General features: G+C 45.7%; 1 protein-coding gene across 1 annotated transcript; it reads right to left on the reverse strand.

Moving 5' to 3' along the window:
- Positions 1-20,192: 20,192 nt before the first annotated feature.
- LOC138852830 (UDP-glucosyltransferase 2-like) lies at positions 20,193-29,039 on the reverse strand. The gene is made up of 7 exons (XM_070085963.1): positions 29,020-29,039; positions 27,768-27,917; positions 26,576-26,848; positions 21,629-21,822; positions 20,817-20,912; positions 20,508-20,601; positions 20,193-20,213 (listed from the first exon to the last, which is right to left on the reverse strand). Exons 2-7 carry the CDS (start codon positions 27,915-27,917, stop codon positions 20,193-20,195), a joined length of 828 nt encoding a protein of 275 aa, XP_069942064.1. The 5' UTR covers positions 29,020-29,039.
- Positions 29,040-72,089: the final 43,050 nt, after the last annotated feature.

Below are 72,089 nucleotides of genomic sequence, written 5' to 3' on the forward strand. Positions count from 1 at the left end.
CAGAATACAGTGTTGGAGAAGATACTGATGGAATAACAAACAGATGGAAAAAAAGAACAAAATGGAGTGGCACAAAAGAGTCAAAGAGGCAGCGCCAGACATCATAGCTCTCTCAGAAACCAAACTCACAGGTATGATAACAGATGTCATCTTTTCAACTGGATATCAGATCCTCAGGAAAGACAGGGGAAACAAAGGGGGTGGAGGAGTGGCAATGCTCATCAAAAACCAATGGGATTTTGAGGAACTTGAAAGAGGAGACAGAGGAGAAGCAGGAGACTACATAATAGGAACATTTCAGTCTGGAGGTCCCAAGGTGGTAATTGCAGTAATGTATAACCCACCACAAAATGGCAGGAGGCCAAGACAAGAATCTGATGAGAGTAACAGAGAGATGGCTGACACACTGGGTGAAGTGTCCAGAAGGGCTCATTTAGACAGGGCAAAACTACTGGTTGTGGGTGACTTCAATCACAAAGAAACTGATTTGAAAAATCTGGAACCACATTGGGTTCCAGAAACGTGGAGGGCTAAGATGATGGAGGTGGCACTGGAAACCTTCATGTGTCAACACATTAGGGAGACTACCAGAGAGAGAGAGGAGAGGACGAACCAGAAGTACAGATATTGAGGACATCACACACGAAAGGCTCCTTGGAGCTCAACATGAGATTTAAAGAAGTATTCACAGTCAAGACAGATAGGACTCCAGAAACACAAGTGGTGGGGTACTCCATCAAGTATTACTGACATGCATAGCATTCAAAGTCAGGGAGAAGATTATCAGAAGAGTGGTGGAGCACCTAGAAAGGAATGAGCTTACCAGCGACAACCAGCACGAATTCAGGGACGGAAAATCCTTTGTCACAAACCTCCTGTAGTTCTATGACAAAGTGACAGCAGTAAGTCAAGAGAGACAGGAGTGTATAGATTGCATTTTCCTGGACTCTAAAATGACTTTTGACACAGTTCCACACAGGAGATTAGTGCAAAAGCTGGAAGACCAGGCAGGGATAACAATGAAGGCACTGCAGTGGATCAGATAATACCTGACAGGAAGGCTACAGCGGGTCATGGTACGTGACGAGGTGCCAGAGTGGGCGCCTGTGACTTGCGGAGTATCACAGGAGTCGGTTCTAAGACAGTGCTGTTTCTGGTACATGTGAATGACATGACGGAAGGAATAAACTCACAAGAGTCTCTCTTTGCAGACGATATGAAGTTAATGAGGAGAATTCTGTCGGAGGAGGACCAGGCAAGACTACAATGGATCGGGACAGGCTACAGGCCTGGTCTAGCAACTGTCTCCAGGAGTTCAACCACGCCAAGTGCAAAGTCATGAAGATCGGGGCCTAGGGGACCAAAGATTATAAACCTCAGTGAAGGAAAAGGAACTTGGGGTGAGTATAATACCGAACATATCTAATGAGGCGCACATCAACCAAATAACTGCTACAGCATATGGACGACTAGCAAACTTGAGAATAGCTTTCTGTCATCTCAGTAAGGAGTCGTTCAGGACATCAAGTCTATATTGGAGTATGCAGCACCAGTTTGGAACCCACACCTGGGCAAGCACGCCAGGAAATTAGAGAAAGTGTAAAGGTTTGCAATAAGGCTAGTCTTGGAGTTAAGGGGCATGTCCTACCAGGAGAGGATAAAGGAAATTGACCTGACGACAATGGAAGATAGGAAGGACAGGGTCGACATGATAACAACATATAAAATACTGAGAGGAATCGACAAGGTGGACAGAGATAAGATGTTCCAGAGATGGGATACAACGACAAGGCCACAATTAGACGTTGATGACTCAAGTGAGTCACAGAAATGTTAGGAAATGTTTCTTCGGTCACAGAGCTGTCAGGAAGTGGAATAGTCTGGAAAGTTAGGTAGTGGAGGCATGATCCATACACAGCTTTAAGAAGAGTTATGATAAAACTCACTGACCAGTGAAGAGGCGGAGCCAGGAGGTATAACTTAACCCCTGCAATCACAATTAGGTGAGTACACACACACACACACACACACACACACACACACACACACACACACACACACACACACACACGTCAGCTAGAGTACAAACCTCACAGCTACAACGTGACAACGATGAGGGCTGGGGATGAGAACTATGTTGTGTCATGTGCAGTGTAAAGAGATCTTGACATTTGTCCATTCGTTGTTTTTATTATAATAATTACGAATAATAATTATCTGGCACATTTGAAAAATTTCAAATAGTTTAGCATTTTTCTGTCTAACCAATTTTTAACCATAGTGATTAATTTACTTCCATAACGATAATCACATAATTAAAATAGTTAATAGTCCACTAGTCACTTCCCAAACTATATCAGTAATTCATTCAAAAATATTGTCTGTAGGTTACAGCAAATGACGACGTCAGAGTAGAACGAAAAATCAGGATGTATATTATCACTAAAAAGATGATATATAAAGGTATTTAGAAAACTCACAGTAATAACCTCCGGCTCTGTACGGGTGGGAAGTGAACTCGTGACTAGCGAGTCGTCAAACTCCAGGCCAGCGTGTAAGCCACTAGGCCGGCTGGCTACAGTAAGATTCGTACAATGAGGTATATTCATTCACCATCGAGAGGTTAGTATGGGTCCCAATGTTACCACAAATGCAAGTTTTTACAGATGGCTCTCCCGCCAGCATGACCTTGACGAACTCTAGCTCAAGTCCCCTCAAAGCCGTCATCATAATCGACGAAATCGTAATGACACGTTTGCAAACAAAACAAAATAGACTTAGATGTTAGCTGAATACCCAACCACTTAAACAAAGGTGTGATTGTGGTGGTGGTGGTGGTGGTGGTGTTGGTGGTGGTGGTGGTGGTGGTGTTGGTGGTGGTGGTGGTGGTGGTGTTGGTGGTGGTAGTGGTGGTGGTGTTGGTGGTGGTGGTGGTGGTGGTGGTGGTGGTGGTGGTGGTGGTGGTGGTGGTGTTGGTGGTGGTAGTGGTGTTGGTGGTGGTGGTGATAGTTGTGCTAGTGGTGGTGGTGGTGATGTTGGTGGTGGTGGTGGTGGTGATGATGGTTGTGGTAGTGGTGGTGGTGTTGGTGGTGGTGATGGTGGTGGTGGTGGTGATGGTTGTGGTACTGGTGGTGGTGGTGTTGGTGGTGGTGGTGGTGGTGGTGGTGGTGGTGGTGGTGGTTGTGGTAGTGGTGGTGGTGGTGGTGGTGGTGATGGTTGTGGTACTGGTGGTGGTGGTGTTGGTGGTGGTGGTGGTGGTGGTGATAGCGGTGGTGGTGGTAGTGGTGGTGATGGTTGTGGTAGTGATGGTGGTGGTAGTAAAGAGAACGTAAACCATCTCAAAATTCAATACGATGGGCCCAAAAGATTAGAAATCAAACAGTGGCTACTGCAGGTTAAGTGAGGGAGCCCTGAACTGAGATCTGACCCCCAGTAAGCACGATTCTGTGATTACAAAGCAGAAAACAAAGAGTCACTGTGATACACGAATCATCAGAACAGGCAAATGTATAAAGGGTGGACCGGTTAGCCAGTGAATGGTCTCGGTCAGACGACCGAAAGCTTCAGCTCCAGGTCATCATGTGACTAAGACCCGCGTCAGGTAACACTTGTCCTGTTTCCTGAAAAACCTTAACTAACCTACCTTGGACCGACACCCCTACAGCGTCATGTTCGTGAACCACCCAAAAGAAAAAAACACACACAAAATAAGAGAGAAAAATTGCCTAAAACCACAGGCAGATGTAAAATAAAACTAGCGGAGTGTTAAAATATATATACTAGAAATTAACTCCAGCCAGTACCAAGAAGCTCTACAACAGTAGAGGGAAGATTCTCTCTTAGTACAAGTGAAACAATAATATCACGATAACGTGAGCTTGACTAGCTAATGTAAGAATAATTTTTAGACGCTCAAGGTGACTGAAAAATCGTGCGAGAGAGTTGAAAGTATCAAATGGAAGATGTGGAGAATTTTTGTAATTTTCCTGCATGTCAATATTGAATAATGTAATACTGTGTAAAAATGTAGTATTGGGGTGAGTTTTAGAAAAAATTTCTAGCCACGAGAGAACCAATACACAGGTTGAGGAGAGGTGTCGAAATTTGACACAGTGACGCAGTGTAATAGAGAAAAAAAACTGGTTTAATCGCTCCAGATAAGGAATGTATCGTAGTGAATGGTGGACTAAAATAAGTAATTGTTGTGGGCTTCTCTAACTGTAAAATTCAATGTGACTCAGCTACAATAAAGCTGATAAGTGGAATATAAAGAGATGCGGCGGTGTCTAGAAATGTTGCACATCTCATGTATGTAAGCTTCCCAGTTAATTCTACAGTAGACTGTTATATTGGTCAATCTTAGCACATCTGTCTGTGGGAAGCGTCAGGATGTGAGACCCCAGAAATATTTGGTTAAGTGGTTCCATTAAATTTTGTATTTATAATTTTGCAATTATTATGTAATATAAAATTAATATATGTAATTTATGTACATTATATATTCTCCTATAAATGTGTATATTTTATAGACCAAACCACTAATTAGTAAAGTCAGGTCATTAATGATCCATATACAGTTCACAAACATAATTTACCAGTGTTACTGGTATAAATTTAATAATTCATAACTGTTTAATGGTCCAGTTTATGTGAGTGTGAGATAAGTGGGTGGGTATCGAAGGAGGGATACTGTTGCTACCCAGAGTCCCAAAAACCCTACCCATCTCCGAGGTACAACTAAAATCAATAAGTGTTATGCCTATTTTCGTTATGCCCTCCCCAAATTATGTATGTGTCATACACATACTTTCTGACAGATGATGGAATTTATGGTAAATACCGCAAAATCAAAATCGGTGTAAGCGATCCTGGTGTTCTGTTATGATATCAAATTGTATTGCTAAACTGAACAAAGCACGCGGAACTGAGGTAAAGATCTCAGGTGTGATCATCACCAGCAGGTGTTTCTCCAACAACCACGAAAGAGGCAGCAGTGAGAGGCTCGTAGACGTGACCGGAAACCTTCAAAACAGCAGCTTCAAAACAGCAGCTTCAAAACAGCAGCTTCAAAACAGCAGCTTCAAAACAGCAGCTTCAAAACAGCAGCTTCAAAACAGCAGCTTCAAAACAGCAGCTCCAAAACAGCAGCTTCAAAACAGCAGCTTCAAAACAGTAGCTACAAAACAGCAGCTTCAAAACAGCAGCTTCAAAACAGCAGCTTCAAAACAGCAGCTTTAAAACAGCAGCTTCAAAACAGCAGCACCTAAGAACAGCATTATAATATTAGCAGAGTAGAATGCTAAAAAAAAAAATCACAACTTACCCTAGTGGTATCTGCATAACAAAATGTCAACGACATCCGCATACGTTGTTATCCCAGAGTATTTTCATGCGGAAGCGTTAAACCCGTTGTAACCAAAGCCTCAAGAACGAATGAGCAGAATCCATTCGAGGAAGAAGAGGGGGGGGGGGGAGGTAGCTTCAGGTCCCTGGATCAAGAGCCCCTCGCCACCCTCCCCTTTTAAGGAGAAGCAGCCATTATACATTATTTAACTGAAAGACACTGAGAATACATATAAAGCCGAGTTCATCGTGAACACCGTGAACATCGTGAACACCGTGAACATCGTGAACACCGTGAACATCGTGAACACCGTGAACATCGTGAACACCGTGAACACCGTGAACACCGTGAACATCGTGAACACCGTGAACATCGTTAACACCCTGAACACCCTGAACACCGTGAACACCGTGAACACCGTAAAAATCGTGAACACCGTGAACATCGTGAACACCGTGAACATCGTGAACATCGTGAACACCGTGAATATCGTGAAGATCGTTAACACCGTGAACACCGTGAACACCGTGACCATCGTGAACATCGTGAATATCGTGAACACCGTGAATATCGTGAACATCGTGAACACCGTAAAGATCGTGAACACCGTGAACATCGTGAACATCGTGAACACCGTGACCACCGTGAACACCGTGAACACCGTGAACATCGTCAAACACCGTGAACACCGTGAGCATCGTGAACACCGTGAACACCGTGAACATCGTCAAACACCGTGAACACCGTGAACATCGTTAACACCAAGCAAAAATTTCAAACTACAAAATAAGCGGTGCAGAAATAACGCTGATTGGTATTCCATTACAAGGTATTTTCGTCATGTCGACAGTTGAAGGGTTGATGTGGTGAGTGTTACCTGTGCATCTTATACTAACTTTAAGGAAAAAATACGACACTGTAAATAACAACCGAGCCAGCAGCTCTGATCATGTAAGTCATAAATAACTAAAAGCAGTCTATCACAAATATATAACAATCAAGTTGAACATTAAAATGGTATAAAATACCGACAGGTTGTTAGGTAAGACACATATTTGTTATGTAATAATGATAACTTGATTGTTGTTAGGTAAGACACATATGCAACAGTTAGGTATCTTTATTATGAAACGTTTCGCCTACACAGTAGGCTTCTTCAGTCAAGTACAGAAAAGTTGATAGAAGCAGAAGATACTTGAAGACGATGTAATCAGTCCATCACCCTGGACTGATGGACTGATTACATCGTCTTCAAGTATCTTCTGCTTCTATCAACTTTTCTGTACTTGACTGAAGAAGCCTACTGTGTAGGCGAAACGTTTCATAATAAAGATACCTAACTGTTGCATATGTGTCTTACCTAACAACAATCAAGTTATCATTATTACATAACAAATATTTCTTTCTTTCAGCACACCGGCAGTATCCCACCGAGGCAGGGTGCCCCAAAAAGAAAAACAAAAGTTTCTCTTTTTAAATTTAGTAATTTATACAGGAGAAGGGGTTACTAGCCCCTTGCTCACGGCATTTCAGTCGCCTCTTACAACACGCATGGCTTACGGAGGAAGAATTCTGTTCCACTTCCCCATGTTATCATTAATACATAATGACAAATAGGTTATCACAAATTATCACAAATACGTAATCGCAAAAGCGATCATAATAAACACACAAACGACAAGTCTAACAATTAACAATAACCTGCGCAATTGCGGTCTCGGCGAACTGCAATTTTTTTTTTTAAGAATTTTCGCAAACGGAAAACCTTTCGGCAAGATGCTATAATGTATTGGGAAATTGGCAGGAAATTAGGAGCGTGCGGGGAAATATGTGAGGTCACTTAAAGAGAGTTGAAAAAAAATACCAGGGAGACTTGAAGACGTCCCCTTGGGTAATGCGTTTCCTTTCTCGATGCTTGCTAGCAAGCACGTCTGCAACACGTCTGCAACATGCCTGCAACATGTCTGTGATGGGTTTCAGGGATTCCTGTCCCCCTTCCTCACATTTCCTCGTTGATTGTGTGCTCGACCAGATTGTTGCTGCTAGCGACCCGAAGGCCTATATAGACAGGCAGTGTGAATTTTAAATGAAAGAAATAAATTACTCTGAGATTTGGGGAAAATTTTGTATTCAGTATTTATGGCATAACAGAAACTGTACTTAGGGAACACGTATCAATAGCTTAATGGTAGAAGGCAAAGCTCACAACTGATGGAGGACGAATTTAATTCCCAGAAAGCTAAAATGTTGCACCTAATTATCTTACATTAATCATCTTAGATTTCTTCTTACACATGTTCACTCTGGTCATCTGGAAGTAAATGGGTACCTTCGTGTTAGTCAGCTGTTGCAGTTCGTATCGTGGGATTGGTTTGGAAAGGTTTGTCAGGAAACAAGACAAGTACTCCCTCTTTGTCTTCTCTCTCTCTCTCTCTCTAACTCTCTCTCTCTCTCTCTCTCTCTCTCTCTCTCTCTCTCTCTCTCTCTCTCTCTCGCATACACACACACACACACACACAAACACACACACACACGCACACACACACACACGCAAACACACACACACAAACACACACACACACACAAACACACAAACACACACACACACATACAAGCACACACACACACACAAACACACAAACACACACACACGCACACACACACAAACACATAGCGGTCGGTGAAGAGGCGGGGCCAGGAGCTGAGTCTCGACCCCTGCAACCACAATTAGGTGAGTACAATTTTGTGAATACACACACACACACACACACAAACACACACATACAAACACACACACACACACACACACAGCACACACAGACACACACACACAGACAAACACACACACACACATACACACGCACACACACAAAAAAGCGAAAGGAGCTAGGAAAGGAGACAAGGATGGAACCAGCAGAGGTCAGTCAGAGCAGAACAGAGCAGCAAGGGCAAGCACACACAACTATTCTCAGAACCCCACAACCTATCACACCATCCCAACACACACTACAATCCATACACACAGCTTCCACCCAACACCGAGCTATAGAATCCCACAGTATGCCACCAGGTCTCCCACCCTCACAGGCCCCCCAAACCACAGTGTTGGAAAGGAAACTGAAGGTATGGTACACAAACGCTGATGGAATAACAAATAAGTGGGAGGAGTGGCACGAAAGAATCAAAGAGGCATCACCGGACATCATAGCTTTCACAGAAACCAAGCTTACAGGTATGATAACAGATGCCATCTTTCCAACGGGATAACAGATCCTGAGGAAAGACAGAGGGAACAGGGGGGGGGGTGGAGAAGTGGCATTGCTGATCAAAAACCGATAGAATTTTTATGAGCTTGAGAGAGGAGACAGTGGAGAAGAAAGTGATTACATAGCGGGAATGCTTCACTCTGGAGGTCCAAAGGTGGTAATAGCAGTGATGTATAACCCACCACAGAACAGCAGGAGGCCAAGGCAAGAGTACGACGAGAGCAATAGAGCGATGGTTGACACACTGGCTGCAGTGGCCAGAAGAGCTCATGCATGCAGGGCAAAGCTCATGATCATGGGTGACTTAACCTTGAGTAGTGCAGATATCGAGGACATCACATATGAAAGACCCCTTGGGGCAAACGATCATGTGGTTTTAAGCTTCGAATACACAGTAGAGCTACAAGTGGAGGGAGAAGAAGGAAGGCCAGGACGAATGAAGCCAAACTACAAGAAAGGGAACTACAAGGGAATGAGGAACTTCCTGAACGGGGTTCAGTGGGACAGAGAACTGGCAGGGAAGCCAGTTAATGAGATGATGGAATATGTAGCAACAATATGCAAGGAGGCTGAAAAGAGGTTTGTACCCAAGGGTAACAGGAATAATGAAAAAGCCAGGATGAGCCCATGGTTCACCCAAAGGTGAAGGGAGGCAAAAACCAAGTGTGCTAGGGAATGGAAGAAATATAGAAGGCAAAGGACCCAGGAGAATAATGAGAGCAGTCGTAGAGCCAGAAACGAATATGCACAGATAAGAAGGGAGGCCCAAAGACAATATGAAAACGACTTAGCAGCGAAAGCCAAATCTGACCCGAAACTGTTATACAGCCACATCAGGAGGAAAACAACAGTCAAGGACCAGGTAATCAGGCTAAGGAAGGAAGGAGGAGAGACAACAAGAATTGACCGTGAAGCATGTGAGGAATTCAACAAGAGATTCAAAGAAGTGTTCACAGAGAAGACAGAAGGGGCTCTATAAAGACGGAGAGGTGGGGCACACCACCAAGTGCTGGACACCGTGCACACAACAACCGAGGAAGAAGTGAAGAGGCTTCTGAGTGAGCTAGATACCTCAAAGGCAATGGGGCCAGATAACATCTTCCCATGGGTCCTGAGAGAGGGAGCAGAGGCGCTATGTGTACCCCTAACAACTATATTCAATACATCTATCGAAACAGGGAGATTGCCTGAGGCATGAAAGACAGCAAATGTAGTCCCAGTCTTTAAAAAAGGAGACAGACATGAAGCACTAAACTACAGACCAGTGTCACTGACATGTAGAGTATGCAAAATCATGGAGAAGATTATCAGGAGAAGAGTGGTGGAACACCTAGAAAGGAATGATCTCATCAACAGCAGCCAACATGGTTTCAGGGATGGGAAATCCTGTGTCACAAACCTACTGGAGTTCTATGATATGGTGACAGCAGTAAGACAAGAGAGAGAGGGGTGGGTGGATTGGATATTCTTGGACTGCAAGAAGGCGTTTGACACAGTTCCACACAAGAGATTGGTGCAAAAACTGGAGGACCAAGCAGGGATAACAGGGAAGGCACTACAATGGATCAGGGAATACTTGTCAGGAAGACAGCAGCGAGTCATGATACGTGGCGAGGTGTCAGAGTGGGCACCTGTGACCAGCGGGGTCCCACAGCAGTCAGTCCTAGGACCAGTGCTGTTTCTGGTATTTGTGAACGACATGACGGAAGGAATAGACTCTGAGGTGTCCCTGTTTGCAGATGACGTGAAGTTGATGAGAAGAATTCACTCGATCGAAGACCAGGCAGAACTACAAAGGGATCTGGACAGGCTGCAGACCTGGTCCAGCAATTGGCTACTGGAGTTCAATCCCACCAAGTGCAAAGTCATGAAGATTGGGGAAGGGCAAAGAAGACAGCAGACGGAGTACAGTCTAGGGGGGCAGAGACTACAAACCTCACTCAAGGAAAAAGATCTTGGGGTGAGTATAACACCAGGCACATCTCCTGAAGCGCACATCAACCAAATAACTGCTGCAGCATATGGGCGCCTAGCAAACCTCAGAACAGCATTCCGACATCTTAATAAGGAATCTTTCAGGACCCTGTACACCGTGTACGTTAGGCCCATATTGGAGTATGCGGCACCAGTTTGGAACCCACACCTAGCCAAGCACGTAAAGAAACTAGAGAAAGTGCAAAGGTTTGCAACAAGACTAGTCCCAGAGCTAAGAGGTATGTCCTACGAGGAGAGGTTAAGGGAAATCAACCTGACGACACTGGAGGACAGGAGAGATAGGGGGGACATGATAACGACATACAAAATACTGAGAGGAATTGACAAGGTGGACAAAGACAGGATGCTCCAGAGATTGGACACAGTAACAAGGGGACACAGTTGGAAGCTGAAGACACAGATGAATCACAGGGATGTTAGGAAGTATTTCTTCAGCCACAGAGTAGTCAGTAAGTGGAATAGTTTGGGAAGCGATGTAGTGGAGGCAGGATCCATACATAGCTTTAAGCAGAGGTATGATAAAGCTCACGGCTCAGGGAGAGTGACCTAGTAGCTATCAGTGAACAGGCGGGGCCAGGAGCTCGGACTCGTCCCCCGCAACCTCAACTAGGTGAGTACAACTAGGTGAGGTGAGTACACACACACACACACACACACACAATAAATAATAGGTGAGTACACACTAACACACACACACACACACACACACACACATACATACATACATAAACACATACACACAGACACACAAACACAAACACACACACACACACACACACACACACACATATACACACACACACCACACACACACACCACACACACACACACACCACACACACACACACCACACACACCACACACACCACACATACACACCCCACACACACACACACACCACACACACACACCACACACACACACACCACACACCACACACACACACCACACACCACACATACCCCACACACACACACACACCACACACACACACACCACACACACACACACCACACACACACACCACACACACACACACCACACACACACACCACACACCCCACACACACACACACACACACACACACACCCCCACACACCCTCCACCACTTGACACAAACACTTGACACAAACACGTACCCCCCCTCCCCTAACCACCTCTCCCCCTTCCCTAACCACCTCACCTTAGCCACCTACCCCTCCCCCAAACCACCTAACCCCTCCCCAAACCGTCTAGCCCCCCCAACTACCTCCCTCCCTCCAATAACCATCCTCCCCCTCCCCCATAACCATCCATCCCCTCTCTCCCCCAAACCATCTAACCCTCTCCCCCAACTATCTCTACCCCTCCAATAACCATCCTCCCCCTCCCCCACAACCATCCATCCCCTCTCCTAACCATCTATTCCCCTCCCCCTAACCAGGATGAGGACAAGGGGCTCCAAGGACGAATCTGGGAGGGAGGAATGGGAGGTAGAGCTCAAAAAAAGGGAGGAAGACTGGGGAAGGAGACTAGATGAGCTGGAAAGGAAGATGGAAGAGAGGTTAGCAGCAGAATGCAGAAGGTGGAAGCAACAGGCCACAGCAGCAGAAATCAAGATAGAGAGATTAGAAGAGGAGCTGAGACATCTGAAACAGCACAGAGACAAAGATATTACAGAAGTAGCATCGGCAATGGCTACATCAAACACAGACAACAGGTCTGAAGGAAGCATGGAAACTAAACTGTATGCAGAGGTCCTGTCAAACCCACATGGGGCCAAAACAAAGACAGGGAGCACACTAGGACAGAATGAGAGGTTGGAAGACATTGAAGGAACTAGGACATGTGCAAGGACCTTACCAGATACCTGTGGGGGCCAGGAGCAGGTGAGCAGGAAGGATAAACCAAGAAGCATAGGGGCCATAACTAGGGAAGGGACTGAAGGAAGGAACACTCCACGGGAAGGAACTAAAACACATCAGAGGATGCAATGGGAGTCACAGTGGGAGGTGGAAAGGGAGAGATCCGTGTTTGTCTATGGGCTAGACGAAGCTAAAGGGGAAACTTATGATGAAAGAAAGCAGGAGGAGAAAAAAGCGATTGAAGATATCATGAAGGTGATAGGCGAGGGGGACATGACCCAGGTGGCAAATTTTCGGAGAATTGGGTGGTTCACAAAGAAAAGGAATCGGCCTCTCAAAGTAATTTTCAAGGCAGAATCAACCCGAACCATGATCCTGCAGGAGAAAGCACGGCTGAGAGGCAAGCAGGAGTTCCGGAGTGTGTACCTCGATCGAGACAGAACACAGGACGAAAGGAAGACAATGAAAGAGAGAGTTCAAAAACGAAAGGAGAAATGGGAGGAAATGAAAAAGGAGAGCAGAATAACCCAGGATCAAATGGAAGGACAAGCGCACCCCCCAGAAACACCTGCAGAAGGACTCCAGCCACGACACCCCCAAGGCAACTGAACAATCCAAACCAACCATCACACACCGATCCCTCTGTTTCCACCCCCCGCACCACAGTTACAGTATTAGAACAGAAGTTGAAGGTTTGGTACACAAATGCAGATGGATTAACGAATAAACATGAGGAATGGCAAGAAAGAATCAATGAGAAGTCCCCAGACATCATAGCAGTTACAGAAACAAAACTCACAGAGACAATAACAGATGCAATCTTCCCACCAGGATACCAGATCATGAGGAAAGATAGAAGGGGCAGGGGGGGAGGTGGGGTTGCTCTGCTCGTAAAAAACAGATGGAAATTCGAGAAAATGGAAGGAATGGATGAGACAGGAGAAAGAGACTACATAGCAGGTACACTTCAGTCTGGGGAACACAAAGTGGTCATTGCAGTGATGTATAATCCACCACAGAACTGCAGGAGGCCAAGAGAGGAATATGAAGAGAGCAACAGAGCAATGGTGGACACACTTGCTGAGGTGGCAAGAAGAGCTCACTCCAGCAGAGCAAAGTTGCTGGTTATGGGGGATTTCAACCACAGGGAGATTGACTGGGAAAACCTGGAGCCACATGGGGGTCCCGAAACATGGAGAGCCAGGATGTTGGACGTGGTGCTGGAAAACCTCATGCACCAACATGTTAAGGACACTACCAGAGTGAGAGGGGAGGATGAACCAGCAAGATTGGACCTTGTGTTCACCCTGAGCAGCTCAGACATTGAGGACATCAAGTATGAGAGTCCCCTAGGAGCTAGCGACCACGTGGTTCTGTGCTTTGAATACATAGTAGAGCTGCAAGTGGAGAGAATAACAGGAGTAGAATGGGAAAAGCCTGACTATAAAAGAGGGGACTACATAGGGTTGAAGAACTTCCTGCGGGAGGTCCAGTGGGACAGAGAACTGGCAGGAAAGCCAGTAAATGAAATGATGGAATATGTAACAACAAAATGCAAGGAGGCAGTGGAAAGGTTTATTCCCAAGGGCAACAGTAACAACGGGAAGACCAGAACGAGCCCCTGGTTTACCCGAAGGTGTAAGGAGGCAAAAACAAAGTGCAATAGAGAATGGAAAAAGTACAGGAAGGCAGAGAACACAGGAAAATAGGGAGATCAGTCGCAGAGCCAGGAATGAGTACGCACATATAAGGAGGGAGGCCAAGCGACAGTATGAAAATGACATAGCATCGAGAATCAAGACTGACCCGAAACTGTTGTATAGCCACATCAGGAGGAAGACAACAGTCAAAGACCAGGTGATCAGATTAAGGACAGAAGGTGGAGAACTCACAAGAAATGATCAGGAGGTATGTGAGGAGCTGAACAGGAGATTTAAGGAAGTTTTTACAGTAGAGACAGGAAGGGCTCTGGGAAGACAGCACAGAAGGGAACATCAAGAGGGAATATACCAACAACTGAGGAGGAGGTGAAGAAGCTCTTAAGTGACCTTGACACCTCAAAGGCGATGGGACTGGACAACATCTCCCCATGGGTCCTTAGAGAAGGAACAGAGATGCTGTGCGTGCCTCTAACCACAATCTTCAACACATCCCTTGAAACTGGGCAACTACCTGAGAAATGGAAGACAGCTAATGTAGTCCCCTATTTAAGAAAGGAAACAGAAACGAGGCACTAAACTACAGACCTGTGTCTCTGACATGTATTGTGTGCAAAGTCATGGAGAAGATTATCAGGAGGAGAGTGGTCGAACACCTGGAAAGGAACAAGATTATAAATGAAAACCAGCATGGGTTCATGGAAGGCAAATCTTGTATCACAAACCTCCTGGAGTTTTATGACAAGGTAACAGAAGTAAGACACGAGAGAGAGGGGTGGGTAGATTGCGTTTTCCTAGACTCCAGGAAGGCCTTTGACACAGTTCCCCACAAGAGATTAGTGCAGAAGCTGGAGGATCAGGCACACATAAAAGGGAGGGCACTGCAATGGATAAGGGAATACCTGACAGGGAGGCAGCAATGAGTCATGGTACGTGAAGAGGTATCACAGTGGGCGCCTGTGACGAGCGGGGTCCCGCAGGGGTCAGTCCTAGGACCAGTGCTGTTCCTGGTATTTGTGAACGACATGATGGAAGGAATAGACTCTGAAGTGTCCCTGTTCGCAGATGACGTGAAGTTGATGAGAAGAATTAAATCGGATGAGGATGAGGCAGGACTGCAAAGAGACCTGGACAGGCTGGACATGTGGTCCAGCAACTGGCTTCTCGAATTCAATCCAGCCAAATGCAAAGTCATGAAGATTGGGGAGGGGCAAAGAAGACCGCAGACAGAGTATAGGCTAGGTGGACAAAGACTACAGACCTCACTCAGGGAGAAAGACCTTGGGGTGACCATAACACCGAGCACATCACCGGAGGCACACATCAACCAAATAACCGCTGCAGCATACGGGCGCCTGGCAAACCTGAGAATAGCGTTCCGATACCTTAATAAGGAATCGTTCAAGACACTGTACACTGTGTATGTTAGGCCCATACTGGAGTATGCAGCACCAGTCTGGAACCCACACCTGGTCAAGCACGTCAAGAAGTTAGAGAAAGTACAAAGGTTTGCAACAAGGCTAGTCCCAGAGCTCAAGGGAATGTCGTACGAGGAAAGGTTGAGGGAAATCGGACTGACGACACTGGAGGACAGAAGGGTCAGGGGAGACATGATAACGACATACAAGATACTGCGGGGAATAGACAAGGTGGACAGAGATAGGATGTTCCAGAGAGGGGACACAGGGACAAGGGGTCACAACTGGAAGCTGAAGACTCAGACGAGTCACAGGGACGTTAGGAAGTATTTCTTCAGTCATAGAGTTGTCAGCAAGTGGAATAGCCTAGCAAGTGAAGTAGTGGAGGCAGGAACCATACATAGTTTTAAGAAGAGGTATGACAAAGCTCAGGAAGCAGAGAGAGAGAGGATCCAGTAGCGATCAGTGAAGAGGCGGGGCCAGGAGCTGAGTCTCGACCCCTGCAACCACAATTAGGTGAGTACAATTAGGTGAGTACACACACACACACACACACACACACACACACACACACACACACACACACACACACACACACACACACACACACACACACACACACACACACACACACACACATACACACACACACACACACACACACACACACACACACACACACACACACACACACACACACACACACACACACACACACACACACACACACACACACACACACACACACACACACACACACACACACACGCACACATACACACACACACACACACACACACATTTTGGGATTGACAACAGAGACTGCTACCTCAGCCACAAATAAGGGGACTGTAGGGAAAGAAGGGGCACAACTGCATGGAGATGCTCTATCAGAGGAGACTGTAGCAAATGAAAGAGCTAAGCTTTATGTGGAGGCCCTAACAGACAACAACAGAGCCCAAGGAAAGCCGAGAAGGGAAAATGACAGGCCACTGAGCCCAAGTACATTAGCCAGTGAAACTGATGAAAGGAAAGCTGCAGTGGAGGAAACCAAATTAAATGAGGGGATACACAGGGATATGCAGTGGGAGAATGAAAGGGTGAGGTCAGTCTTTGTGTATGGGCTCCAGGAAGTCGAAGGGGAAACATATGAAGCAAGAAAACAAGGGGAAAAAAAAGCAATTGAAAGCATCATGAAAGCAATAGGAGAAGACGATATGACCCAGCTGGAAAATTTTCGGAGAATAGGGGGGTTTGTAAAAAAAAGAACCCGGCCAGTGAGAGTGACCTTCAAGGCAGAAGCGACTCGGACCAGGATCCTGCAGGAGAAAGCACGATTAAGGGACATGACGGCATACAGGAGGGTGTATCTCGACCGCGACAGAACACAAGAAGAAAGGAAGAAACTGAGAGAGATGGTACAAAGGCGAAAGGAGGAAAGAGAGGGGATGGAGAAGACAGACAGGAGATCCCAGACCCAGGAAGAAGATCAAATACAGCCTCCCTCACAACTTTCTATAGAAGCCTCCCAACCAGGTCAACCCCAGTGCAACCAAACACTCTAAATCAAAACACCCATGCCACATCCAATGCCCCCACCCACTACATTACAAACTTCACCCCCACAGCAACAACCCATAGTTCCTTACCAGGTCTCCCACTTCCCCAACCCCAATATACTTCCCAGACCACAGTCTTAGAAAAGAAGTTGAAGGTGTGGTATACAAATGCAGATGGAATAACAAACAAGTATGAGGAGTGGCACGAAAGAATCAAAGAGACATCCCCAGACATAATAGCACTCACAGAAACAAAACTCACCAGAATAATAACAGATTCAATCTTTCCATCCGGATATCAAATCTTCAGGAAAGACAGAGGGAGGAGAGGGGGAGGAGGAGTTGCACTGCTCATTAAAAACCAGTGGGGTTTTGAGAAAATGGAAGGAATGGATGGCATGGGCGAAAGGGACTACTTAGTAGGAACAATCCAGTCTGAGGGACATAAGGTGATAATTGCAGTAATGTACAACCCACCACAGAACTGCAGGAGGCCAAGAGAAGAATACGATGAGAGCAACAGAGCAATGATCAACACACTAGCCGAGGTGGCCAGGAGAGCACACATGGGGGGAGCAAAGTTACTAGTTATGGGTGATTTCAATCACAAGGAGATTGACTGGGAAAACCTGGAGCCCCATGGGGGTCCCGAAACATGGAGAGCCAAGATGATGGATGTGGTACTGGAGAACCTCATGCATCAACATGTTAGAGACACTACCAGAGAGAGAGGAGAGGATGAACCAGCAAGGTTGGACCTTGTATTCACCATGAGTAGTTCGGACATCGAGGGTATCATGTATGAAAGGCCCCTGGGAGCTAGTGATCATGTGGTTCTGTGCTTCGACTACATAGTTGAGCTCCAAGTGGAGAGAGTAGCAGGAATAGGCTGGGAAAAACCAAACTACAAAAGGGGGAACTACTCAGGCATGAGGAACTTCCTTCAAGACATTCAGTGGGAGAGGGAACTGACAGGAAAACCAGTACAAGAAATGATGGACTATGTAGCAACAAAATGCAAGGAGGCAGAGGAGAGGTTTGTTCCCAAGGGAAACAGAAATAATGGGAAGAACAGAACGAGTCCTTGGTTCACCCAAAGGTGTAGGGAGGCAAAAACTAGGTGTACTAGAGAATGGAAAAGGTACAGAAGACAGAGAACTCAGGAAAATAAAGAAATCAGCCGAAGAGCCAGAAACGAATATGCACAGATAAGAAGGGAGGCTCAGAGACAATATGAAAATGACATAGCATCAAAAGTAAAGACTGACCCGAAGCTGTTGTACAGCCACATCAGGAGGAAAACAACAGTCAAGGACCAGGTAATCAGACTGAGGAAGGGTGATGGGGAATTCACAAGAAACGACCGAGAGGTATGTCAGGAGCTCAACACAAGATTTAAAGAGGTATTTACAGTGGAAACCAGTAGGACTCCAAGAAATCAGAACAGGGGGGCACACCAGCAAGTGCTGGATGAGGTACATATAACCAAGGAGGAGGTGAAGAAGCTGCTATGCGAACTTGACACCTCAAAGGCGGTGGGACCAGACAACATCTCTCCATGGGTCCTTAAAGAGGGAGCAGAGATATTGTGTGAGCCATTAACAAAGATCTTCAACACATCATTTGAAACTGGGCAACTCCCTGAGGTATGGAAAATGGCAAATGTAGTCCCAATTTTTAAAAAGGGAGACAGACATGAGGCACTAAACTACAGACCTGTATCACTAACGTGTATAGTATGCAAGGTCATGGAGAAGATCATCAGGAGGAGAGTGGTGGGGCACCTGGAAAGAAACAAGTGTATAATTGACAACCAGCACGGTTTCAGGGAAGGAAAATCCTGTGTCACAAACCTACTAGAGTTTTATGACAAGGTGACAGAAGTAAGACAAGAGAGAGAGGGGTGGATCGACTGCGTATTTTTGGACTGCAAGAAGGCTTTCGACACAGTTCCTCACAAGAGGTTACTGCAAAAGCTAGAGGACCAGGCACACATAACAGGAAAGGCACTGCAATGGATCAGAGAATATCTGACAGGGAGGCAACAACGAGTCATGGTACGCGACGAGGTGTCAGAGTGGGCGCCTGTGACAAGCGGGGTTCCACAGGGGTCAGTCCTAGGACCTGTGCTGTTCTTGGTATACGTGAACGACATAACGGAAGGGATAGACTCAGAAGTGTCCTTGTTTGCAGACGATGTGAAGTTAATGAGAAGAATCGAATCGGACGAGGATCAGGCAGGACTACAAAGAGATCTGGACAGGCTACAAGCCTGGTCCAGCAACTGGCTCCTTGAATTTAACCCTGCCAAATGCAAAGTCATGAAGATTGGGGAAGGGCAAAGAAGACCGCAGACACAATATAGTTTAGATGGCCAAAGACTGCAAACCTCACTCAAGGAAAAAGATCTGGGGGTGAGTATAACACCGAGCATATCTCCTGAGGCGCACATCAATCAGATAACTGCTGCAGCATACGGGCGCCTGGCAAACCTACGGATAGCGTTCCGATACCTCAGTAAGGATTCGTTTAAGACTCTGTACACCATCTACGTCAGGCCCATACTGGAGTATGCAGCACCAGTTTGGAATCCACACCTAGTCAAGCACGTCAAGAAATTAGAGAAAGTGCAAAGGTTTGCAACAAGACTAGTCCCAGAGCTACGGGGATTGTCCTATGAAGAAAGGTTGAGGGAAATCGGCCTGACGACACTGGAGGCCAGGAGGGTCAGGGGAGACATGATAACGACATATAAAATACTGCGCGGAATAGACGAGGTGGACAAAGACGGGATGTTCCAGAGATGGGACACAGACACAAGAGGTCACAATTGGAAGTTGAAGACTCAGATGAATCAAAGGGATGTTAGGAAGTATTTCTTCAGTCATAGAGTAGTCAGGCCATGGAATAGCCTAGAAAGTGATGTGGTGGAGGCAGGAACCATACATAGTTTTAAGGCGAGGTATGATAGAGCTCATGGGGCAGGGAGAGAGAGGACCTAGTAGCAATCAGCGAAGAGGCGGGGCCAGGAGCTGTGACTCGACCCCTGCAACCACAAATAGGTGAGTACAAATAGGTGAGTACACACACACACACACACACACAGGCTAATTGTTGTATGTTTGTTCCTGAACACGCAAAATAATTATCACCTACATGTAAAGAGAACTAAATTCTCCAGGAAACTTGTGAGGCTTGACAATTAATATTAATAAAGCTAGAATTACTGATACAATGTTAGGTAAGAGGAGGCAATTGCAACTAATGTCACATTTTTAAGTGGCAACCATTCGCTTGTGGAACCACATCAGCTGAATCAATAACAATAATGTGATGATCAGTCATGAAAGCATTGAAAATAAGTGGGAGTTGACCTTGGAGGACCAAGGAAGCGAACTGAAACTGTGTTGGAGGTAACTTACTTGTGAAAGAGGCTGTGAGGGACGCAGATGAATACCTCCACAATGTATCACGGCAGGAACATAAGGACGAGCTGGATAATCGATGGTTTGTACACTGTAAAAATTCAACTCAATCTTACATTCGTTAGCCTTTCACATACATCAAATCATTTTCGTTTTCTCTAGCATATCTTGCCAACCGGCACGCTAAAGAAACAGAGAATGTTGGGCAAGTCTCACAACGTTTCGCTCAGTGTCGAGCGTTATAATGTCATGATAAAAGCAGCAATAACTAAAACTTTTTCAGAATAAATGCAAGCTGTAACGAACCCATTTATCAGTACAAGACTTGCATTTGAACTTATTTCCCAGAAGCTGGGCATGTTATCTGGACAAAGGCCACGACGACGACATTCAGCTTCCATTCTGTGGAAAATAATGAAATTAAAGCCATTAATAGCCTTACCCTAAATTATTTCTTCACTGGTGGGTAACATAAAATAAAAATGCGGATATTTAGCAAGGTGTTTCTTTTGTTATTCACCAAAACTGGACACATCAGAGGTGTGTTGGTATCCTACTTTACATGAGCAATGTGGTGTTGTGCAAGTCTACGTAATGCTATGTATAAGTGAATTAACACTTTTTTAAGTGTGTGTCTGAGGGAGAGATGGAGTGAGATGAGAAATTTTCTCCTGATGTGGATCTGGTTTAAATAATGACTCGGTCAGGAGAACTTCTGGTCATTTGGTCCAGAGTTTCGTCAAGGAATGAATCCCATGTTATTGGAAGTTTTACTGTCCGAGATTCATTATATACTGGTATTTGTTTACCCAACCTGTACCGTATGTCATGTGTTTCACGATGAAATTTTTTAAGTGGACAGCTACTCTCTCTCTCTCTGGGGGGCGGAAAATGGTACTTAATGGAGCTTAACATTCAGGTAGCTATTTACTGCTAGGTGGAAGACAGCAGCAGGTGTAAGGACGCAGACACCCAGTTACATATTTACTGCTAGATGAAAAAAACAACAAAGTTACCTATTTATTGCTAGATGAAAGGTCAAGAAGCTTAAGAAAATTCTACTACACGTTTGATTCATGACTGAAAAATCTAGAAAAACAAAACCAATAATCAAATACCTTGGTGAAAAAAAGTAAAAGAAGAAAAAGTCCATAGCAACATGAGTCAAAGTGCTGATAGTTCTCTGCATGAAGGTCATAGGATGTTGGAAGCCTAATACAGCCGAGGCATCATAGGAGGGGAAGCGTGGGTTACCGATTATTAATGGTAGTTGTACCATCAACCCTCCTGGGCTCACATATATGAGTGGAACCTGGGAAAATAATATAATGATGATGATGATGATAATAATAATAATAATAGTAATAATAATAATAATAATAATAATAATAATAATAATAATAATAATAATAATAATAATAATAATAATAATAATAATTTTAGTGTTCAGCAGAAGTGTGTGGTTCCAGGAAAATGGGTGCGGGATGGAAGAAGTGTTGGAATGGCGAGGTAAAAAGAGAATAGAGAAAAAGTTGGTATATGAACGATTTTTACAAAGTAGAAGTGATATAAGGAAGGAGGAGTCTATGGAGAGAAAAAGAGAGGGTAAGAAAGTGATGAAGGAAGGTAAAAGGAGAGCAAATGAGAGAGTGGGTGAGATGTTATCAACAAATTTTTGTGTGAATAAGAAAAAGTTTTGGAGTGAGATTAATAAGCTGAGAAAGCCTAAGGAACGAATGGATTTGACAGTTAATATTAGGAAAGAAGATCTTTTATATAGAAAGCTGAAGGTATCGGGAAGATTGAGGGAATATTTTGAGAACTGTTAAATATTGATGAAGATAGGGAAGCTCTGATTTCAGGCACTGGGCAGGAGGGTATAACATCTTGTAGGAGTGAGGAAGAGCCAGTTGTGAGTGTGGGGAAGGTGGGTGAGGCTGTTGGTAGAATGAAAGAGAGTAAAGCAGCTGGGGCTGATGGGATCAGGACAGATATGTTAAAAGCAAGTGGGATATAGTATTGGAATTGTTGGCACTTTTATTTAATAAATGCTCGAAATAAGGAAAGGTACCTAGAAAATGTATAGTTATTTTGTACAAAGGCAAAGGGGACAAAAAAAATAGAGTGTAAAAAATATAAAGGAATAAGCCTGCTGAGTATACCTGGTAAGGTGTATGGTAGAAATATTATTGAAAGCATTAAGAGCAAGATGGAGAGTAGGATCGTAGATGAACAAGGAGGTAGGAGGGTGTGCAGGTGAACAGTATTCAGATAAGAGTAAAGAGGTTTCGTTGCACTTATGGGTTTGCAAAAGGTAAATGATGGGGTGTAGATGGAAGCAATGTGGCAGACGTTGCAAGTGTATGGAATAGCCGGTAGGCTTCTGAAAGCAGGTAAGAGTTTATACGGTGACAGTGACATGCAAGTTAGAATATATAGGAGAGAGGGAGATTATTTCCCAGTAAAAATAGGTCATAGACAAGAATACGTGATGTCATCATTATTGTTCATTATATTTATACACGGAGTTGTGAGAGAAGCGAAAGCTATGGTATTAGAAAGAGGTATGGGATTAAGAGATAAAGAATCTAACACAAGGTGGGAGTTGTCACAGTTGCTCTTTCCTGATGATACTGGACTTTACGGAGATTCTGATGAGTAGTTGCAGAAGTTGGTGGACTAGATTCGTAGGTTTTGTATAAGAAGAAAATGAGTGTGAACATAGGAAAGACAAAGGTGACGACAATAACAAAAAATCTAGGTAAAGAAAGATTGGAGATCAGATTGGAGGGGGTAAAGAGGAAGTGAGTGTATATGGGAGTAGACTTGGCAGCAGATGGGTCTATGAAAGACGGGGTTAATCATAGGATTGATGAAAGGGAAAAGGTGAATGGTGCACTGAGGAGTCTGTGGAGACAGAATGTTGTCCATGTAAGCAAAGAGGGAAATGTATGAGAGCATAATGGTACTCAGGCTCTCATGTGGGTGTGAAGCATGGGTTGTGAATGTTGCAACAAGGCAGTGGAGCGTCCTGTCAGAGGCCAATGTGTGGTGTGAATATTATGTAGAGAATCCGTAGCATGGAGATTAGAAGGAGGAGCAGGTTTTCTAAAAATAATATCTAAAGGGCTGAGGAGATGTTGTTGAGGTGGTTCTGACGTTTACGAAGGGTGGAACCAAATTGAGTGACTTGGAGGGCGTATAAATCTGTGGATGGAAGGCTGAGTAGGGGTCGTCCTAGGAAAGGATGGAGAGAGGGGTTAATGGAGGTTTAGAGTGCGAGGAACTTAGTCTTCCAACAAACGTGTCCTACTGTGTTACGTAGAGACAATTTGGTTTTATGACCTGACCTGCTGTTGGAATGCCACCAAAATAACATTTATGAAGGGGTTTTACCAACTGCAAATAAAGCATTACCAAGTGTGTGTGAGTGTGAGTGTGAGTGCGTGTGTGTGTATGTGTCTTTGTGTGTGTGTGTCTACCTGGAGTCTGCCTTGAGGTTATTCCGGGGATCAATGCCCCCGCGGCCTGGTCCACGACCAGGCCTCCCGGTGGATCAGCGCCTGATCAACCAGGTTGTTACTGCTGGCTGCATGCAATCCAACGTACGAACCACAGCCCGGCTGATCCGGCACTGACTTTAGGTATCTGTCCAGCTCTCTCTTGAAGGCAGCCAGGGGTTTATTGGTAATTCCCCTTATGCTTGGTGGGAGGCTGTTGAACAGTCTTGGGCCCCGGACACTGGTGTTTTCTCTTAGTGTACCAATGGCGCCCCTATTTTTAATTGGGGGTATTGTGTGTGTGTGTGTGTGTGTGTGTGTGTGTGTGTGTGTGTGTGTGTGTACTCACCTAGTTGTGGTTGCAGGGGTCGATTCACAGCTCCTGGCCCCGCCTCATCACTGGCTGCTACTAGGTCACTCATCCTGCTCCATGAGCTTTATCATACCTCTTCCTAAAGCTATGTATGGATCCTGTCTCCACTACTCCACTTCAAAGACTATTCCATTTCCTGACAACTCTGTGACTGAAGAAATACTTCCTAACATCCCTGTGATTCATCTGAGTCTTCAGCATCCAACTGTGACCCCTTGTTGCTGTGTCCCATCTCTGGAGCATCCTGTCTTTGTCCACCTTGTCAATTCCTCTCAGTATTTTATGTCATATATGTCATATATATTGTGGCTGCAGGGGTCGAGACTCAGCTCCTGGCCCCGCCTCCTCACTGACCGCTACTAGGTCCTCCCTCTCCCTGCTCCATGAGCTTTATCATACCTCGTCTTAAAACTATGTATAATTCCTGCCTCCACTACATCGCTTGCCAGACTATTCCACTTCCTAACTACTCTATGACTGAAGAAATATTTCCTAACATCCCTTTGACTCATCTGAGTCTTCAGCTTCCAATTGTGACCCCTTGTTTCTGTGTCCCATCTCTGGAACATCCTGTCTCTGTCCACCTTGTCTATTCTACGTAGTATTTTGTATGTCGTTATCATGTCTCCCCTGACCCTCCTGTCCTCCAGTGTCGTGAGACCGATTTCCCTTAACCTTTCTTCACAGGACATTCCCCTTAGCTCTGGAACTAACCTTGTTGAAAACCTTTGCACTTTCTCTAATTTCTTGACGTGCTTGACCAGGTGTGGGTTCCAAACTGGTGCTGCGTACTCTAGTATGGGCCTGACGTACACAGTGTATAAAGTCTTGAACGATTCCTTACTGAGGTACCGGAACGCTATTCTCAGGTTTGCCAAGCGCCCATATGCCGCAGCAGTTATCTGGTTAATGTGTGCTTCTGGCGATGTACTCGGTATTATACTCACTCCTAGGTCTTTCTCCTTGAGTGAGGTTTGCAGCCTTTGGCCTAGCCTATACTCTGTCTGCGGTCTTCTTTACCCTCCTCCGATCTTCATGACTTTGCATTTGGCAGGGTTAAATTCTAGGAGCCAGTTTCTGGACCACGCATCCAGCCTGTCCAGGTCTCTTTGTAGACTTGTCTGGTCCGCGTCTGATTAAATTCTCCTCATCAACTTCACATCATCTGCAAACAGGGACACTTCTGAGTCTATCCCTTCCGTCGTGTCGTTCACATTTACCAAGAATAGCACTGGTCCCAGGACTGACCCCTGTGGGATCCCGCTCGTCACCGGCGCCCACTGTGATACCTCATCACGGACCATGACTCTCTGTTGCCTCCCTGTTAGGTATTTTCTGATCCATTGCAGTGCCCCTCCTGTTATACGTGCCTGTTCCTCTAGCTTCTGTACTAATCTCTTGTGAGGAACTGTGTCGAAGGCCTTCTTGCAGTCCAAGAAAATGCAATCAATGTGTGTGTGTGTGTGTGTGTGTGTGTGTGTGTGTGTGTGTGTGTGTGTGTGTATGTGTGTGTGTGTGTGTGCGACCCAATTAATATTTGTACTAATAACTCATTATAGTTGTGATCGGATGTGGACGTGTTAATCACTCATTACTTTGTAATTTGTTCATGATTGTAACCATGTATAGACGTGTAGATGATTCATTACACTCGTAATTTAGTCATGATTGTTACCAGATTTACCTGGAGTTCATTACCTTTGTAACTCATTCAGCTCTCAAAACTGCGGGGTCCCGTCCCTGGACCCATTATGTACCTCTGTAGTCTTTTGACTAAAGTCCACAGAATGGGTATTGGGTGTATAATGAAGATGATAAACTAACTTCAGGGAAACCGATTAGCCGGACTTGAGTCCTGGAGGTGGGACGTACAGTGCCTGCACTCGGAGGGATGGGAGTTAATGTTGAAGGTTTATAACTGTAGTGTAGGGGCACCTCTGGCAATAAAAGGATGAAGTGAATACCTTGGTGGGAAACGGCCGACGTATTAATAAAATAATAATAACCGCAACAACGGCAATAATAATAATAATAATAATAATAATAATAATAATAATAATAATAATAATAATAATAATAATAATAATAATGAGTCCTTCACTGTACCTGTGCCTGAACATTATATTCATATATGTTTTATAAGAACAGTAAAAAAATATTGCATTTAATGTAAAACTTGGTACATGACTTACCTTCAACTGATAAACTATTGATAAGAAACAATCGGACATGAACACACTGAGGAAAACCAAATCAAAATCTTCCTTCAATAAATGCTGAACTTCTTCCTTTCCCAGAGCATCTGCACACAGTCCCGGCATAACCTTCATCACAGTCAACGGGCCACTCATAGTACGTGAGGTAAACATATTTGGAAAAATGTCGGTAAGCTCCACGCCAGTCAGTACCACCTCACGCACATTTTCCCGGACCTTCGACGGCTTAAATGACGACACCATTGTAACCTGTACCAAAAAAAAAATATATATAATGTTGCTTTTTTCCTCAGTAAAAAAGGGCAAATGTCTCCCGACTCGGGACTTTGATGCATGATGACTTATCTGTGGTAAAGCTGGCGTGCCGTAATTAGGTTAAGCATCAGCTTGAGTACTATAATAAGGTTAAGCATTAACTGGCTTACCGTAATTAGGTATGGCAAGATTAAAAAATATACTTTTCATTACATAATTTAGTACAACAAAGGATTTCAGTATTTTTTTCAAGTTATATTCATAACATGTATTAAATAAATGATAATAACATAAATAATATCTTTATTTCTACAAGTACATGTACAAGGTATACAGTCCCAGCTGACATCAATAACATACTATATAGAAAACCGCTTGTTATGCAGAGCATTTCGTCCAAAGTACACCAGTTTTGTCCCAGGATGCGACCCACACCAGTCCACTAACACTCAGGTATCCATTATTACTAATGGGTGAACATAGACAACCGGTGTAAGGAAACACTCCCAATGTTTCTTCCCTCGCCGGGAATCGAACCCAGACTCTCACCGTGTGAAGCGAGAGATTTTTACCACCAGGCCACGAGGCATATTAATATAAATACATATATTTAATTAATATTCTTTTATTATGGATACAAATGAAGAATTCGATAATGAAGCGATACATTGTTAACACAACGGTCAACTGCATCCAGTGTCTTATTTGTCTGAATAAGAAGATTCAGTTAACATGGAAATTTGCAACTCCGGAATATAAGGGCTGTTACAACAACTTACGTTTGTCAACAGTTGTATAAAATAATACTTTTAGTAAAATGCGTAAGCTTTCGCACTCATTAACACACTCTCTCTCCTCTCACTCTCTCTCTCTCTCTCTCTCTCTCTCTCTCTAACAGTCGCTAATGACTAACCTGGATGTCATCATCAGCCAAGGCATTAACAATGCCCATATAAAAGTTCTTGTGACTTCGTGAAGAGACAGGTCCCAGGAAGAGCACTTTGGTGGCTACCACTGACTGCAGTACCGCAACCCACACCAACACTGCTCTCCACAATTCCATCTAGAATAAAAGGTTTAAATCATTGCTGCAGATAATAAATCATCATAAAGGAAAAAAAAAACATTACAGCTGGAAGAGCTCACAGATTAGTCACAGTGGAGAGAGAAAATTTCTTGCGTTACTTGCTCTGGGACAGAAGAGAACGCTCAGATGACGGGAAGACATGGGTGGGAGAGGCCGAGTCTTATAAGTAGTCAATCAGCGTTTGGGGAATGAAAGGAAATATATATATATATATATATATATATATATATATATATATATATATATATATATATATATATATATATATATATATATATATATATATATATATATATATATATATATATATAGGGAGGTGTCACCTCTAGATCTGTACTGGGGAGCCTCATCCTCAGAGAAGAAAATAAATGTACTTCAGGGAAAGATATACCGAAGGATATACATCTGGGTGTATAACTTCAGTGTATGCAAAAGTTCCCATGATTCCACTCCTTCAATTCCTGTATTTGGGGTGTTTTTAATAAAACAAATATAACTAAAACTGTAATGTTGCAGGTTGTTAAGCAGGTCTGTCTGGTGTCTACTTTTCACTTAAGAGATACAAGGTAATTGATTTTGATGGTATTTGATTCTCTGGTGTTCTCAAGAAAGAACTGAGCTTTGTAATGATCTGAGGAAAGATGTTACAAAACTCGTCTTCTTAAAACGTCTCCAGAGCATGGTATAGAGTTAGGTAATTTATTCCCGTCTAACAGTTTGCCTGTTTCCGGTTGTGTAACAAGAAGTTGTAATATAAATTGGGGATTACAAACCAAATAGATAAAATTTAAGATCTTTACTAGTAAAGTTGTCTAGCAGAATATATATGTGTACAAAGTTAAAATATTGGACATAAATAAGGAATCAAACTCCTACACTTCTCTTGGTATGCACATATTTGTATAATTGCATTAACCATAAGAATCTATTTCAACCGATATATTAATGTGGCGAAATCAAAATGATAGGCTTAGTCTTAGTACTATCTTCATCCAGCCCGACTTAGAATAATACCGACCACAAAGTAACAGAAAAGGGCTGACAAGGCAGAGTCAGTTAGTTGAACCAACAAATTCACCAGAGTAAAGTAGAACTCTAAAATGACCCTTGAAAGAGGATATCAGCCACCAAGGAGAGAGCTTGATGTGTCTACTAAGAGAAGCCAGCAGGTAACTGGGTGAGGCAAACCCAGTAGCCCCTGTGTGATTGACTCAGTGGTACGGCAGAGACGCTGGCAGGTAAGTGAGCCGAGAGTTATCTAAGCATTTTTCCCATATGGTCAGCCAACCACAACTTTCGAACATAAAATATACGTGTCTCACCTTACCTATTAATATAGCTAAGTCAAATAACAGTACAAAGTAAGATTTTCATTTTAGCTAATAATGAAAACATCTCCAATATAAAATTATATGAAAATAAAATATACACAGAATATTAAAGATATAGAATAATAAATACACCTTAACACTTGTTATCCTACGCAACATAGGATAACAAGTGTTCAACATCAGATTAAAAATGAGAAAAATGGAGTTAATTGTAATCTTCAGTGATTACGTTTAGCCAACACATTAGGTTTTATACCATAACTGATAAACAAGATAAACATCGATGATTGAGTGACTTTTAATCTTTGAAAGATATGACCTTTGAGATGGAGTTTTCTCTTGTACGTCGCTGCCTCACTCTTATACACGTCTCTTAACTGAAAATCCCTTGTATATTAATATGTTAATGATCTGCACTCTCTTAGCACATCTCTAATAATGTCATTAGCGGCACATTATTGTTGGGATGTACTACAGTTGTACTGTGGTACTATACCTTAAGTCCCACTCAAGGGGGGGGAGATGGATCGAGATAGTCGATGCAAAGACAGACATCTGGGTCGCATCCTGGGAGACAAGATTGAGGACCCCAATGGAAATAAGTTAGACAGTCCTCGATGACGCACTGACTTTCTTGGGTTATCCTGGGTGGCTAACCCTCCTGGGTTAAAAATACGAAAATAATCTTATCTCTCTCTTATCTTATCTAACTGACATACCTGGAGGATACCTGGTCTGTGACCAGGTCTCGCGGTGGATCAGGGCCTGATCATCCGTGCCAAGATTTCTAACAACAATTTAGGAAGAATTGTTTATACAGCTTTATCTAACGCTTTGGATGCTTTATCACGTACAATACAGGAAAGATTTAAAACAATACAATGAATAGTTACTCACAGATCTTATTATTATTATTATTATTAAAGATTCGCGGGTATTCTCCCGGCCCGGGCCTTTTCCAAGTGGTGGCCCGGCCTTGGCTCCCTCTTTAGGGAGTGTCTGAGACCTAAGTCTCCCATGGGAGGAGGCACAAGTACCTCCTCATCTTTGGGACCAACTGTCCCCAGGCCTAGCCACAAGCTAGGCCTCTCTGGTCTGCCATCCCCGCCCCAAGGGGGCAAATGGGAATGACAGTCTTATAAGCTAAAGGCTCGGGCTCAGGCACCTACCCTACCCTAGAAGGGTTAGGCGTGGTGTCGATCTCACAGACCTTGCAAAGAATACAATTAACATAAAAATAGAAAATTTAAAATTGAGTATTCTTGCTTAGTATGTAATTATTCATTTAGAGAATGCAGAAAATTTCGGAAAATATTATTTGAGATGCAAATATCCATACCATCATACATTTACTTCTTAATTTCTCGAGTTTCGATGAAAATATAACTTACGAACTTACCGTCAAAGACTCTCGTGAAAACTACGTCGAAATTTGACTAAAATGTTCAGCTATTGCTTGAGTGGCACAAGAGCGTGTGTTGAGGCAGCAGTGGTGGCTGCTACACTGACTACACCACACACACAGATACTGCCATCTGACCATGACTTGCTACTTGAATCAAGCTGGTTCATTGTTGCTTGTTCTTGGTAACTGGCAGCAAATTAAAATATTTACACACAGACCGATAATAATAGTGACTAGTCTTTATCTTTGGTAAAATAACTTCTTCAAGGTTGACTCCTTGGTGCGGTGGAAAGGCTCTTGGTCTGAGGAATTTGACCTTTTGGTCTCTTTCCTCAGACCGAACCTAATTACCCCTCAATCCCCCTTCCCTGTCCCATCTTCCCCATCCTTCCCTTTTCCCTTTCCTCCTCCTCCGCCTCCCCATCCCTCCCATATTCCCTTTTTATTTTTAGCCTTGGGGATTCTTCCCACAGGCACTCTAGTTCCTAGGTAAGGGGAAGGGTACCAGGGTCCATCCCATTCCGTTGTGGTCTATGGCGGTGGTGTAGTTTGCGTGGAATCTGGATCACCTGGAAATGTCCCAATCCCTCTCCGGTTTCCCGGGGGGGGGGATGCTTTGGGTGTCTTTCGGGTGACAGGTGTTTCTCTGGAGGCTGCCTGTCGGATTCCAGGGGGTGCTGGCTGAAGGAGGTATGTTTTGTGGCGGGTGTCCGGTTGGCCTCTCTTATCCACTGAGGAGTGAGGTGGCTCAGCGGATGTGAGGTTGCTATCCTGGATTCCTCGTTTACTGGCATGAGGGGTAGGGTATAGCACGGGTTCCATGCCGCATCTGCACTACTTGCGGTGCTGAGGTTCTCTTGGGGGCGGAGGGGGATTTACGACCTTCCTTTGCCTCCTAGGAGCTATTCCTTTATGTTTACCCCCCTTTTTTCTTTTTTTCTAAACAAAAAGAAAGAAGCGATATAACCATGGAGTTCTGAATCCATGGACCTGCTCCCTCTGGGCCCCTTTCTGATATCACATCCTGTTCTGACCCTGCCTTGTTATATGACCACTCTTCTGACACTTCTAATGTCCCTGTACCTCTTGCTGGTGCCGTTTCATCACCCGCTTCAGGTACCCGGGTTCCGACTGACTCCTTTGATACATCTAACCTCTGTTCTTTGACTATGCTTCTGGCTTCTTCCTCTACGGTGTGGCAATTTTCGAATTGCCCGCCTGTCCCACGTCGGACCGACTCCAGTCCCACACTTAAATGCCCAAGATCATTACTTCATGATACTTCTTCACTTCTTTCTCATTCTACTCAGAAAAGACCAGCACGTCACGCACTCCCTTTCCACATTATGTTTCAAAACACACAATGGACTAAGTTTTATACTCTACGACCGACTTCCTCTACTGCCTACCTTTCTAACTATAACATTACCATGGTGCTCCTACGACACGTTGGTAGAGATATATCCTTTCATGCTCTCATGAGTGGTACACGCATCTTCACTGTCCACAATTCTACCCAAGCTCACGATCTTTCTCTCCTTACAACTATGGATACTATTCCTGTAACTATTGAAAAACATCATTCCCTCAATTCTTGTAGTGGTATTGTCATTCTGCCCCATACCATTGTCCAACAGAATTTCTAGACATGTGGCAATGACATTCATGTCCTCCTTACCTATGTTTTTGATCATGTTTTCAATCTCTTGTTTTTCTTTCTGCTGTCTTTCATTGTGTGTCTTCCCTTCACTCCCCTGAAGCCCATGAGTAAAGACTGACCTCTCCCTCTCCTCCTCCATTTGCCTTTCCCTCCTTGCCTCCAGGTCTTGTTTGTACAAAGCTATTGTCTCCTTTATTTCCTGTAACTCTTGGTGGCCTGGTCGTGCCTCGGCATGGGACTTGTCACCTCTACCCGCACTCCCCTTACTGCTGTTCCTGCACCCAACAGTTCCTCCCCTTCATTCCTCGGCCTTGCCTGGTAGCCTAATTGGGCCTTAAAGTAAGTCATGTTTCCTTCCCTTCCTTCAAACCCCTTCTTTACTAGGTTTGTGCCTGCTCCAGATGCCATGTCCTCTATGGGTACTGGCCCTGTGGGGAATTAAGGTAATGTATGTGCAGGCACGACAGGCTTGGATTAATTATTGGTCCCTGCTTCAGTCGTGAATTCAGCTTGAAGCCTGCTGCTCCACTTCAGGGGTAACTTCAGCCAATAGAATACTGACCTTCATTCCTCAGAGTAGGAAATGTGGTCGTGAAAGGGAGCTGCTAGTGCAATCTCTGCTCGTCGGGTGTCACCTCTACACATGTGTACACCTAAATCCATTTACAAATACTAACGTGTTAGTGATGGGACAGGGGTTACCTGAGAATGCCTTGAATCATACAACTGCATGGTCCAGCTAATGAAACCCTTGCTTGCAGTGATCTATAGTGTATGAATGTATTCACAATGAAAAGTTTGTGTAGGGCAGTCGCCCGTCTCACTGCCAAAATGTAACTACTCGCTGTCGGCTCAGCTTATCCCTTGGGACCTCAAACTGGCGGGTTGAAAGTGCCTTTGGCTTAATTAATGCATGGGACATAAGCTAACGACTATCTTTAACTTAGCTTAAATATATGTAGTAGTAATGTAGTAATTGTAGTGTAAAATTAGCCTAGGAGTTATGAGGCTAATTCTTAGCCTCGTACATCCAGAACTGACACCTCTCTAGGCGTCTCCCCGCTTCCTTACATTCCCCCACCTGGGGTGGGAGTAACGGCTCTGGGAAAATTACAAAATTCCTCAGGGGCAACCCGCTTCAGAATATTTACTTTGTCTTCTAGGGTCTGTATCTTGGCTTCTGCAGCTTCAGCTCGTGACTCCCATTACTTTTTTCTGCCTCCAGCCTTTTCTTCATTTCTTGCAGAAAGTTTGCTTAGTTTGCTTTTCCAATCTTGTTCCATCCTTTTACATTGCTCTTCCATCCATTCATCCTTTCCAGGGCCATCTTCCTCTGATCCCTTGAGTCTTAGACATCCCATCTGAGGCCCTATTTTCTATTTTTAATGGGCTAGGTTTCGTAGTGTGTGTGTATGTTTGCAGTTTATGTGTGTTGGTTATGAGTGTGCTGTGTGCTATGTGTGTGTGTGTGTGTGTATGTACTCACCTAATTGTAGTTGCAGGGGTCGAGACTCAGCTCCTGGCCCCGCCTCTTCACTGAATGCGATTAGGTCTCTCTCCCTGTTCCATGAGCTTTATCATACGTCGTCTTAAAGCTAAGTATGGTACCTGCCTCCACTAAATCGCTCGCCAGACTGTTCAACTTCCTGATCACTCTGTAACTGAAGAACTGCTTTCTAACATCCCTGTGATTCATCTGAGTCTTCAGATTCCAAGAGTGACCCCTTGTTTCTGTGTGTGTGTGTGTGTGTGTGTGTGTGTGTGTGTGTGTGTGTGTGTGTGTGTGTGTGTGTGTGTGTGTGTGTGTGTGTGTGTGTGTGTATGTGTGTGTGTGCTGTGTGTGTGTGTGTGTGTGTGTGTGCGTACGTCGGTGGGAGGAGACAGAGAGAGGGAGAGTTAATGAGGAGTGTGTGTGAGGGAAAGAGAGAGAGAGAGAGAGAGAGAGAGAGATTGGACTAGAGGGAGAAGAGAAGGAGTTTGACAGGAAGGGAGAGTGATAAGGGGAGAGAGGGAGTGGTAGAGGGAGAAAAAGGGGAGGCAGAGGCTAAGGGAGCGTAGTGGAGTGGGATTGAGGGTTTTATTGGGGGTACTGGGGAGGGAATTGTCAGTTTTCAGAAAGTGTGGTTGCAAGAGTCGAGTCACAGCTCCTGGCCCAGTGTGTGTGTGTGCGTGTGTGTGTGTGTGTGTGTGTGTGTGTGTGTGTGTGTGTGTGTGTGTGTGTGTGTGTGTGTGTGTGTGTGTGTGTGTGTGTGTGCGTGTGAGTGTGTGCGTGTGTGAGTGTGTGTGTGCTGTGTGTTTTGTGTCTGGATCTTGATGTCTGGTTTTATAGTCACAAGGAAAGCTCAGAAAATATTTGCTGGTGAGACTGCAATATCGTTGGTGATATCAGAATGTTTCATAGACAGTCTTGTGCAAGTGGAAAAGGGTTCAAAGGAGATGAGTTTTACTGCGCTAGATGAAGACACTTCCTGAGACCCAGTCATCGGAAATCTTCCTTGAACATTTTTTTTTTTAGTGAGCGATAACAATGTATTTGATGAGCAGTGACCTGAAATGTTTGTAATTCAAGGAAATATCATCGCTCAAGCAGCAGTGATTATCATGTTATTAAAAGAAATATTATCGCTTATTGCAAGAAATAATTAGTTTTGTAGATGAATGGTTCAGAGAACCGACATGTTGAAATAATTAAATAAGCATTTTCGGACTCTCGTATTATTTCCATAACATTTTGTCTTAACACAAAAATCCTGTATTGTTTATGAAAGAAAAGATTTATCCAGACGCCTAGTTAGTACTGCTGCTCCATTACCCACGTATGTTACTTTGTTGGTTGACTACTGCTTTGTTGGTTGACTACTGCTTTGTTGGTTGACTACTGCTTTGTTGGTTCACTACTGCTTTGCTAGTTGACTACTGCTTTGTTGGTTGACTACTGCTTTGTTGGTTCACTACTGCTTTGTTGGTTCACTACTGCTTTGCTAGTTGACTACTGCTTTGTTGGTTGACTACTGCTTTGTTGGTTGACTACTGCTTTGTTGGTTGACTACTGCTTTGTTGGTTGACTACTGCTTTGTTGGTTGACTACTGCTTTGTTGGTTGACTACTGCTTTGTTGGTTGACTACTGCTTTGTTGGTTGACTACTGCTTTGTTGGTTGACTACTGCTTTGTTGGTTGACTACTGCTTTGTTGGTTGACTACTGCTTTGTTGGTTGACTACTGCTTTGTTGGTTGACTACTGCTTTGTTGGATGACTACTGCTTTGTTGGCTGACTACTGCTTTGTTGGTTGACTACTGCTTTGTTGGTTGACTACTCCTTTGTTGGTTGACTACTGCTTTGTTGACTGACTACTGCTTTGTTAGTTGACTACTGCTTTGTTGGTTGACTACTGCTTTGTTGGTTGACTACTGCTTTGTTGGTTGACTACTGCTTTGTTGGTTGACAACTGCTTTGTTGGTTGACTGCTGCTTTGTTGGTTGACTACTGCTTTGTTGGCTGACTACTGCTGTGTTGGTTGACTACTGCTTTGTTGGTTGACTACTGCTTTGTTGGTTGACTGCTGCTTTGTTGGTTGACTACTGCTTTGTTGGTTGACTGCTGCTTTGTTGGTTGACTACTGCTTTGTTGGTTGACTACTGCTTTGCTGGTTGACTACTGCTTTGTTGGCTGACTACTGCTTTGTTGGCTGACTACTGCTTTGTTGGTTGACTACTGCTTTGTTGGTTGACTACTGCTTTGTTGGTTGACTACTGCTTTGTTGGCTGACTACTGCTTTGTTGGTTGACTACTGCTTTGTTGGTTGACTACTGCTTTGTTGGTTGAATATTGCTTTGTTGGCTGACTACTGCTTTGTTGGTTGACTACTGCTTTGTTGGTTGACTACTGCTTTGTTGGTTGACTGCTGCTTTGTTGGTTGACTACTGCTTTGTTGGTTGACTACTGCTTTGTTGGTTGACTACTGCTTTGTTGGTTGACTACTGCTTTGTTGGTTGACTACTGCTTTGTTGGTTGACTACTGCTTTGTTGGCTGACTACTGCTTTGTTGGTTGACTACTGCTTTGTTGGTTGACTACTGCTTTGTTGGTTGACTACTGCTTTGTTGGCTGACTAGTGCTTTGTTGGTTGACTACTGCTTTGTTGGTTGACTACTGCTTTGTTGGTTGACTACTGCTTTGTTGGTTGACTACTGCTTTGTTGGTTGACTACTGCTTTGTTGGTTGACTACTGCTTTGTTGGTTGACTGCTGCTTTGTTGGTTGACTACTGCTTTGTTGGTTGACTACTGCTTTGTTGGTTGACTACTGCTTTGTTGGTTGACTACTGCTTTGTTGGTTGACTACTGCTTTGCTGGTTGACTACTGCTTTGTTGGTTGACTACTGCTTTGTTGGTTGACTACTGCTTTGTTGGTTGACTACTGCTTTGTTGGTTGACTACTGCTTTGTTGGTTGACTACTGCTTTGTTAGTTGACTACTGCTTTGTTAGTTGACTACTGCTTTGTTAGTTGACTACTGCTTTGCTGGTTGACTACTGCTTTGTTAGTTGACTACTGCTTTGCTGGTTGACTACTGCTTTGTTGGTTGACTACTGCTTTGTTGGTTGACTACTGCTTTGTTAGTTGATTACTGCTTTGTTAGTTGAATACTGCTTTGCTGGTTGACTACTGCTTTGTTGGTTGACTACTGCTTTGTTAGTTGACTACTGCTTTGCTGGTTGACTACTGCTTTGTTGGTTGACTATTGCTTTGTTAGTTGACTACTGCTTTGCTGGTTGACTACTGCTTTGTTAGTTGACTACTGCTTTGCTGGTTGACTACTGCTTTGTTGGTTGACTACGGCTTTGTTAGTTGACTACTGCTTTGCTGGTTGACTACTGCTTTGTTAGTTGACTACTGCTTTGCTTGTTGACTACTGCTTTGTTGGTTGACTACTGCTTTGTTGGTTGACTACTGCTTTGTTAGTTGACTACTGCTTTTTTAATTGACTACTGCTTTGTTAGTTGACTACTGCTTTTTTAGTTGACTACTGCTTTGCTGGTTGACTACTGCTTTGTTGGTTGACTACTGCTTTGTTAGTTGACTACTGCTTTGCTGGTTGACTACTGCTGTGTTGGTTGACTACTGCTTTGTTGGTTGACTACTGCTTTGTTAGTTGACTACTGCTTGTTAGTTGACTACTGCTTTGATTGATGACTACTGATTTGTTAGTTGACTACTGCTTTGCTGGTTGACTACTGCTTTGTTGGTTGACTACTGCTTTGTTGGTTGACTACTGCTTTGTTAGTTGACTACTGCTTTGTTAGTTGACTACTGCTTTGTTAGTTGACTACTGCTTTGTTAGTTGACTACTGCTTTGTTAGTTGACTACTGCTTTGTTAGTTGACTACTGCTTTGCTGGTTGACTACTGCTTCGTTGGTTGACTAGTGCTTTGTTAGTTGACTACTGCTTTGTTGGTTGACTACTGCTTTGTTGGTTGACTACTGCTTTGTTAGTTGACTACTGCTTTGTTAGTTGACTACTGCTTTGTTAGTTGACTACTGCTTTGCTGGTTGACTACTGCATTCTTGGTTGACTACTGCTTTGTTGGTTAACTACTGCTTTGTTAGTTGACTAATGCTTTGCTGGTTGACTACTGCTTTGTTGGTTGACTACTGCTTTGTTGGTTGACTACTGCTTTGCTGGTTGACTACTGCTTTGTTGGTTGACTACTGCTTTGTTAGTTGATTACTGCTTTGCTGGTTGACTACTGTTTTGTTGGCTATCTACTGCTTTGTTGGTTGACTACTGCTTTGTTAGTTGACTACTGTTTTGTTAGTTGACTACTGCTTTGCTGGTTGACTACTGCTTTGTTGGTTGACTACTGCTTTGTTGGTTGACTACTGCTTTGTTAGTTGACTACTGCTTTGTTAGTTGACTACTGCTTTGTTAGTTGACTACTGCTTTGCTGGTTGACTACTGCTTTGTTGGTTGACTACTGCTTTGTTAGTTGACTACTGCTTTGCTGGTTGACTACTGCTTTGTTGGTTGACTACTGCTTTGTTGGTTGACTACTGCTTTGTTGGTTGACTACTGCTTTGTTAGTTGACTACTGCTTTGCTGGTTGACTACTGCTTTGTTGGTTGACTACTGCTTTGTTAGTTGACTACTGCTTTGCTGGTTGACTACTGCTTTGCTGGTTGACTACTGCTTTGCTGGTTGACTACTGCTTTGCTGGTTGACTTATGCTTTGCTAGTTGACTACTGCTTTGTTGGTTGACTATTGCTTTGCTGGTTGACTACTGCTTTGCTGGTTGACTACTGCTTTGCTGGTTGACTACTGCTTTGTTGGTTAACTACTGCTTTGCTAGTTGACTACTGCTTTGTTGGTTGACTACTGCTTTGCTGGTTGACTACTGCTTTGCTGGTTGACTACTGCTTTGTTGGTTGATTACTACTTTGTTGGTTGACTACTGCTTTGCTGGTTGACTACTGCTTTGCTGGTTGACTACTGCTTTGCTCGTTGACTTATGCTTTGCCAGTTGACTACTGCTTTGCTAGTTGACTACTGCTTTGCTAGTTGACTACTGCTTTGCTAGTTGACTACTGCTTTGCTAGTTGACTACTGCTTTGCTGGTTGACTACTGCTTTGCTGGTTGACTACTGCTTTGCTAGTTGACTACTGCTTTGCCAGTTGACTACTGCTTTGTTAGTTGACTACTGCTTTGCTGGTTGACTACTGCTTTGCTAGTTGACTACTACTTTGCTGGTTGACTTACGCTTTGCTTCTTGACTACTGCTTTGCTAGTTGACTACTGCTTTGCTAGTTGACTACTGCTTTGCTGGTTGGCTGCTGCTTTGCTGGTTGACTACTGCTTTGCTGGTTGACTTATGCTTTGCTAGTTGACTACTGCTTTGCTGGTTGACTGCTGCTTTGCTGGTTGACTACTGCTTTGCTGGTTGACTACTGCTTTGCTAGTTGACTACTGCTCTGCTGGTTGACTACTGCTTTGCTAGTTGACTACTGCTTTGCTAGTTGACTACTGCTTTGCTAGTTGACTACTGCTTTGCTGGTTGACTACTGCTTCGCTGGTTGACTACTGCTTTGCTGGTTGACTACTGCCTTGCTGGTTGACTTCTGCTCTGCTGGTTGACTACTGCTTTGCTGGTTGACTACTGCTTTGCTGGTTGACTTCTGCTCCGCTGTTTGACCACTGCTTTGCTTTTTGACTACTGCTTTGCTGGTTGACTGCTGCTTTGCTGGTTGACTACTGCTTTGCTGGTTGACTTCTGCTCTGCTGGTTGACTACTGCTTTGCTAGTTGACTACTGCTTTGCTGGATGACTTCTGCTTTGCTGGTTGACTACTGCTTTGCTGGTTGACTGCTGCTTTGCTGGTTGACTACTGCTTTGCTGGTTGACTTCTGCTCTGCTGGTTGACTACTGCTTTGCTAGTTGAGTACTGCTTTGCTGGTTGACTACTGCTCAGCTGGTTGACTACTGCTTTGCTGGTTGACCTCTGCTCTGCTGGTTGACTACTGCTCTGCTGGTTGATTACTGCTCCGCTGGTTGACTACTGCTTTGCTAGTTGACTACTGCTTTGCTGGTTGACTGCTGCTTTGCTGGTTGACTACTGCTTTGCTGGTTGGCTACTGCTTTGCTAGTTGACTACTGCTTTGCTGGTTGACTGCTGCTTTGCTGGTTGACTACTGCTTTGCTGGTTGACTACTGCTTTGCTAGTTGACTACTGATTTGCTTGTTGACTACTGCTTTGTTGGTTGACTTCTGCTCTGCTGGTTGACTACTGCTCTGCTGGTTGATTACGGCTCTGCTGGTTGACTACTGCTTTGTTGGTTGACTACTGCTTTGCTGGTTGACTTCTGCTCTGCTGGTTGACTACTGCTTTGCTTGTTGGCTGCTTTGCTGGTTGGCTATTGCTTTGCTGGTTGACTACTGCTTTGCTGGTTGACTACTGCTCTGCTAGTTGACTACTGCTTTGCTGGTTGGCTACTGCTTTGCTAGTTGACTACTGCTTTGCTGGTTGACTACTGCTTTACTACTTGACTACTGCTTTGCTGGTTGACTACTGCTTTGCTAGTTGACTTCTGCTTTGCTAGTTGACTACTGTTTTGTTAGTTGACTACTGCTTTGCTAGTTTACTACTGCTTTGCTGGTTGACTACTGCTCTGCTAGTTGACTTCTGCTTTGCTAGTTGACTACTGCTTTGCTGGTTGACTGCTGCTTTGCTGGTTGACTACTGCTTTGCTGGTTGACTGCAGCTTTGCTGGTTGACTACTGCTTTGCTGGTTGACTACTGCTTTGCTGGTTGACTGCTGCTCTGCTAGTTGACTACTGCTTTGCTAGTTGACTACTGCTTTGTTGGTTGACTGCTGCTCTGCTAGTTGACTACTGCTTTGTTAGTTGACTACTGCTTTGCTGGTTGACTACTGTTTTGTTGATTGACTACTGCTTTGCTAGTTGACTACTGCTTTGCTGGTTGACTGCTGCTTTGCTGGTTGACTATTGCTCTGCTGGTTGACTTATGCTTTGCTAGTTGACTACTGCTATGCTTGTTGACTACTGCTTTGCTAGTTGACTACTGCTTTGCCAGTTGACTACTGCTTTGCTAGTTGACTACTGCTTTGCTGGTTGACTATTGCTCTGCTGGTTGACTACTGCTTTGCTAGTTGACTACTGCTTTGCTAGTTGACTACTGCTTTGCTGGTTGACTGCTGCTTTGCTTGTTGACAATTGCTCTGCTGGTTGACTTATGCTTTGCTAGTTGACTACTGCTTTGCTAGTTGACTACTGCTTTACTTGTTGACTACTGCTTTGCTGGTTGACTACTGCTTTGTTGGTTGACTACTGCTTTACTGGTTGACTACTGCTTTGCTGGTTGACTACTGCTTTGCTGGTTGACTACTGCTTTGCTAGTTGACTACTGCTTTGTTGGTTGACTACTTCTTTGCTGGTTAACTACTGCTTTGTTGGTTGGCTACTGCTTTGCTGGTTGACTACTGCTTTGCTGGTTGACTGCTGCTTTGCTGGTTGACTACTGCTTTGCTGTTTGACTTCTGCTCTGGTGGTTGACTACTGCTTTGCTGGTTGACTACTGCCTTGCTGGTTGACTACTTTTGCTGGTTGACTACTGCTTTGCTAGTTGACTACTGCTTTGCTGGTTGACTGCTGCTTTGCTGGTTGACTACTGCTTTGCTGGTTGACTTCTGCTCTGCTGGTTGACTACTGCTTTGCTAGTTGACTACTGCTTTGCTGGTTGACTACTGCTTTGCTGGTTGACTACTGCTTTGCTGGTTGACTACTGCTTTGCTAGTTGACTACTACTTTGCTGGTTGACTGCTGCTTTGCTGGTTGACTACTGCTTTGCTGGTTGACTTCTGCTCTGCTGGTTGACTACTGCTTTGCTAGTTGACTACTGCTTTGCTGGTTGACTACTGCTTTGTTGGTTGACTACTTCTTTGCTGGTTGACTACTGCTTTGTTGGTTGGCTACTGCTTTGCTGGTTGACTACTGCTTTGCTGGTTGACTGCTGCTTTGCTGGTTGACTACTGCTTTGCTGTTTGACTTCTGCTCTGGTGGTTGACTACTGCTTTGCTGGTTGACTACTGCCTTGCTGGTTGACTTCTTCTCCGCTGTTTGACCACTGCTTTGCTGGTTGACTACTGCTTTGCTGGTTGACTGCTGCTTTGCTGGTTGACTACTGCTTTGCTGGTTGACTTCTGCTCTGCTGGTTGACTACTGCTTTTGCTGGTTGACTACTGCTTTGCTGGTTGACTACTGTTCTGCTGGTTGATTACTGCTCTGCTGGTTGACTACTGCTTTGCTGGTTGACATCTGCTCTGTTGGTTGACTACTGCTTTGCTAGTTGACTACTGCTTTGCTAGTTGACTACTGCTTTGCTAGTTGACTACTACTTTGCTAGTTGACTACTGCTTTGCTGGTTGGCTACTGCTTTGCTAGTTCACTACTGCTTTGCTGGTTGACTGCTGCTTTGCTGGTTGACTACTGCTTTGCTGGTTGACTACTGCTTTGCTAGTTGACTACTGCTTTGCTGGTTGACTGCTGCTTTGCTTTCTGATTACTGCTTTGCTGGTTGACTTCTGCTCTGCTGGTTGACTACTGCTTTGCTAGTTGACTACTGCTTTGCTGGTTGACTACTGCTCTGCTGGTTGACTACTGCTTTGCTGGTTGACTTCTGCTCTGCTGGTTGACTACTGCTCTGCTGGTTGATTACTGCTCTGCTGGTTGACTACTGCTTTGCTAGTTGACTACTGCTTTGCTAGTTGACTACTGCTTTGCTAGTTGACTACTGCTTTGCTGGTTGGCTACTGCTTTGCTGGTTGACTACTGCTTTGCTGGTTGACTACTGCTCTGCTAGTTGACTACTGCTTTGCTGGTTGGCTACTGCTTTGCTGGTTGACTACTGCTTTGCTAGTTGACTACTGCTTTGCTGGTTGACTACTGCTTTGCTAGTTGACTACTGCTTTGCTAGTTGACTGCTGCTTTGCTACTTGAATACTGCTTTGCTGGTTGACTACTGCTTTGCTAGTTGACTACTGCTTTGCTAGTTGACTACTGCTTTGCTAGTTTACTACTGCTTTGCTGGTTGACTACTGCTCTGCTAGTTGACTTCTGCTTTGCTAGTTGACTACTGCTTTGCTGGTTGACTGCTGCTTTGCTGGTTGACTACTGCTTTGCTGGTTGACTGCTGCTTTGCTGGTTGACTACTGCTTTGCTGGTTGACTGCTGCTCTGCTAGTTGACTACTGCTTTGCTAGTTGACTACTGCTTTGTTGGTTGACTGCTGCTCTGCTAGTTGACTACTGCTTTGTTAGTTGACTACTGCTTTGCTGGTTGACTACTGCTTTGTTGGTTGACTACTGTTTTGCTAATTGACTACTGCTTTGCTAGTTGACTACTGCTTTGCCAGTTGACTACTGCTTTGCTGGTTGACTATTGCTCTGCTGGCTGACTACTGCTTTGCTAGTTGACTACTGCTTTGCTGGTTGACTATTGCTCTGCTGGTTGACTGCTGCTCTGCTAGTTGACTACTGCTTTGTTTGTTGACTACTGGTTTGCTGGTTGACTACTGCTTTGTTGGTTGACTACTGCTTTGCTTGTTGACTACTGCTTTGCTAGTTGACTACTGCTTTGCCAGTTGACTACTGCTTTGCTAGTTGACTACTGCTTTGCTGGTTGACTATTGCTCCGCTGGTTGACTACTCCTTTGCTAGTTGACTACTGCTTTGCTAGTTGACTACTGCTTTGCTGGTTGACTGCTGCTTTGCTGGTTGACTACTGCTTTGCTGGTTGACTACTGCTTTGCTGGTTGACTACTGCTTTGCTGGTTGACTTATGCTTTGCTAGTTGACTACTGCTTTGTTGGTTGACTACTGCTTTGCTAGTTGACTACTGCTTTGTTGGTTGACTACTGCTTTGCTGGTTGACTACTGCTTTGTTGGTTGGCTACTGCTTTGTTGGTTGACTACTGCTTTGCTGGTTGACTACTGCTTTGCTGGTTGTCTACTGATTTGCTGGTTGACTACTGCTCTGCTAGTTGACTTCTGCTTTGCTAGTTGACTACTGCTTTGCTGGTTGACTGCTGCTCTGCTGGTTGACTACTGCTTTGCTGGTTGACTGCTGCTTTGCTGGTTGACTACTGCTTTGCTCGTTGACTACTGCTTTGCTGGTTGACTGCTGCTCTGCTAGTTGACTACTGCTTTGCTAGTTGACTACTGCTTTGTTGGTTGACTGCTGCTCTGCTAGTTGACTACTGCTTTGTTAGTTGACTACTGCTTTGCTGGTTGACTACTGTTTTGTTGATTGACTACTGCTTTGCTAGTTGACTACTGCTTTGCTGGTTGACTGCTGCTTTGCTGGTTGACTATTGCTCTGCTGGTTGACTTATGCTTTGCTAGTTGACTACTGCTATGCTTGTTGACTACTGCTTTGCTAGTTGACTACTGCTTTGCCAGTTGACTACTGGTTTGCTAGTTGACTACTGCTTTGCTGGTTGACTATTGCTCTGCTGGTTGACTACTGCTTTGCTAGTTGACTACTGCTTTGCTAGTTGACTACTGCTTTGCTGGTTGACTGCTGCTTTGCTGGTTGACAATTGCTCTGCTGGTTGACTTATGCTTTGCTAGTTGACTACTGCTTTGCTAGTTGACTACTGCTTTACTTGTTGACTACTGCTTTGCTGGTTGACTACTGCTTTGTTGGTTGACTACTGCTTTACTGGTTGACTACTGCTTTGCTGGTTGACTACTGCTTTGCTGGTTGACTACTGCTTTGCTAGTTGACTACTGCTTTGTTGGTTGACTACTTCTTTGCTGGTTAACTACTGCTTTGTTGGTTGGCTACTGCTTTGCTGGTTGACTACTGCTTTGCTGGTTGACTGCTGCTTTGATGGTTGTCTACTGCTTTGCTGTTTGACTTCTGCTCTGCTGGTTGACTACTGCTTTGCTGGTTGACTACTGCCTTGCTGGTTTACTTCTTCTCCGCTGTTTGACAACTGTTTTGCTGGTTGACTACTGCTTTGCTGGTTGACTGCTGCTTTGCTGGTTGACTACTGCTTTGCTGGTTGACTTCTGCTCTGCTGGTTGACTACTGCTTTGCTAGTTGACTACTGCTTTGCTGGTTGACTACTGCTTTGCTGGTTGACTACTGCTTTGCTGGTTGACTACTGCTTTGCTAGTTGACTACTGCTTTGCTGGTTGACTGCTGCTTTGCTGGTTGACTACTGCTTTGCTGGTTGACTTCTGCCCTGCTGGTTGACTACTGCTTTGCTAGTTGACTACTGCTTTGCTGGTTGACTACTGCTTTGTTGGTTGACTACTTCTTTGCTGGTTGACTACTGCTTTGTTGGTTGGCTGCTGCTTTGCTGGTTGACTACTGCTTTGCTGGTTGACTGCTGCTTTGCTGGTTGACTACTGCTTTGCTGTTTGACTTCTGCTCTGGTGGTTGACTACTGCTTTGCTGGTTGACTACTGCCTTGCTGGTTGACTTCTTCTCCGCTGTTTGACCACTGCTTTGCTGGTTGACTACTGCTTTGCTGGTTGACTGCTGCTTTGCTGGTTGACTACTGCTTTGCTGGTTGACTTCTGCTCTGCTGGTTGACTTCTGCTTTTGCTGGTTGACTACTGCTTTGCTGGTTGACTACTGTTCTGCTGGTTGATTACTGCTCTGCTGGTTGACTACTGCTTTGCTGGTTGACATCTGCTCTGTTGGTTGACTACTGCTTTGCTAGTTGACTACTGCTTTGCTAGTTGACTACTGCTTTGCTAGTTGACTACTACTTTGCTAGTTGACTACTGCTTTGCTGGTTGGCTACTGCTTTGCTAGTTCACTACTGCTTTGCTGGTTGACTTCTGCTTTGCTGGTTGACTACTGCTTTGCTGGTTGACTACTGCTTTGCTAGTTGACTACTGCTTTGCTGGTTGACTGCTGCTTTGCTTTCTGATTACTGCTTTGCTGGTTGACTTCTGCTCTGCTGGTTGACTACTGCTTTGCTAGTTGACTACTGCTTTGCTGGTTGACTACTGCTCTGCTGGTTGACTACTGCTTTGCTGGTTGACTTCTGCTCTGCTGGTTGACTACTGCTCTGCTGGTTGATTACTGCTCTGCTGGTTGACTACTGCTTTGCTAGTTGACTACTGCTTTGCTAGTTGACTACTGCTTTGCTAGTTGACTACTGCTTTGCTGGTTGGCTACTGCTTTGCTGGTTGACTACTGCTTTGCTGGTTGACTACTGCTCTGCTAGTTGACTACTGCTTTGCTGGTTGTCTACTGCTTTGCTGGTTGACTACTGCTTTGCTAGTTGACTACTGCTTTGCTGGTTGACTACTGCTTTGCTAGTTGACTACTCCTTTGCTAGTTGACTGCTGCTTTGCTACTTGAATACTGCTTTGCTGGTTGACTACTGCTTTGCTAGTTGACTACTGCTTTGCTAGTTGACTACTGCTTTGCTAGTTAACTACTGCTTTGCTGGTTGACTACTGCTCTGCTAGTTGACTTCTGCTTTGCTAGTTGACTACTGCTTTGCTGGTTGACTGCTGCTTTGCTGGTTGACTACTGCTTTGCTGGTTGACTGCTGCTTTGCTGGTTGACTACTGCTTTGCTGGTTGACTGCTGCTCTGCTAGTTGACTACTGCTTTGCTAGTTGACTACTGCTTTGTTGGTTGACTGCTGCTCTGCTAGTTGACTACTGCTTTGTTAGTTGACTACTGCTTTGCTGGTTGACTACTGCTTTGTTGGTTGACTACTGTTTTGCTAATTGACTACTGCTTTGCTAGTTGACTACTGCTTTGCCAGTTGACTACTGCTTTGCTGGTTGACTATTGCTCTGCTGGCTGACTACTGCTTTGCTAGTTGACTACTGCTTTGCTGGTTGACTATTGCTCTGCTGGTTGACTGCTGCTCTGCTAGTTGACTACTGCTTTGTTTGTTGACTACTGGTTTGCTGGTTGACTACTGCTTTGTTGGTTGACTACTGCTTTGCTTGTTGACTACTGCTTTGCTAGTTGACTACTGCTTTGCCAGTTGACTACTGCTTTGCTAGTTGACTACTGCTTTGCTGGTTGACTATTGCTCCGCTGGTTGACTACTGCTTTGCTAGTTGACTACTGCTTTGCTAGTTGACTACTGCTTTGCTGGTTGACTGCTGCTTTGCTGGTTGACTACTGCTTTGCTGGTTGACTACTGCTTTGCTGGTTGACTACTGCTTTGCTGGTTGACTTATGCTTTGCTAGTTGACTACTGCTTTGTTGGTTGACTACTGCTTTGCTAGTTGACTACTGCTTTGTTGGTTGACTACTGCTTTGCTGGTTGACTACTGCTTTGTTGGTTGGCTACTGCTTTGTTGGTTGACTACTGCTTTGCTGGTTGACTACTGCTTTGCTGGTTGACTACTGATTTGCTGGTTGACTTATGCTTTGCTAGTTGACTACTGCTTTGTTGGTTGACTACAGCTTTGCTGGTTGACTACTGCTTTGCTAGTTGACTACTGCTTTGTTGGTTGACTACTGCTTTGCTGGTTAACTACTGCTTTGTTGGTTGGCTACTGCTTTGCTGGTTGACTACTGCTTTGCTGGTTGACTACTGCTTTGCTGGTTGACTACTGCTTTGCTGGTTGACTACTGCTTTGCTGGTTGACTACTGCTTTGCTGGTTGACTACTGCTTTGCTGGTTGGCTACTGCTTTGTTGGTTGACTACTGCTTTGCTGGTTGACTACTGCTTTGCTGGTTGACTACTGCTTTGCTGGTTGGCTTATGCTTTGTTGGCTGACTACTGCTTTGCTGGTTGACTACTGCTCTGCTGGTTGACTACTGCTTTGCTGGTTGACTACTGCTTTGCTGGTTGACTACTGCTTTGCTGGTTGACTACTGCTCTGCTGGTTGACTACTGCTTTGCTGGTTGACTTCTGCTCTGCTGGTTGACTACTGCTTTGCTGGTTGACTATTGCTTTGCTGGGTGACTACTGCTCTGCTGGTTGACTACTGCTCTGCTGGTTGACTACTGCTTTGCTGGTTGGCTTATGCTTTGCTGGTTGACTTCTGCTCTGCTGGTTGACTGCTGCTTTGCTGGTTGGCTTCTGCTTTGCTGGTTGCCGTATGCTTTGCTGGTTGACTTCTGCTCTGCTGGTTGACTACTGCTTTGCTGGTTGGCTTATGCTTTGCTGGTTGACTTCTGCTCTGCTGGTTGACTGCTGCTTTGCTGGTTGGCTTCTGCTTTGCTGGTTGGCTTATGCTTTGCTGGTTGACTTCTGCTCTGCTGTTTGACTACTGCTTTGCTGGTTGGCTTATGCTTTGCTGGTTGACTTCTGCTCTGCTGGTTGACTACTGCTTTGCTGGTTGGCTTATGCTTTGCTGGTTGACTTCTGCTCTGCTGGTTGACTACTGCTTTGCTGGTTGGCTTATGCTTTGCTGGTTGACATCTGCTCTGCTGGTTGACTACTGCTTTGCTGGTTGGCTTATGCTTTGCTGGTTGACTACTGCTCTGCTGGTTGACTACTGCTTTGCTGGTTGGCTTATGCTTTGCTGGTTGACTACTGCTCTGCTGGTTGACTACTGCTTTGCTGGTTGACTTCTGCCCTGCTGGTTGACTACTGCTTTGCTAGTTGACTACTGCTTTGCTGGTTGACTACTGCTTTGTTGGTTGACTACTTCTTTGCTGGTTGACTACTGCTTTGTTGGTTGGCTACTGCTTTGCTGGTTGACTACTGCTTTGCTGGATGACTGCTGCTTTGCTGGTTGACTACTGCTTTGCTGTTTGACTTCTGCTCTGGTGGTTGACTACTGCTTTGCTGGTTGACTACTGCCTTGCTGGTTGACTTCTTCTCCGCTGTTTGACCACTGCTTTGCTGGTTGACTACTGCTTTGCTGGTTGACTGCTGCTTTGCTGGTTGACTACTGCTTTGCTGGTTGACTTCTGCTCTGCTGGTTGACTACTGCTTTGCTGGTTGACTACTGCTTTGCTGGTTGACTTCTGTTCTGCTGGTTGATTACTGCTCTGCTGGTTGACTACTGCTTTGCTGGTTGACATCTGCTCTGCTGGTTGACTACTGCTTTGCTAGTTGACTACTGATTTGCTAGTTGACTACTGCTTTGCTAGTTGACTACTGCTTTGCTAGTTGACTACTGCTTTGCTGGTTGGCTACTGCTTTGCTAGTTCACTACTGCTTTGCTGGTTGACTGCTGCTTTGCTGGTTGACTACTGCTTTGCTGGTTGACTACTGCTTTGGTAGTTGACTACTGCTTTGCTGGTTGACTGCTGCTTTGCTTTCTGATTACTGCTTTGCTGGTTGACTTCTGCTCTGCTGGTTGACTACTGCTTTGCTAGTTGACTACTGCTTTGCTTGTTGACTACTGCTCTGCTGGTTGACTACTGCTTTGCTGGTTGACTACTGCTCTGCTGGTTGACTACTGCTCTGCTGGTTGACTACTGCTCTGCTGGTTGACTACTGCTTTGCTGGTTGACTACTGCTTTGTTGGTTGACTACTGCTTTTTTAGTTTACTACTGCTTTGCTGGTTGACTACTGCTTTGTTGGTTGACTACTGCTTTGTTAGTTGACTACTGCTTTGCTGGTTGTCTACTGCTTTGCTGGTTGACTACTGCTTTGCTGGTTGACTACTGCTTTGCTAGTTGACTACTGCTCTGCTAATTTACTACTGCTCTGCTAGTTGACTACTGCTCTGCTAGTTTACTACTGCTCTGCTAGTTTACTACTGCTCTGCTAGTTTACTACTGCTCTGCTAGTTTACTACTGCTCTGCTAGTTTACTACTGCTCTGCTAGTTTACTACTGCTCTGCTAGTTTACTACTGCTCTGCTAGTTTACTACTGCTCTGCTAGTTTACTACTGCTCTGCTAGTTTACTACTGCTCTGCTGGTTGACTACTGCTCTTCTGGTTGACTTCTGCTCTTCTGGTTGACTACTGCTTTACTGGTTGACTGCTGGTCTTCTAGTTGACTACTACTCTTCTGGTTGACTACTGCTCTGCTGGTTGACTACTGCTTTGCTGGTTGACTACTGCTTTGCTAGTTGACTACTGCTTTGCCAGTTGACTACTGCTTTGTTGGTTGACTACTGCTTTGCTTGTTGACTACTGCTTTGCTAGTTGACTACTGCTTTGTTAGTTGACTACTGCTCTGCTGGTTGACTACTGCTTTGCTAGTTGACTACTGCTTTGCTAGTTGACTACTGCTTTGCTAGTTGACTACTGCTTTGCTGGTTGACTATTGCTCTGCTGGTTGACTGCTGCTCTGCTAGTTGACTACTGCTTTGTTAGTTGACTACTGCTTTGCTGGTTGACTACTGCTTTGTTGGTTGACTACTGCTTTGCTTGTTGACTACTGCTTTGCTAGTTGACTACTGCTTTGCCAGTTGACTACTGCTTTGCTAGTTGACTACTGCTTTGCTGGTTGACTATTGCTCCGCTGGTTGACTACTGCTTTGCTAGTTGACTACTGCTTTGCTAGTTGACTACTGCTTTGCTGGTTGACTGCTGCTTTGCTGGTTGACTACTGCTTTGCTGGTTGACTACTGCTTTGCTGGTTGACTACTGCTTTGTTGGTTGGCTACTGCTTTGTTGGTTGACTACTGCTTTGCTGGTTGACTACTGCTTTGCTTGTTGACCACTGCTTTGTTGGTTGACTACTGCTTTGCTGGTTGACTACTGCTTTGTTGGTTGGCTACTGCTTTGATGGTTGACTACTGCTTTGCTGGTTGACTACTGCTTTGCTGGTTGACTACTGCTTTGCTGGTTGACTTATGCTTTGCTAGTTGACTACTGCTTTGTTGGTTGACTACTGCTTTGCTGGTTGACTACTGCTTTGATAGTTGACTACTGCTTTGTTGGTTGACTACTGCTTTGCTGGTTGACTACTGCTTTGTTGGTTGGCTACTGCTTTGCTGGTTGACTACTGCTTTGCTGGTTGACTACTGCTTTGCTGGTTGACTACTGCTTTGCTGGTTGACTACTGCTTTGCTGGTTGACTACTGCTTTGCTGGTTGACTACTGCTTTGCTGGTTGGCTACTGCTTTGTTGTTTGACTCCTGCTTTGCTGGTTGACTACTGCTTTGCTGGTTGACTACTGCTTTGCTGGTTGGCTTATGCTTTGTTGGCTGACTACTGCTTTGCTGGTTGACTACTGCTCTGCTGGTTGACTACTGCTTTGCTGGTTGACTACTGCTTTGCTGGTTGACTACTGCTTTGCTGGTTGACTACTGCTCTGCTGGTTGACTACTGCTTTGCTGGTTGACTTCTGCTCTGCTGGTTGACTACTGCTTTGCTGGTTGACTATTGCTTTGCTGGGTGACTACTGCTCTGCTGGTTGACTACTGCTCTGCTGGTTGACTACTGCTTTGCTGGTTGGCTTATGCTTTGCTGGTTGACTTCTGCTCTGCTGGTTGACTGCTGCTTTGCTGGTTGGCTTCTGCTTTGCTGGTTGCCTTATGCTTTGCTGGTTGACTTCTGCTCTGCTGGTTGACTACTGCTTTGCTGGTTGGCTTATGCTTTGCTGGTTGACTTCTGCTCTGCTGGTTGACTGCTGCTTTGCTGGTTGGCTTCTGCTTTGCTGGTTGGCTTATGCTTTGCTGGTTGACTTCTGCTCTGCTGGTTGACTACTGCTTTGCTGGTTGGCTTATGCTTTGCTGGTTGACTACTGCTCTGCTGGTTGACTTCTGCTCTGCTGGTTGACTTCTGCTCTGCTGGTTGACTTCTGCTCTGCTGGTTGACTACTGCTTTGCTGGTTGGCTTATGCTTTGCTGGTTGACTTCTGCTCTGCTGGTTGACTACTGCTCTGCTGGTTGACTACTGCTCTGCTGGTTGACTACTGCTCTGCTGGTTGACTACTGCTTTGCTGGTTGGCTTATGCTTTGCTGGTTAACTACTGCTCTGCTGGTTGGCTTATGCTTTGCTGGTTGACTACTGCTCTGCTGGTTAACTACTGCTCTGCTGGTTGACTACTGCTCTGCTGGTTGACTACTGCTCTGCTGGTTGACTACTGCTCTGCTGGTTGGCTTATGCTTTGCTGGTTGACTACTGCTCTGCTGGTTGACTACTGCTCTGCTGGTTGACTACTGCTCTGCTGGTTGACTACTGCTCTGCTGGTTAACTACTGCTCTGCTGGTTAACTACTGCTCTGCTGGTTGACTACTGCTCTGCTGGTTGACTACTGCTCTGCTGGTTAACTACTGCTCTGCTGGTTGACTACTGCTCTGCTGGTTAACTACTGCTCTGCTGGTTGACTACTGCTCTGCTGGTTAACTACTGCTCTGCTGGTTAACTACTGCTCTGCTGGTTAACTACTGCTCTGCTGGTTAACTACTGCTCTGCTGGTTAACTACTGCTCAAAGAACAAAAAGGCACAATACCATGACTGGAACAATATACAAATAACCGGCACATAGGAGGGAGGAGCTTACAACGACGTTGCCGTCCGACTTGGACCATTTACTGAGTCACACTAACAGAAAGGAGAGGAAGCAGAATATCTGAACTGCTGACACAGACGGGATAGAGAAGCAGTAGGAAAGAAAGCAGAGAGGTAGTAGTAGTTATAGTAGCGGACTCAGTCAAAGACCAAGAAAGAGAACACTGCAGGAGAGCTAAGGGCCCACGAGGGGTATGAACAAAAACAAAGGAGGAGCATGGGAATAAAGGACCAAACACCCAAGGCAGAAAGAATTAGATTCCCATTGAATGGGAATCTAATTCTTTACATCCTTTCCTTGACGATACAAGATACAAGATACAGATACAAGTCTTGCTTTTTCCGTGTACCGCAAACCTATTCACAGTGGCATGTACATTCACTGCTTTTCTTATCATGCTTCCTCTGTCAAGAAAAGTTTTCTTATTTCTCTCTTTCTCAAAGATCGCAGTCACCCTATTGACTGGTCTTCTGCTAAACTGTCTACCCTACTAACTTTCACAGACGCCGTCTGCTTAAATCTTCCCTTATACACAACTTTCCTGTTTATGAATCTTAGTCGTGGTTTTGTCTCTGTAGATGCCTTCCTTTCCCAATACATTGTAAAATGCTCCAAATTTCAGAACACCCGTGACTTAACCTGATTCTTTTTCCTCCTTCTCCCACTTCTCCTTTTCTTTTTCCTCTTTCTTCTTTGGGTTTCCGCTCGGGCCAGTTTACTCCCCCTGCTAAATAGTTTACCCCCCTGGCTCCTGCTAGTTTATAAACCGCTCCGCTACCCCAAAACCCCCGCCCCCCCGGCTAGTTTACCCCCGGCCCCTTAGTTTCTTCACTGCCCCTTTTGACCCCCTTTTTTTTACCCCCCCACTCCCCCTCCGCTACCCTTACCCCCGGGGCTCCGTTAGCCCTACTCCGCTTCCCCGCTAGGTTTACCACCGCTCCGCGAGTTTCCACCGTCTGGGGTTTCCACCGCCCGGGTTTACCACCGCCCCCCGCAAGTTTCATCTCCCGCGGCCCTGCTCTACCGCTCCGCACCACCGTTCCGCTATTTCATCATCCGCTCCCCAAGGGAGCTTACCCCCGTTCCGCTAGTTTCCAACTCCCTTTTTCTTCCGCGATTTTAAATCTATTCTTTAGTTTAATCGCTCCCAGTTTACTACTGCCCCGGGAGTTTCCCATCGCCTGTTTTTTTTAAACCCCCCCGCGAGTTTACTACCGCCCCCCTTTTTTACTACCGCCCCGGCTAGTTTACTCCCGCCCCATAGTTTCCCACTGCCCCGGGTTAGTTTAATACCGTTTGGTTTACTCCCGGCTCCGCAACCCTTACCCCCGCCCAAGGCTCATTTACCGCTCCAAGACCTTTTTTACCGCCCCCCAGTTTACTACCGCCCCGGCTATCCCCAAAGCCTTGCCCAGTTTAAACCGCCCCGCAGCCTTTACCCTCCCCGCTCCACCCGTTCGCTAGTTTCCCACCGCCCCGCAGTTTCTTCCCCGCCCCGCTATTTTACTAATGCTCCTAGTTTATTTACCGCCCCGGCGGGTTTTACCACCGCTCCCCCAGTTTACTCCCCGCCCCGGGCTATTTTCATTACCGGCCTCCATTTAGTTTCATCACTGCCCCGGGGAGTTTCCATTTCACCGCTCCCCCTTTTTCATCACCGTTCCCGAGTTCACACCGCCCCGCCATTTACCCCCGCTGGGGCTATTTTATACGTTCCGCAGTTTCCCCTGCCCCGGGCTAGTTTACCACCGTTGGCTAGTTTACCACTGCTCCGCAGTTTACCACGCCCCCAAGTTTACCCCCGCCCCCGGTTTTTCCCAAATGCTCCCCCTTTTTTACCATCGTTCGCTTTTTTCCCCGCTCCGCTACCCTCCCACTGTCCTAGTTTATTCACTGCTCCCTAGTTTACTACTGCCGGGTTTAGTTTACTACCTCATGAGCTACCCCCATTCACCCCTGCTAGTTTACTCTCCCTGCCATTTTGTATACTGCCCCCGGAGTTTACCCCCGCTCCGCTATTTTATACTGCCCCGCGAGAAATCCCCGCCGCTAGTTTACCCCCGCCCCATGAGTTTACTACTGCCCCGCTAGTTTCCCCTCCCGTTTCCAGGGGAGTTTACTCCCGCCCGCTGTTTCCCCGGCTCCGTTAGTTTCCCAAGGCCTGCTTTTTTTCTACCGCCGGGGTTAGTTTACTCACTGCCCCCGGAGTTTACAAAGCCCCGCTAGTTTACTACCGTCCCCCATTTTAAATACTGCTCGCGTTTTTTCACTGCCCCGTTATTTTAAATACTGCTCTGGGTTTTAACCTTTCCTTTTTCCCCCTTCTTAGTTTCACCCCCTCCTACCCTTCTACGCCCGCTAGTTTACTACCCCCTCCTTTTTTGGATTTTAAATCCCGCCCCGCTAGTTTCCCACGTTTGGGCTAGCTCTTTTTACCGCCCCGTTAGTTTCATCCTGCTGCTAGCTCTTTTTTACTGGATCCGCAAATTAACTCCCGCCCCGGGCTAGCCTTTTTCACCGTTCGGGCAGTTTACACGTTTCCTTAGTTTCACACCGCCCGCTATTTCCAAAAATGCCCCGGGTTATTTTATTTTCCTTTCCCCCGGAGTCTACCACGGGCCCCGCAGTTTACCATCTTTTTCCCCCGAAGTTTCCCACCGCTCCGCTAGTTTCCCACTGCCCCCGGATTTTACAAAGGGGTTCCGCTAGTTTATCACTGCCCCAAATTTTGAGTTTACTACCGTCTTTTAGTTTATTTCATGCCCCCGGAGTTTCCCAAACCCCTGGCTAGTTTACCACTCCCCCATTTACTAACCGCTGTTTCCCACCGCTCCGTTTTTTTATCCCCGCTCCGCTAGCTTCTTCACGCCCAAATTTAAGCCTACCACCTTTCCCAAAGAGCTTCTTAAACCGCTCCGTTAGTTTACCCCGCTGGGGTTTTATACCGCTCCGCTAGTTTCCCAAGGGCCCCATATTTTTATCCCCGTTCCGCACTTTCACCTTTTTCCGGGTTTTACTATCCCTTTTTCCTTTTTTAGTTTACTACCCCCCCAGTTTCCCAACTGCTCATGAGTTTACTCCCTTCCGCTAGTTTACTACCCCGGGAGTTTACTCCGGGCCTGCTAGTTTCCCACTGCTCTGTTAGTTTCCCACTGCCCGCTAGTTTACTACTGCCTGCTAGTTTACTCCTGATCTGCTAATTTATTACTGCCCCCTAGTTTACTACTGCCTGCTAGTTTACACTGCCCCGCGAGCTTATTTCTGCCTCCCAGTTTTACCTTTTTAATTCCCCGAGTTTCCCACTGCCCCGCGGTTTCACTGCCCCGCAGCTCAAAATGTTCCCCATTTTCACTTTAAAGTATTTACAAACTGCCCCGCTATTTCATCCCGCAGTTTACCCCCGTCTCCCTTTTTTACACTGCCCCCGGAGTTTACAAACCTTTCCGCTAGCTTACCATCTTTCCCCTTAGTTTACCACCTTTCCGCTATTTTCATCCTTCATTTTCCGTTGAGTTTCACACCCCTGGCTAGTTTCCCACGGGTCATGAGTTTCTACTGTCTGCTAGTTTACTACTGCCGGGGTTAGTTTACTCCCGGTCGGGCTAGTTTATCACTGCTCCGTAGTTTATCCCCGTCTGTTTTTTATTTACTGCTCCGCTAGTTTCCCCCTTAAATTTTTCCTGCTTTTACTACCTTTCCGCTAGTTTCCCACTCCCTCCGTTAGTTTACTCCCTTTTCCGTTGGGTTTATTATTCATGATTTACAAATTGCCCCGTAGTTTCATCGCTCTGCTAGTTTACTCCCGCTCGTTAGTTTATTTAACGCCCCGAGTTTACCACGGGTTCCGCTAGTTTACCACTGCCCCCGGGGCTATTTTCACCGCCCCGTAGTTTACCACTGCCCCAAAGACCCTACTACTGCCCCGCGGGGGTCCCCGGCTCCGCTAGCTTCCATCCCCTTTCCGCTATTACTACCCTCCGCTATTTACCACGGGCCCCGCAACCCTTATTACCCCCTTGGCTAGTTTACACTGCCCTGGTTATTTCATTTCCGCTATTAGCTTACCACCGTTCCGCAGTTTACTCCTTGCCCCCTAGTTTATTTACTGCCCCGCGAGTTTACTACCGTTCCTAGTTTCCCCACCGCCCTTTTGGGTTTCCCATGCTCCGCTAGTTTCCCACCGCCCCAAGCTTACACCGCCCGGGCTACCCTCCCCACCGCCCCCCGGGGCCACTACCGTTCCGGAGTTTCCAGTGCCTGCCGGCTATTTACCCCCGGGGCCTAGCCTACTCCCCGCTCCGCTTTTTTATTCCCGCCCCCGGAGCCTCCCACCGCCCGCTATTTTACTCACCTTTCCGCGTTTTTCAATCCCGATCCGCAAAATTTAAACACCGCCCCGGCAGTTTACCTTTCACCGCCCCCCAATTTACCCCCGGTTCCGCGAGCTACCATCGTCTGTTTTTTGGGTTACCGCCTATTAGTTTACTACTGCCCCCCTAGTTTACTACCCCCTCCATTTTAAGTTTACCACCCGCTCCGCTAGTTTATTTTCTGTTCCGCGAGTTTACCCCACTGCTCCGCTTTTTTACATCCCGCAGTTACCATCGTTCCGCTAGTTTACTACCGCTCCCCCACCCAACTGCTCCGCAGTTTACCACCGCTCCGCAGCTCACCCCTGCTCCGTAACTACGTCCGGTTTACACTCCCAGTTATACCGCTGTTTACTCCCGCCCGCTATTTTATATGCTCCCATTTACACCGTCTATTTAGGGTTTTTATACGTCTGAGTTTAACGCTCCATTTTAAAACCGCTTAGTTTACTCTGCCCCTAGTTTTACTACTGCTCCTTTTTTCTCTCGTTTCCGCTAGTTTACTACGCTCCGCGAGTTTCACGCCCCTATTTCTACTGCTCCATTTAGTTTTTTTTTCCCCCGCCCGCTATTTTACTACCGTTGCTAGTTTACATGCCCCGGAGTTTACTACGGGCCCCGCATTTATACCGTCTTTTATTTCATCCGGGGTTTTTCTCCCCCGAGTTTAACGCTCGCTATTTTACACTGCTCTTTTTTACTCCCGATCGGGCCCTAGTTTCCCACGCCCCAGTTTACCAGCTGGGGCTAGTTTATACTGCTCTGATTTACATCCCGCTTTTTCCACTGCTCGTAGTTTATACTGCTCGCAATTTTTACTTTTTGCCTGCTAGTTTTTGTTTGGTTTGCTCTGCTTTTTTGCTCCCCCGCCCCGTGGTTTATCCGGGCTCTGCGGGGTTTACCTGCACCCCCCCTGCTATTTTATCCCCGCCCCGCTAGTTTACCCCCGCCCCGCTGGTTTCTCCCCGCCCCGCGGTTACCCCCGCCCCGCGGGTTTACGCCCCGGGCTAGTTTCACTGCCCCGGCTAGTTTACCCCCGGCCCCCCAGTTTACTCCCGCCCCGCGGGTTTACCCCCGCCCCGCTATTTTTCCCCGGCTCGGGGGTTTTACCCTGCCCCGCTTTTTTACTCCGCCCCTCGGTTTTACCTGCCCCGGCTTTTTTACTCTGCTCTGCAGTTTACTCTGTCTGCTAGTTTACTACTGCTCCCTAGTTTATTACTGTTCTGCTTTTTTAAATATTGCCCTGGGGGGTTTACTCTGCTCTGCTAGTTTACTCTGCCCCGTTTTTTTATTCCGCCCCTGGGGTTTACTCCGCCCCGCTGGTTTACTCCGCCCGCGGGTTTACTACTGCTGGGGTTAGTTTACTCCCGCTCTGCATTTTACTCCCGCCCCGCTAGTTTACCCCTATTTGCCCCGGCGGGGTTTACTACGCCCCGCTAGTTTACTCCCGCCCCGCAGTTTCCCCTGCTGCTCTGTTTAGTTTACTGCTACCCCCAATTTTAGTTTACCCCTTTTCCGCTAGTTTACTCCCGCCCCGCTTTTTCCCCGGGCCCCGCGGTTTTACTCTGCCCCGCTTTTTTCCCATGTTCGCGGGTTACTGCCCGCTGGTTTCCCCCGCCCCGCTGGTTTATCCCCGCCCCGCTAAGTTTACTCCCCGCCCCCTTGCTTTTACTACTGACCCTGAAGTTTCACTGCCTGCTAGTTTACTCCGCTCCTTTAGTTTACTGTGCTCTGAAGTTTATTTATGCTCGGGCTAGTTTATCCTGCCCCGTTATTTTATTGCCCCTTGAGTTTCAAATTGCTCCTTTAGTTTACTCCCCTCGGGGCGGTTTTATTTCCTGCCTGCATTTTTACTCTGCTCTGCAGTTTACTTGCCCCGGCTATTTTTAACTGCCCCGCGGTTTTTACTCCGTCTGCTAGTTTCTCCCCGCCCCGCGGTTTACTCCGTCTGCTGGTTTATCCTCCCCCTTAGGGTTTTTATACTGCCCCGCAGTTTCTCCCCGCCCCGCTGGTTTCCTACTGCTCTGCTAGATCCCCGCCCCGCTAGTTTCCCACTGCCCCCTTTAACGGGTTTCTACTCCTCCGCCCGGGGTTTTACTCCCTTGCTAGTTTATTCCTGCCTGCTTTTTTACCCCTCTCCCAAGTTTTACCCCGCCCCGCTTTTTAAATTATTCTGCGGGTTTACTCTGCCTGGGTTTTACTACTGCTCTGCGGGTTTACTCTCCTCTGCATTTCCTACTGCCTCCCAGTTTACTCTGCTCTGCTAGTTTACTCTGCCTGCTAGTTTACTACTGCTCCTAGTTTACTTTTCGCTGGTTTACCATGCCCCGCAGTTTTTCCCGCCTGCTGGTTTACTCCGCCCCGCGGGGTTTACTCCCGCCCCGCAGTTTCACTGGCCCCGCTATTTTTACTCCCGCTCCCCCGAGTTTCCCCGCTCCCCCTCTTCCTTTGGTTTCCTGTTCTTATTTCTCCCCGCCCCGCTAGTTTCCCACTGCTGGGGCTTTTTCCCACTGCCTGCGTTTTTTACTCCCTGCCCCGGCTATTTTATTACTGCTCCCAGTTTATTACTGCTCCTAGTTTATCCCCGCCCCGCTAGTTTATAATGTTCTTGGTTTACTGCCCTCTAGTTTACTCCCGCCCCGCGGTTTACTACTGCCCCCCGGAGTTTACTACTGCCCCTGAGTTTCACTGCCTCCCATTTTTTTACTGCCCCGCGGGGTTTTACTGCTGGTTTCTTTTGGTTTTTCTACTGCCCCGCGATTTTACTACTGCCCCCCTAGTTTACTACTGCCCCGCGAGTTTACTACTGCCTGCTTTTTCTCCGGCCCCGCAGTTTACTCCGCCCCGCGGTTTACTACTGCCCCGGGGTTTCCCACTGCTCTGCTAGTTTTACTGTTCCGCTGGTTTACTCTGCCTGTTAGTTTACTCTGCTTTTGGTTTACTACTGCTCTGCTTTTTTACTACTGATCTGCTAGTTTACTACTGCTCTGCTAGTTTACTACTGCTCTGCTAGTTTACTTTTCTGCTAGTTCATCCTGCTCTGTTTGTTTACTCCCGCCCTTTTTTTGCTAAGTTTTACTCTGCTCTGCTAGTTTACTACTGCTCTCTTTTTAAATACTGCTCTGAGTTTACTTTTCCTTTTTTTCGGGGTTTTTGGTTTATTTACTGTTCTGCTAGTTTACAAAGGGCTCTGCTTTTTTACTCCCGCCCCGCTAGTTTAATCCCGCCCCGCGGTTTCCCCTCACCTGCCCCGCGTTTTTACTCCCGCCCCTTGCTAAAACCTCCCCCTTTGCCGGGCTAGTTTTTTATGCCTGCTTTTTTCTCCCGCCCCGCTAGTTTTACTACTGCCCCCGCGAGTTTACTACTGCTCGGGCTGGTTTTACTGCCTGCAGTTTACTCTGCCCCTGCATTTTACTCCCGCTTTTGCCCAGGTTTTTACTTGCTCTGCTGGTTTACTCTGCTCGGGTTAGTTTACTACTGCCCCCTTTGTTTAGTTTCCCCCTTGCTGTTTTCCTGTTTCCAGTTTACTGCTGTTGGGGTTTACCCCGCTCTTTTTTTCCCCGCGGGCTTTTTGGCTGGTTTTTTCCCGCCCCGCTAGTTTATTATTTTTTCCCCCTCCTGGTTACTACTGCCCCGCGGTTTATTTCCCTTCCGCTAGTTTACCCCGCCCCGCGAGTTTCCCATGCCCCGCGAGTTTCTCCCGCCCCGCGGTTTACTCTGCTCGCTGGTTTCCCTGCTGTTTAAACCATTTTTGCTAGCTCTCCCCCTTTTCCGCTAGTTTACTCCCGGCCCCGCGAGTTTACTCCGCCCCGCTGGTTTCCCCGCTCCCCCTTTTTCACTGCTCCGCTAGTTTAATCTGCCCCGCTATTTTTGGGCTCTCTGCGGGGTTTAACCCCGGCCCGCGGGTTTCACTCCGCTCGCGAGTTTCCCCCGCTCCCCCTCTTTTCCCCCTAGGTTTTACCGCTCTCCCGGTTTACCCCCGCCGGGCTAGTTTTCCCGTTTCCCTATTTAACTATTTACCTACCTCCCTGCGGGGTTTACCCCGCCCGCTGGTTTACCCTGCTCGGGTTTACTCCCCTGCCCCCCCTGCTAGTTTTCCCCGCTCCGCATTTTTACTCCGCCCCGCGGTTCACTACCCCTGCAGTTTACTCCGCCCCGCGGGTTTCCCCCCCTTTTCTTTTACCCCCCCTTTCCCCCTTTTGCTTTTTTCTACTGCTCTGCGGTTTACTTCCCTCTGCTGGTTTACCCCGCCCCGGGGGGTTTCCCCGCTCCGCTGGTTTATTTGCTGGGCTCTCCTAGTTTACTACTGCCCCGCTGGTTCCTACTGCTCCGGGTTTTCCCTGCCCCGCTGGTTTTACTCTGCTCTGGGGTTTCTCCCGTCTGCTAGTTTCTCCCCGTCTCTAGTTTACTCCCGCCCCGCAGTTTCCATGCCCCGCTAATGGTTTCTCTGTTCTGCTAGTTTACTCCCGCCCCGCATTTTACTCCGCCCCGCGGGGTTTCTTTTCCGGGCCTAGTTTACCTCCCTGCCCCGGCTAGTTTACTCCGCCCCGCTGGGTTTTACCCCCCGCCCCTGGTAGTTTACCCCCGCCCCGGAGTTTGCTGCTGCTTTTCCGCTTTTTTGCTGCTTATGTGTTTTTTACTGCTGCTCTTAACTGTGTTTTACTCTGCTCTGCTATTTTTACTCCCGTCTTGAAACTCACTGCTCTGCTGGTTTACTCCCGCCCCGCTGGTTTCCCCGCCCCGCTTTTTTACTGCCCCCGCATTTTCTACCCCCTTTTGCTGGTTTCCACTGCCCCGTTAGTTTACTCCGCCCCGCGGTTTCTCTGCCCCGCAAATTTCCCCTGCCTGCTAGTTTTCCCCGCTCCCCCAGGTTCCCCCTACTGCCCCGCTAGTTCCCCGCCCCGCGGTTTACTCCCGCTCGGCTGGTTTCCCCCCCTGCTTCTCCCGGTTTACTCCCGCCCCGCAGTTTGCTGCTGTTTTCCCTGCGAGTTTACCCCCGCCCCGTTTTTTACCCGGGCTCCCCCGAGTTTACTCTGCCCCGCTATTTTTGCTCTGCCTGCTTTTTTACTCCGCTCAGCGGGTTTACCTGTTCGCGAGTTTAATCTGCCTGCTAGTTTGCCCCCTTTTCTGTGATTTTTAATGCCCCGGGTTATTTTTACTACTGCCCCGCGGGTTTCCCTTCCGGCTGGTTTTAAATCCCGCTCTGGGGGTTTGCTACTGCTCCGCTAGTTTACTACTGCTCTGCTAGTTTACTACTGCTCTGCTAGTTTACTACTGCTCTGCGAGTTTACTCCCGCCCCGGGGGTTTTTACTCCCCGCCCCGCTGGTTTCCCACTGCCCCCGGTTTTTACTCCCGCCCCGCTATTTTTACTCTGCTCCCAAAGGTTAATCCGCCCCGTAGTTTTCCCCGCTCCGCGAGGGTTGCCCCCGCCCCGCTGGTTTCCCTTTGCCTGCTTTTTCTACTGCCCCGCTGGTTTCTTTGCCTTTAGTTTTCCCGCCTGCTAGTTTCTCTGCCCCGTTGGTTTACCTCCTGGGGTTTCTCTCCCCCGTTTTTTTACTCCGTCTGCTTTTACTCCGTCGGGCTGGTTTACTCTTCCCCTGGTTTACTACTGCCCCGTTAGTTTACTCCCGTTTTTTGGCGATTTTACTATCCTCGATTTAACACGGGCCGCGGGGTTTATACTGCCCCGCTGGTTACTGCTCCGCTATTTTTACTACTGCCCCGTTAGTTTCTCCCCGCCCGCTGGTTACTCCCGCCCGGGGTTTCCTCCCGCCCCGCTGGTTTACTCCTGCTCCTGGTTACCCCGCCCCGTTATTTTTACTCCCTCTGAGTTTACCTGCCCCGCGATTTTACCCCGCCGGGGCTAGTTTACTGCTCTCCCGGACCCCCGCCCGCTGGTTTACCCCCGCTCCCCCGGAGATACTGCTCCCCCAAGTTTACTCCCGCCCCCGCTGGACTCCCGCCCCGGCTGGTTTACCCCGCTCCGGGTTTTTACTCCCGCTCGTTGGTTTACCCTGCCCCCGCTAGTTTACTCCCGCCCTCCCTTTTCCCGCTCGGGGGTTTACAAATGCCCCCGCTATTTTACTCCGCCCCGCTAGTTTACTCCCGCCCCGCTTTTTTATCCCCGCCCCCGGGTTTTTTCTGCCCCGGCTAGTTTACCCCCGCCCGTATTTTTCCCACGCCCCGGCCGGTTTACCCCCGCCCCGCGGGGTTACTCATCTGCGAGTTTCCAACGCCCCGCTTTTTTATCCCCGCCCGTTGGTTTACTCCCGCCCCGCTAGTTTTCCAAAACCTCTGCCAGTTTATTTCCCGCCCCGCTTTTTAAATTTGTCGTTTTTCTCGCCCCGTTGGTTTCCTTCCGCCCCGCAGTTTATTTACGCTCTGCTGGTTGACTGCTAAAATTGGTTGATTTTTTCTGCTCTTCTGGTGGTTGCCCATCAACTGGTTGCCCATCTTTTCTGGTTGCCCGCTGGTCTTAAAAGTTGACTACTACTTTCTGGTTGATTTCTGGGTTGACTAATGCTTTTTGGTTAATTTCTGCCTACGGGTTGACTACTGCCCCCCGTTTTTTTGATAAAAATTTTTTCTCGTTGACTACTGCCTGGTTCACTCCCGTTTGCGGGTTTGGTTACTACCTGCTGGGGCCTCCCGCCCCTTCTGGGACCCCCGACCCGCTGGGACTCCCGTTTTTGGGGGGACTCCCGCCCCGCTGATTGACTACTGCCTTCTGGTTGATTTCCGCCCCGCTGGGGGTTTCCGCTTTTCCCGGGTTTCCCTACGCTCTGCTGGATGATTTCTGCCTTCAGTTGACTTCTCCCCCGCTGGGCTACTGCCTTCTGGTTGACTCCCGCCCCGCTGAGGGCTACTCCCTTTTCCGGGTTTTGACTACTGCCTTCTGGTTGATAATGCTCTGCTATTTGGGGATTAATGCACTTCGGTTGACTCCCGCCCCACGGTTGACTCGGGTCCTGCTGGTTAAACATTCCCCTTCCCGGTTGGCTACTATTTTGGTTTTGGTTGACTACTGCTCTACTGGTTGACTATTGTTCTGCTGGTTTAATAATGCTCAACTGGTTGACTACTGTTCTGGTTGCCTCCTGCTCTGCTGGTTGATTACTGTTCTTGTAGTTGACTACTGTTCTGCTGGTTGACTACTGTTATTCTGGTTGACTACTGTTCTGCTGGCTGACTACTCTTATACTTGTTGACTACTGTTATACTGGTTGACTACTGTTATTGGGTTGATCTGTTCTGCGGGCCCTAACTATTTATTATCTGGTTGACTCCCGCTCTGTTTGGTTGACTACTGTTATGGGGTGGCTACTTTATACTTGAAAAATTACCGCCCGCTGGTTGACTACTGTTATGCTGGCTGACTACTGTTAAAATTGGTTGACTACTGTTCGGGTGGTTGACTACGGGTTCTGCTGGTTGGCTACTGTTCGGGTTGGTTATTACTGCCCCGCTGGGGGACTCCCGTTCGGGTTTATTCCCGCCTGCTGGTTGACTACTGTTCTGGGGTTGATAATTTTCCCCTTTTTGGACTCCCGTTCTCCCGGGTTGCCCAATGCCTCCCGGTTGACTACTGCCCCGCGGGTTTGGGTTTCCGTTCTGGTGGTTGACTCCCGTTCTGGTGGTTGACTCCCGCCCCGGGAATTGACAAATCTCTGCTGGTTGATTTCTGCTCTGCGGGTTTGGGTTTCTGTTCTGGTGGTTGCCCACTGCTCGGGCTGGTTGACTACTTTTCCCTGGTGGTTGACTACTGCTCTGCTGGGGGGACTCCCGCTCCTGGTTGCCCATGTTCTGGTGGTTGATTTACTTTCTGCTGGTTGCCCTTCTGTTCGGGTGGTTGACTACTGTTCGCTGGTTGACTACTGCCCCGTTGGTTGACTACTGCCTGCGGGTTTGGGACTATTTCTGGTGGTTGACTCCCGTTCTGGTGGTATACCTTTTCCCGGGTGGTTGATTCCCGTTCCTTGGTTGACTACTGTTCTGCTGGTTGACTACTGCCCCGCTGGTTGATTTGCTCGGGCTGGTTGACTCCCCGCTTTGCTGGTTGACTACTTTTCTGGTGGTTGACTACGGGTTCGCTGGTTGACTCCCGTTCGGGGTGGTTATTCCGTTCTGGTGGTTGACTACTTTTCTGGGGGTTTGCCCACTTTTCTGGTAGGGGCTACTGTTCTGGTGGTTGACTACTGTTCTGGGGTTGACTCCCTTTTCCCCGTTTTGACTCCCTTTTCCCGGGTTTTTGACTACGGGTTCCGGTTTGGCTATTTCGGGTTGGTTTGGGCTATGTTCTGCTGGTTGACTACTGTTCTGGTGGTTGACTACTGCCCCTTTTTTGCCCTCCCCGCTCTGCTGGTTGACCCCCGCTCCTTGGCTGGGACCTACTGCTCCGTTGGGGGCCCCCTCTCGTTTTACCCCCTGTTTGGCTGGTTTTTTCCGTTTTGCTGGTTGACTACTGCCTGCTGGTTGACTCCCGCCGGGCTGGTTGACTCCCGCTCTGGGTTTGGGCTGCCTCCCCTCCGTTGGTTGACCCGCTCTGCTGGTTGACTACTGCCCCGCTGGTTGACTCCCGCTCCGCGGGTTTGGGACTCCCTTTTCTGCTGGTTGAGATCTGGTGGTGTAGAGGAGCCTTTTAATGCCGGGATGGAACATGTTTCTCTGGGGTGTCTGATTCTGCTTGATGGCTGACTATCATTGCTTGTCTGCGCCACTGAACTTTCCCCATAAGGGGTTCTGTCTGCTGATCAAAATTTTGATGATCGCTTCTCTTGCTTCTCAAAAACTTTTCCCCGACAATAAATTACTTTGATAAGAAATTATAAAAAAAATTCAACAAATTTACATTAATAAATAATTTCTAAACGCTCGCGATTAGCTGGGAAAAATTGTTGTAATATTCCCCTAATTTTATAAATTTTTAAAACAAAATTTAAAAAAAATTTAAGGGCTGTTGTTAAGGGAAGAAAACATATGCGAAGTTAATTTTCTTTTTTTTCGAAAAGTTTCGCCCACAGTAGGCTTCTTCCCTCCATATTGTTTCAGGGCACGGAACAATGCTCTTTCTCCAGACCCGGGGGCTGACCACCTCAAAACTTCAAGAGTGATGGACTGATTACATCGTCTTCAAATTTTCCCCTTTTGCTTCTATCCTTTTCTGTACTCGACTGGGAAGGGAAACCTTTAAAGGGGAAAAAAATTTTAAAAAAAGTCCTAACTGTTGCATATGTGTCTTTCCTAACAACCTGTTAATTTTATACCATTTTAATATTCAAAATCTGAGACTAGGTTTGTAAAATTTTGAATCATCTTAAAATTCAAAATTAATAAATAGGGTAATAAATTTTTCAAATTCATTAAATATGATCTATCATAAAATATTAAAAATCTTTCCCTCTTGACCTAAAAAAAAATTTAAAAGGGTGGGAAAGTATATAAACTTGGTGGTAGCAGAAAACAATTTTTTAAACTTGGTGGTGCAGAGGAAGACAATATAAACTTGGTGGTAGCAGAGAAGACAATATAAAATTGGGGAAGCAGAGGGGAAAAACAATATAAACTTGGTGGTAACCCGAAGAAGACAATATAAACTTGGTGGGAAGAGAAGAAATATAAAATTTGGGTAGCAGAGGAAGGAAAAATATAAACTTGGTGGTAGCAGAGGGGAAAACAATATAAACTGGGGGTAGAGAGGAAGACAATATAAACTTGGGTTGCAGAGGAAGACAATATAAAATTTTTAGAGAGGGAAAACAATATAAACTTTGGGAGTAGCAGAGGAAGACAATATAAACTTGGGGTAGGGAGGGGGGAAGACAATATAAACTTTTGGTAGAGAGGGAAGACAATATAAACTTGGTGGTAGCAGAGGAAGACAATATAAACTTTGGTAGCAGAGGAAGACAATATAAACTGGGGGTAGCAGAGAAGACAATATAAACTTGGTAGAAAAGGGAAAACAATATAAACTTTGGTAGCAGAGGAAGACAATATAAACTTGGTAGTAGCGGGGAAAAATATAAACTTTGGGGGTAGGAAAAGGAAGACAATATAAACTTGGGGGTAGCAGAGGAAGACAATATAAACTTGGTGGTAAAAAGGAAGACCCAAAATAAATTTGGGGGTAGAGAGGGAAAACAATATAAAATTGGGGGTGCAGGGAAAAATAAACTTTTGGGGAAGACAATATAAACTGGTGGTAGCAGAGGGAAAACAAAAATAAACTTGTGGGTTTCAGAGGAAGACAAAAATAAAAATTGGTGGTAAGGGGGAAACAAATTTTAAACTTGGAAAAAGCGGGGAAAACAATATAAACTTGGTGGTAAGGGGGAAGACAATATAAACTTGGTGGTAGAGAGGAAGACAATATAAACTTGGTGGTAGCAGAGGAAGACAATATAAACTTTGGAGAGGGGAAAACAATATAAACTGGGGGGCAGAGGGGGGGCAATATAAACTTTAGAAGCAGAGGGAAAACAATATAAACTTGGGAGAGAGGAAGACAATATAAACTTGGGAGGGACAGGGAAAAATAAAATTTTAGCAGGGGAAGACAATATAAACTTGGTGGTAGCGAGGAAAACAATATAAACTTTGGGGGTAGAGGGAAGACAATATAAAATTTGGTAGCAAAGGGAAAACAATATAAACTTGGTGGTGGCAGAGGAAGACAATATAAACATGGGGGTAGCAGAGGAAGACAATATAAACTTGGTGGTAGCAAGAGGGAAAACAATATAAACTTGGTGGTAGCAGAGGAAAAAACAAAAACCCTTGGGGGTAGAGAGGGAAAACAATATAAACTTTTGGGAGCAGAGGGAAAACAATATAAACTTGGTGGTAAGAGGGAAAACAAATATAAACTGGTGGAGAGAGAAGACAATATAAACCCGGTGGAGAAGAAGACAATATAAACTTGGTGGTGCAGGGGAAGACAATATAAACTTGGTGGTAGCAGGAGGAAGACAATATAAACTTTAGAGTAGAGAGGAAAACAATAAAAAACTTGGTGGTAGGAAAAAGACAATATAAACTTGGTGGTAGCGGGAAGACAATATAAACTTGGTGGTAGCAGAGGAAAACCCAAATAAACTTGGTGGTGGGGAAGACAAATAAACTTGGTGGAGAGGAAGACAATATAAACTTGGTGGTGGGAGGGGGAAGACAATATAAACTTGGTGGTAGCGGGAAAAAATATAAACTTAAAGGGGGAGGGAAAAACCCAATAAACTTTGGTGGTAGCAGAGGAAAACAATATAAACTTGGGGTAGCAGAGGAAAACAATATAAACCCGGGGGTAGAGGGGACAATATAAACTTGGTGGGGGTAGAGGGAAGACAATATAAACTTGGTGGTAGCGGGAAAACAATATAAACGGGGGGTAGCGGGGGAAAACAATATAAACGGGGGTTGAGAGGAAAAAATTCCCTTTTTGGTTGGGAGAGGAAGACAAAATAAAATTGGTGGTAGCAGGGAAGACAAATAAACTTGGTGGTAAGGGGAAGACAAATAAACTTGGTGGTAGCAGAGGAACACAATAAACTTGGTGGGGGAGGGAAGACAAATAAACTTGGGGGAGAGAGGTGAAAATCTGGTTTTGGGAGCAGAGGAAGAAATATAAATTTGGGAAATAGAGGAAGACAATATAAACTTTTAAACAGAGGGGAAAAAAAAAACTTTGGTAGCTGGGAAAAAGACAATATAAACTTGGGGGTGTGAAGAACAAAAATAAACTTGGGGTACGGGGGAAAAAATAAACTTAAAAAGACAAAAATAAACTTGGTGGTAAAAAAACAATATAAACTTAGCAGCAGAGGAAGACAATATAAACTTGGGGGTATGAGGGAAGACAATATAAACTTTTTGGGGGTAGAGAGGAAAACAATATAAACTTGGGGTAGCAGAGGAAGGAAAATATAAACTTGGGGGTAGCAGAAGGGGAAAAAAAATATAAACTTGGGGGTAGGGAAAACAATATAAACTTGGGGGTAGAGAGGGAAGACAATTAAACTTTTGGTAGAGAGGAAGAAATATAAACTTGGTGGTAGGAAAAGGAAGACAAATTGGGTTGGGGGTAGCAGAGGAAGACAATATAAAATTTGGGGGGTATCAAGGGAAAACAATAAAACTTTTGGGAAAAAAAGGGGAAAAAAATAAACCCAGGGGAAAAAGAGGAAGACCCAAAATAAACGGTGGAGCAGAGGAAGACAATATAAACTTGGTAGTGGAGGGAAGACAATATAAACTTGGGGGTAGCAGGGGGAAATTAACTTAAATTTGGTAGCAAAGGGAAAACAAAATAAAAATTGGTGGTAGCAGAGGAAGACAATTTCCTTAGGAGGGAAGGGGAAATTTAAACTTGGTAGTAGGGAGAGGAAACAATTTCCCTTTGGGGGTATAGAGGAAAACAATTAAAATTGGTGGTAGCAGAGGAAAACAATATAAACTTGGGGCCCGGAAGAAAATAAACTTGGGGGTAGAAGAGGAAAACAATAAACTTTAGGTAGCGGGGAAAACAATATAAACTTTGGGGGTAGCAGGGGGAAACAATATAAACTTGGGGGGCAGAGGAAAGGGAAATTAAACTTGGTGGTAGCAGAGGAAGAAAATAAACTTGGTGGAGGAGGAAGACCCAAAATAAACGGGGGTAGCGGGGGAAGACAATATAAACTTTAAGGGAGCAGAGGAAAAAATTGTCTTTGGGGGTAGGGAAGACAAATAAACTTGGTGGTAGCGGGGGAAAACAATATAAACTTGGTGGTAGCAGAGGAAAACAATATAAACTTGGTTTGGGAGCAGAGGGAAAACCCTTAAAAATTGGGTAGCAGAGAAGACAATATAAACATGGGTGGTAGCAGAGGAAGACAATATAAACTTGGGGGTAGCAGGGGGAAAACAATATAAAAATTGGTGGTAGCAGAGGAAGACAATATAAACTTGGGGGTGGGAGGAAGACAATATAAACTTTGTGGTAGCAGAGGGGGGGGAAAAATAAACTTTTGGGGGGACAGAGGGGAAAACAATATAAACTTTGGGGAAATAGCAAGGAAAAATATAAACTTGGGGAGCAGGGAAGACAATATAAACGGTAGTAGCGAAAGGGAAACAAATAAACTTGGTAGAGGAGGGGAAGAAATATAAACGGTAGGGGAGGGGGAAAACAAATAAACTTTGGTGGGAGGGGGAAGACAATATAAACTTGGGGGTGGGAGAGGGAAAACAATATAAACTTGGTGGGAAAAGAGGAAAACAATTTTAAAAATTGGTGGAGAGGAAGACAATAAACTTTGGGGGTAGCAGGGGAAGACAATATAAACTTGGTGGTAGCAGGGGGGAAAACAAATAAACTTGGTGGGAGAGGGGGAAGACAATATAAACTTGGTAGTAGCAGAGGGAAAAAATATAAACTTGGGGAGCAGAGGAAGACAAATAAACTTGGTAGTAGCAGAGGAAGGGAAAAATAAACTTGTGGTAGCAGAGGGAAAACAATATAAACTTGGTGGGGAAGAAGACAATATAAATTTGGGGAAAAGGAAGACAATATAAACTTGGGGGTAGCAGAGGGAAGACAATATAAACTTGGTGGTAGAGAGGGAAAACAATATAAACGGTGGTAAAGAGGAAGAAAAATATAAACCCTTTGGGGGTAGCAAGGAAAAAATAAAAAACTTTTGTGAGAGGAAGGGAAAATATAAACTTGGTGGTAGCAGAAAAAATAAACTTGGGAGTAGCGGGAAAAAATATAAACTTGGGGGTAGCAAAGGAAAAAATATAAACTGGGGGAGCAGAGGAAGACAATATAAACTTAGGGGAGCAGAGGGGGAAAAATATAAAATTGGTGGTAGCGGGAAAACAATTAAAAGGTGGTGCGGGGGAAAAATAAACGGTGGTAGCAGAGGAAAACAATATAAACTTGGTGGTAGGAAAGGGGAAAACCCAAAATAAACCGGTGGTGGGGAAAGGAAAACAATATAAACTTGGTGGTAGAGAGGAAAACAAATAAACTTTGGGGGTAGCAGAGGAAGACAATATAAATTGGGGGTAGCGGGAAAATAATATAAACTTGGGGGAAGCAAAGGGAAAACAATATAAACTTGGGGAGGAAGACAATATAAACTTTGGGGGGAGGAAGACAAATAAACTTGGTGGTAGCAGATAAAGACAAATAAACGGGGGGTAGAGAGGAAGACAATATAAACTTGGGGGTAGCAAAGGAAAAACAATATAAACTTGGTGGTAGCAGAGGAAGACAATATAAACTTGTGGTAGCCCCGAGGAAGATTCCAGAAAATTGGTGGTAGAGATAAAGAAAAAATAAACTTTGGTGAAAAGAAAATAAACTTGGGGAAACAGAAAAAATATAAAAATTGGTGGTGAGAGGAAGGGCAATATAAACTTGGTGGTAGCAGATAAAGACAATATAAAAATTGGTGGAGAGAAAAGACAATATAAACTTGGAGCAGAGGAAGACAATATAAACTTGTGCAGAAGAAATCCAATTATTTATTTGAGAGTAGAATAAATTTTTAAAAAAATAAAAAGAGAAAATTTTTATGGTTTTTAAAAAAAATAAATAAAAATCCGTACATAGGAAAATTAAGTTTTTGAGACGTTTCAGTCAGACTTGCACTATTAACTAGTCACAAAAAGGGGAAAAGTCGATAAAAGTATAAATATTCGCCTTTTTAAAACCCATTTGGGGCTTTTCCGGGTGATGACCGTCCACTGGCTTCTTTGGGGTTTTTTCAAGTGATTTCCGTTTTTTATCAGCAGCCCTATAAAGGGGCACGGTGATACTTTTGTGGGTCGGGTTTGGGTCCATTTCAGCCCTGTGGCAGGCAGCCCCTGACAGGGGTACGGGGAGTCCCCTTCAGAACAAGATGTATAGCATTTAGTTACAATCCTCTAGACGTCCTGTAGTTGGGGACAGTGCATTTTTGGTTTTGTTTTGTCGACACTTGTGGGGACCATATAAGTCAACTACATTATTTTTAAAAATCAAAAGGGAAACGCTAAACCCGGGGGATTATACAGGCCCGGGGGGGGTGGAAGGCTTTGGCTTAATTCGGGGGAAATGGAGACAACCAATTCCCCCAAATCAAGAGCCCCCCACCAACATCAAGGAAAACCCTTTCCCTTGGGGGGATAAGTCATCTACAACTCCCCAACCCCGATTCGAGGGTTTTCCGCTTTCCCTTCCCCCACTTAAATGTGCTCCCCAGGGAAAAAGCTGAGGTAAATGGGTTTAAAGGGATCAGGGCCAAACCCGTGGGATCCAAGGGGCCCGGGGGGTTCTCGCTGCCTGAGGATCCCAGCCCCAAAAAACCCGGGTTCCCTGAGGGCCCTTCCCAGAGCCAAGGGACAGCCCCAACACCTGAGTGACTCAAAAGGGGGCCCCCGTTGGCGAGCAGCGGGGGAAAGGGGGCCGTTATGTACAAGAGAGGAAGAGG

The sequence above is a fragment of the Cherax quadricarinatus genome, chromosome 1 (assembly GCF_038502225.1).
Source record: "Cherax quadricarinatus isolate ZL_2023a chromosome 1, ASM3850222v1, whole genome shotgun sequence".
In the NCBI taxonomy this organism is placed as follows: Eukaryota; Metazoa; Arthropoda; class Malacostraca; order Decapoda; family Parastacidae; genus Cherax; species Cherax quadricarinatus.

Bases quoted from the DNA above. Each gene is read 5' to 3' on its own strand.
- LOC138852830 (XM_070085963.1), bottom strand. From the start codon at position 27,917: ATGGAATTGTGGAGAGCAGTGTTGGTGTGGGTTGCGGTACTGCAGTCA. The intron at 20,602-20,816 runs GTTCGTTACAGC...GAATTTTTACAG, and splicing joins AGTCTTGTACTGATAAATGG to TGTACAAACCATCGATTATC. The intron at 20,214-20,507 runs GTAAGTTACCTC...TTGCGTGTTCAG, and splicing joins CCTCACAGCCTCTTTCACAA to GAACAAACATACAACAATTA.